The 66,694-nt window shown below is 37.6% G+C and overlaps 2 protein-coding genes across 2 annotated transcripts; one reads left to right on the plus strand and one right to left on the minus strand.

Moving 5' to 3' along the window:
* Nucleotides 1–6,869: 6,869 nt before the first annotated feature.
* Nucleotides 6,870–11,271, minus strand: LOC126379158 (outer dense fiber protein 3-like protein 2). The gene is made up of 5 exons (XM_050027812.1): nt 11,139–11,271; nt 10,617–10,745; nt 9,412–9,628; nt 7,855–8,044; nt 6,870–7,098 (listed from the first exon to the last, which is right to left on the minus strand). Exons 1-5 carry the CDS (start codon nt 11,269–11,271, stop codon nt 6,973–6,975), a joined length of 795 nt encoding a protein of 264 aa, XP_049883769.1. The 3' UTR covers nt 6,870–6,972.
* A 15,972-nt stretch (nt 11,272–27,243) lies between these two features.
* On the plus strand, nt 27,244–37,599 carry LOC126375553 (uncharacterized). The gene is made up of 16 exons (XM_050022535.1): nt 27,244–27,277; nt 28,484–28,653; nt 29,728–29,888; nt 30,048–30,241; nt 30,329–30,460; nt 31,435–31,658; nt 31,782–31,884; nt 31,953–32,080; nt 32,189–32,479; nt 32,557–32,850; nt 33,550–33,665; nt 33,743–33,926; nt 34,034–34,229; nt 34,341–35,110; nt 35,424–35,616; nt 37,529–37,599. The coding sequence occupies exons 1-16, from the start codon at nt 27,244–27,246 to the stop codon at nt 37,597–37,599; spliced, it is 3,261 nt and encodes a 1,086-aa protein (XP_049878492.1).
* Nucleotides 37,600–66,694: the final 29,095 nt, after the last annotated feature.

Genomic DNA, 66,694 nt, shown 5'->3' on the forward strand with positions numbered 1-66,694 from the left:
TTCATCTGATGCGTCATGGTCTCACCTGTATTTGAACTACGTAGGATGGAGTCCCTACAACACAGTAGATTGAGTGACCATCAAGGTTTTTATTCTTCTCTTCTTCTGTCGTGTGGGTTGTGAGGTGGATTACCAACCTCATCAACCCTGGTGTCAGGGTTAGGGTTAAGATTTTTATTTTTAACCCTTGTACAGAGAACGTTATAATTCAATTCATTAATATCTATCTACTCATTCCCGTTACTTAATAAATAATTTTGGGTTTTGTAGTTATGTTTTGTTTGGACATGTAAATATTATAATGTATTTATATTTGTGTCGCCTATTATTTAACATGGTGATAGATGGAAATATGCTGGAATCCTCAAAATTATTTACATATACTTACCAAAGTTTGTTGAGTAGAAAAATAAATTGTTTATCATTACTGGAATGAATACATATTAATGTATACAAGTTGTTACATTTACAGACTTTACTTTAGGATTGTTGAACGTGCTTCTATTACTTTGTTTTTCATTTAAGTATTAATTCTATTTTTGTACATTCATTACACAATCAACAATTGCGCTTTCTTATCACAAATACTAAAAACTAAAACCCGACCACGGAAAAAACGAGCTCTAAAAAGTAAGAAACAAGAAAATATTTCTCTGAGATTCTTCCGAATAGTGATGTATAGAGATAGCCACGTATGCCAATCCGTCCTAAGAGTTTGCTTACCACAGAATATATTAAATTAAATTGTCTTTGTGCTTTTACTCAAAAAATACAGTGCATAATTTCGCAGACAGGCTTATTCACACGATTTGGTGCCGTGCCGAGCAAGGGTCCACTGAAAGTGTGTTTACTTGTTTGTCGATAGATCACAAACCTTTGTAAGTATTATGCAAAGTCTGATGTCGATTCTGAAAATGGTTTTCACTTTAAAAGACATTTTAAATAGAATCCAATGGATGATGTATTTAAATCAAATTATTTTAGGAAATATAAACAAAAAATCTGTAACCAATTTATTTGATACGTGTGGAGAGGTTTGTAGGATTCGAACCCGGGACCTCCGGATCGTGAGCACAACACTCAACCACTGGACCACGGAGGCCGTCCAAAAGTACCTTAATAATTAAATCTATAGTTTATTTGCATACATTTTCTTATAAAAACATTTCCGCCTGTGAAACTTCTAACATGGTCCAAATAGGTTCATTCGTTCTGAGCATGTGTTTTGTAACAATCACTGGACTACAGGGGCAATAATTGGTGCCGGTCTGGTACCAGGGTTCGAACCGGCGCTCCCCGTTTGAGAAGCCAGCCAATGTACCACAGGACCACAGCCACAGTACTGCGTTCTAAATTTCAAATTGACACTGGATTGAAATGGGATCAGTTGGGTCACGCTTGCCGTATGCCAAGTAATCTATCTAGCAAGATTACCGCCCAATCGATCCAAATATAAAGACAAATTGTTTCTTATAAATCTTTGAAAGAATTCCCACAGTGCTGTTAGCGGAATAATCCAGAGATTTGCATAACACGGGCGGGATCATAGGATTTGATTGTTTCGATGCTGTTACAGCTTATGTAATTTGTAGGGATTCCGATATATAAGTGGTCCAGATTTATATATATTTTTTCTATAAAAGTTATTAAAGGCGTTGTTTTGATTTATTATCAACGTATTTTATGTGATTGGTTTGGCGTTTATTTAGAGATAAGCTTATGATAATTAAAACACATAATAACGGGTTCTTACCGCGTTTAAATGGGGATAATAACCGCGTAAACTTAAAACAATGGATAAGCTTATGGTGTAATTTATTTGTTTAATTAATTAATTAAGACAACTGAGCCCCATACTATATTAGTATAAGCCTTAATCTAAGAATACATACAATATTAAATTAAAATGTTATATTAAAAACCCTGACACCAGTGTTGATGAGCTTGGTAATACCTCACAACCCACACGGTAAGAAGATTAAAGTATTACAACTCAATTAAATATATGCGTATACAGTAAGCATATAAGCACTTTGAAGTATTGATGTACAAGGAAAAGAATCAAAGATATCACGAAACAAGACGACATTGTTCGCTAACATGGCAAAGTGAGTCGTCTCCTAAATGCGGCAGTTGTATGTAAACCGGAGATGGGAGACAAACGGTGTGAATTCGAACGTTCAATTTGTATCTCTGACGAAATAGCTCGCTCGCATGTACCGAGGCGTACCTACATTATTGAGGCGCCGAAGCTTGCTTAATAAAGTCAGAGCGCGACGTCCAATCTATAAAATAAAAATGTTACGATACTACAAACTCGGCGGGTGGGTTTCATCCTGATAATACATCACCTCTTTGTTGGAAAAAATGCGTTAATATTTCGCGAGGAATTTCATTACTGCGAGCCTTGTTGACTTTCAAATAAATAGGCGTTTTATTGCTTTTCTTCTTTCTGCGCCGTTCGATATACAATATCGGGTTAAGTTTTCAAAGCAAAGCGAATACATGTTGAATTTTCCTTAACGGCCCATTATCGCACACTTCTTTATGTTTTTAATATAGATGCAATTAAATGCTTTATAAGAAAAGTAAATGGACACTTCACTGCAATCTCGTTAAGTAGAAAGGCATACCTGTAGAGATTACTTCAAAGATTATTCCACGGGATTTGGTTGTAAAACATAAAAACGTTCTCGTGTGGCGTAGAGTGAAAATTGTTCTCGAGGGAGTTTAAGAAGAGGGGTGAAAATGAGAAATGCAAATAGGTTGTTGAGCTCTCCCTCGCACAGAATAAGCCTATGAACGCTTGACAAATAGCGTTACGCTAGGATTGCGCTGTCTGTTCGCAAATAATATTACATTACGTTAATAAACCGACAATATGTCACTCACCATCGTTTTATTGCATAGACACGTTTTTATTTCGTACATGAGAAATATCGCACAATCACGTCCCGCTCATATTCCGTCAACATTTCAATTTCCTGTTCGATGAAAAGGTTATCTAACGCCATTGAAAATGTCAAAGTAACGAGCGGAAATAGAAATGAACTGAATAGTGAATGATAATAATTCAACAATATTGTACAAAATTTTCCGATGGCTTTCAATTAGGATTGCGAAGCGGACGCTGCGATGGTTCGCGTCGAAGGATAAGCAATGGCGTAGCAAAGATATAATCCGGGTGGAAATGCTATCGGCGTAGATTTACGGCCCTTCGACACCAGGCGGCGGCGCAATCTATTCCAGCCTCCAGCATTCCGCTGACAACTCATTGGCGAGACTTCCACTTCCACTCACGTACGCTTGCTTTTCATTTACAATATTGCCACAGATACTCAAGATTAATCAAGTTTCACTGAATTCTGATTACTCACAAGATAAATTAGAATCTAATTGAAGTGAAGCTATTTACTTTTGCTCGATTTCTTAATTACTGTTGGCTAAAAATCTTATCCTGCTCTTTCAAGATCACTCTTCTGAAAGCTTCAAAAGATTGGCCGGAAGAACAGCCATACACCCAACCCGTCTTCGTCTTCGTTTTATTTATCTTTTGACCGTTTTTCCTTTGAAAATTTTGAGCCTTTAAAAGATTTTCTTGCGAAGGCGGCGGTACTTGTTAGCATCCCAGATGATATTTCAAAACTAAACAAAGAGATCGAAGCCTCCTTTTGCTCTTTCGACTAAACAAAGCTCGAATGACCCCTTTACCGGCTACTCCTTTGTGATCAAAGCCCTTGTCGCTAAAATGTCGAAGGAGATTAATTACTACGCAAATGAATAGGATGATAATAATTCGGGAAACAAAAAACCTTTTGTTTGTTGATGAGTGAATGTTTCGTCCTTGCGCAGTAATTTGTTTCATCAAACTCATTGTTGTAACAAATAAGCGTGTGAGCGTGGACCCTTATGTTTATTATATTAATACGTTTATTAATTAAATATATTTTTTTAATAACAAAAGATTATTCAGTTTGCTCAAGGTAAATGTTTTACTCAGTATAATAATAAGAGGAAAGTTTGATTGGTTCTTCCGCTTTCCTGGTATAATATGGCATAATATGCCATTTTTATTCGTAAAACTGCCGTGATGTATTTATGTACGTACGTAGATCCTAATGTTCGTGTTTGAATTGTAGAACTTAAAACTAATTAATAATTAATGTTTACACCGCATGAAAATGCACGTACAGAAACAGAAAGCATTTATTTGCAGGCCAGGGTACATAATATACAAATGAGTGTTGTATTAACACTCATCAAGCAAGCCATATTTTCATGTGAGGTCAGTAATGCTGTCTAACCTGAGATCGTGGGGTCAGTTTGCGGCCTGATCTCAGTTCTATGTTAATAATTATTTTTAGTTGAAGTTAATTTGTAGAAAAGATGACTCATATTTTTTACAACATATATTAGATACTTAAAATAAAAATGTAACTTTTTCCATGTTCCATTGAGTATTTCGATACGGCAATCAAGCTTATCTACTCTGTGCACACACCATGCAGCCATTTCCATCTGAGGGTAGTCTTGTATCCGTTTAGACGGAAGGGAGAGAAGAGTTGTAAAAAAGAACCTGACACATGCTGTAATATTAATACAAGAGTTCCTTCCCACATAAGAGTTTGAAGCTCACTAGTTGATGGATTGATGAGCGTGGCAGAGATCGCGGCGAGGGTGATTATACACTTCGCCGCCGCCGGATTAATTTAACGCCATTTACTCGGGCCCACGAGAACCGGTTTGACGGCCAATTTATGATAGTTAACCCCCGTAACACGGTTAAGTACGTGAGGCAAAAATTGCGGAAATATCAACCAAACTAAGTTTGGGGGATGGAAGTTTTGGGTTTTCGGGTTCTGAGTGTGTTCTGTTTTGTGTGTAGGTTTAGGTAGATAAAACGTATTCGGTGTTGGTAAAGTGTTTTACAAATGGTACAGAGCTGAAATAAACTACCTATGTGAGCCTTCTTCTTTTTCAAGTGTCATCTCCATCTCGATGGTCGGTGACCATTTTTCTATAATTATGTTATTTTGTATTCAGTCATGCGAATTAGTTGACCTTTCGCAGAAGACACGGAATTTTAATGTGGCAGTTTTTAGCATTAATTTTGCACTCGACCAACGCATAAGATGTATATGCATAATCAATAGAATTTACACCATGCGTCAACGCCTCAGCACAGCTCAGCTCATCTCCGCTTTGGTGGAGTTTGCCCCTTATGCCGAATTCTAAAAGTTGGGAATAGATTTTTGATTGGATTAGAAAAAAATATTTTATCAAGGTTAGTATCAAATTCCTTATCATAGTTTAATTTTATTGCGGTATCGACCTAAAAGAAGGCAATTTATTCGAATAAACAAACGCACGTGGGATCCAAATAAACTGAAGTTGGCCATCAATGTTTGACTTCGCTCATCAAATACAGGATGAACGCTGATCACTTGAGCAACGCAAACCTAATCATCGAAAACCAACAGAAGAGCGAGACGAGGCCATTTCCAGTCACGGAGATGTATTTGACTTGCAACGTTTGTGTTCTCCCGACCACAGACTGTGGAGAGACTAGACTGAGTCAAGTGTGACATGTGTGTGCACGGAAAAATTGTGATTCTCTGAGTGGCTTCTAGTGATTTAGGCCGATCGCACCGTGGATGAGGTTTCATATATTATTATGAAATCGTCTCTTGCACACACTCCTACTCAACCTTCCAATTGAGAGCGCACTGTTGAGTCGAAATCGTATAAAAATAGGTCTAAAGCGACAGGCCTTGTAAGAAAATTCCAGGTGCTAATACGCTTTCTGACCGTTCTGGTTCACTCTTTGAATTAAAATCGTCGAACCCTTTTTCACGGATATAGGTGTTGTTACTGCTGCTTTATGTATGCACAAAACCGTTGTCTTCCGCCTACCGATTGTTTTTTAGTCGCAGTCTATGCAAAGACATCACAGTTTAGAGGTAGAATAGTGTGTGTACTATTTTGCAAAGTCTAGTTGCTACTAGGTCTGTGTTCTCGTCTGTTTGTGATAGAGACTACCAGCTACGTGCACTAGTCAGTTTTCATTTTAAACGCGGGTATAGATTGTTGAATCTGCAGTTGGTTTAGTGTTTCATAACGAACATGCAACCTCATGTGCTGCACTTGCTCAACTGTGTGTTTATCTACAGTTTCGAGCACTCCCGCTCGTGTAACAGGTCTCTATACTGGTTATCATGAACTATGATTTACTGCACTACTATAAACGCAGTTCTAAACAGAGCTACGCGTCAAAGCTTACTATTGTACCGACTGTACCTATTACTGTACCTAATTACCATCAGCACAAAGCAAGTTTCGTAAACAGCCTTTTTAGACTTTGTTCATTTTTCCTTGTTGGTCGTAAAATGGCGCCAGCAAAAGTATGAAATGCACGCAAAAAATAGGCAGGAGAAACTTTAGAAGTGGCTCTCTTGAAGTCGGCGAGTGTTTACGTCACTGGGCAGTAAAACACTTCCGCGCATACAAATCAGCGGGCTTCTGGCTTGAATAAAACTTGGCGAAATAACTTTGATCGTGTTTTAATGCCGTCCCCCAGTGGCCGGTGGTCTGCGGCCGGTGGTCGCCCCTCTAAGTGGATCCAGGCATTAAATTACACTTTGTATCCGCGCCATATTTCTTCAACTAGTTTTTGAATTAGTTCCCCAAGTTAACTCATTTAAGTTTATAGAAAGAAAACTTGTAAAAAACATTTTTAATAAGAAAAGACATTAAAAGTATAATATAAATTATTAGGTAAAAATCAAAATACATTAAATGTTTTACATGATATTAACGAGTTGCTTTGTTTTTGCAAAACAATACCATTAGTCTGTCAACTACCAGGCCGTAGTGGTTTAAAATTTCGAATGAAACATTCATAACTTATGTACACACGATTATCAGCAAACAAATAATGGCTGTATTCGTTAATATCACAATACGATACATAAATTAAGCGAGATCTTTTGCCAGTAGTTCCAGTTTTGAAGGTTTTAGGTATACTGCTGGTTTGCCCACATAAGGGGAGTGTCGTATACCGAACGATGGTGCAGGCGTAGATGGCTTCGTATACATGTACTGCAAAGAACAAGAACACATATAAAAACGCATGAAATTATAACGTTCGCACTATAAATTAGAAGTTAGGACTAATAAGTAAACAGAGCATATATTTGACAGCATAAAAGCCGCTCGCTCGCAAGTTGTTTTACTGCTTGCACGTGTGTTATGTTCTTTCATAAATGTTAAACATTAAAGACAGCCTCTGAGACGGCCTCTGTGGTCCAGTGGTTGAGCATGGAGCTCACTATCCGGAGGTCCTGAGTTTGAATCCCGGTGGGGACATATTACAAAAATCACTTTGTGATCCCTAGTTTGATTAGGACATTACAGGCTGATCACCTGATTGTCCGAAAGTAAGATGCTTCGTGCTTCAGAAGGCACGTTAAGCCGTTGGTCCTGGTAACTACTTACTGATGTAATTCAGTAATTGTTACATGAGTCATGTCAGGGGCCTTTGGCGGCTCTGAGGGTTGCTGAGGTTGGTAATTCATCTCACAACCCACACGATAGAAAAAGATTAAAGAAGATATAGAAAAAATAATAATATTTAAGTGTTATCAAAGTAAAATATGTGGTGTAATTATCTTATTCAGCATTATGTAATGTGTTGAAGTTTCATAATGGTTTTCGCTACAGATTTTTTCTGAATATCCAAAAGTGCTTCAGTGTTAAGTAGGATAAAAATAGCTTCGCAATACGCTAATTATGAACAAGCGTTATATTAAAAAGACTGAGGGGCTTTTTGCTACCGCAAAATAATATAAACTTTACCTTTTTCTCACAGTACGTGTTAGGAGCGGGCGTTTTAAATCCTCTTGGATTTCTAAATGGTGCTCCGAAAGAGAATGCTGGCTTTGTCTTTTTTACGTATTCAAACTTGGGGTCATGGTCTCCAGGCCCTGGTATGTTCTGTGGCTTTAATTGTCGACTTGAAGGCCCAAAGCTAAATGCTGGGGCGCTTCTAAAAATATAATCAGGAATACAATAAATATTAACAAACGCTAATTTTGGGAGTTTTCAAGGCTAGGTAAGCAAGTAGAAATATAATGTAAGCACGTCCCACTTTAGACCAGGGGGGTTAAAATGGCCACTATCTGAACCCATTCATCTCAAGCCATTCATCTAATTTGACATTTGCGCATATAAGTAAGTGCGCAATGCAAACAAATGTCAAATAGCAATATTGCTTTCATAGATGAATTGCTTCGATATGGCCATTTTCACCCCCCAGATCATCACTTGCCAACAGGTGAGATTATAATAGTAACAAACGCAAACTTATATAAATAACAAAAAAAAATGTGACAAACATAATGAAACGAATAGGTTCATAACAAATTATTCACTGCTATTTCGCAGTTGAGCGCCCAACGCTTTCATATTGACTTAAAGTAATTTAGATTGCGATTGAAACCTTATAAATATTCCATACAACTCCATGTTTGCCAAATCTGACTAGAAAAGGTATAAGGCTGCGTTTCCATTGATGCGGAGCTGTGCGGAGATGTGCGGATTTGACCAATCACAGCGTTCGAGAGAGCGAAAAACGAAGACGCTCTGTCCCTCTCTCCCTCACGGTGATTGGTCGATTCCTGCACATCTCCGCGTCAATGGAAACGCAGCCTTATAATTGTTATACTAGTAAGTTCATTGAAGGAAAGAGTTGATGTTAATTAAACAGCTTAAATAGTTCAGTTTCCATGTGTTCAGGACCTTAGCCGTCATACAGTTGCAATCCACTATACGTAGGCTAATGGACGTTCCTACTTAGTGGTCGCATAGCTGCAGTCGTTAATTTTTAAGCCTTTTTAGCTTGACTTGGCTTAACAATCTCTGTCCCTGAACAAGAGTAGAGCCAGCTTAGCGTGCACTCGTAGATAAGTTTAGCTCAGAAGCAGCTCCGAATTTGTTACGCTTAGAATTAGTAGTTATGAATAGGTACCGAGATATCTTCCACGATAATTACTGCTTTTTCTGTACCCAGTGTAATTTAGAGTCGTGCTTGATTACAATTTCACTCTATTGTGATGTGACATCCTGATTATCATGTAACTTTGTGTATACTTTTGCAACGGAAAATTCTACTTGATATCAACTCAGAATCATGGTCTGAACCATGTATCAAAGTTTTCGTTTTGATGTCACTAACACCCTGTATAGTATTCGGTACGGTTGTCACTAATATCTTGCATATTCTAGATTTTAGGTAATATAGTCTACATACTTTACCAGAGTTGTCTTAGATACTAATCTCAGTTCATGTTACTTATATTATATACTAATGTTCTGAATTTTACCCAAAGTTTCCTATAATAAGCTTTGTCTTACTTTTTCGGTATATACGGATTGTACATATTAGGTGGGCAAGTCCACATGTCATAAGGCTCGTACGGAGGTTTGGCGGCGATTCTCATCGAGTACGCTGGAGGTCGCTTGATTTGAGCCAGATCTTGAGGCGAGTGCGCTCCTGGACCAGGTATCTTCATTCGGAACCCGGGAGGTATGCAGTGTGGTCTTATTATACTGTGAGTAATTCTGTGGCAACCTAAAAATAGGGAAGGGATACTAAAATCATCAAATAGTAGTTAGTAACCAAAAGCACCTCACCACAGATTATAGTCGTAACATATAGCATTACGCTTGTATCCCCGAAGGGGTAGGCAGAGGTGTACAATATCCACTCCTCGCCGCTATGTTTAAGCCCCGTGTAATATGGTGAGCCAGTGATATCATTTATCTATGATCCACACATGAATTAAACTCCTAAATAATGGAATTCAGTGGGTTAGAGCGTGAACCGGGATTGGAACCCGAGACATTACTAGTCACACATTCTCCGCGGAGAATCTCTGTTCGCGAACAGGACTATCACGAATTAGATTGTATTCGCGTAGGCGAACGTTGATGATGAGTTGTAACGTAATCTTAGCCGGTGCGGTGGAAGGACTTTGGAATCTTGACGTGATTCTGAGGAGCCCTGAACGTCTTAATCCGGCAATTTTAAGACAACATACATGAGAGTGCTCAAATAAGTGTGAAACTGAGCTTAAAGTGTTAAGGGGATTGCTATGCCGAAGAGAAGCGCGTGAATAAACCGCTAATGACCAACACTGTAGGAGGGAAAATGTCAACCCTTATGGGATCATTGTGTCGCGGAAGTCGAAGACTTGAGTGATGAGTCAGACCAAGATTATGAGTTGATATCAAGTGGAATTTTACACCAAAATATTCATGAATTTTCCGACAGGAAATTCCATTTGATATCAACTCGGAATCATAATCTGAATCATCCCCCTAAGTATTCGCTACGGTGTCACTAACTAAATAGTATAGACTTTTCCAAGCTACTTTAATCCTAGTTCTTAGAAGGCTTGGTTGTCGATATAGGTCCGGCCAAGTAGTTAATGCCATCTGCGGCAAATCTACAATAAGTCACGTCAAAAAAAAGGTCGTCGATATTGCTTTCAATCAGAAGGCAGGTTCAATCAAATAAGTTAAATGTGATACAGAGGTCTAATGTTTCTCTGTCTTACCTTTGCGTGCCATGCCTTGTATGTTGAACATGGGTGCGTTGGGCATGGCTGCCGGTTTGCCGAGCAGGGGAGTTCGGTGTCCGAATGTGTATGCTGGTGATTGCTTTATTTTTGAGAAGCCTTTACCACCTGCAGATGATATTTAAACTAAGAAACATAATTCATTGTAACCCGTATAGTTTTAAGTAAGTAAGTAAGTAAACCTTTATTTGTGTGAATACAGTACATAATGATGTTATACAAAACTGAGGCACATGTGTATTCAACCTCAAGATCAATATTTGATTTCTACAATTTCAGAAATCCAAATAAGAACAGAATTATATAGATTTCAATTTTACAAATACTCAGTCAACCAAGAATAATATTCTTTAGTTAATATTTTTATCTCTATCTAAATATTCTTTCACACTATAAAACCATAAACATTATTAAAAATATCTTCATAGCTTTCTTATTTCTTACTACCAAAAGCAGTTTATCCAGTACAATGTTCACAGGAAATCCATAGTAGCTACTAACAGAATATTTCCGGTGGGTCATATTGTCCAGGTCCTGGTAGTTGGAGGTCATCACCCGGAACGCGCCGTCTTTCCGTTGGTTTCGTTTGTACTTGTTTCACCAACCGGGACCTACACTCCCAACCCCAAGGCATCTTCACTTATTTCTCACAATTTCCCAAAAACACAAAACAACAAGTAAAATAATAGGTCAAATATACGTATATAATTGTGGGTGAATGAATATAATTGTATCGCTTCTTACAAGATTGCGTGAAAAATCGCATTGACATTCATTGACAACACTGACAGTAATATAACGTTGTATTTTTTTAAATCTTATGTGGTCTTTTAACAATAGGTTATATATAAAAAAATGTCTTTGCTTGATAGTTGTGACATAGAGCAACACGGACCTACGCGAACCGGAGTAGTTGTGATTATGCCGGAGGCTCGAATCTTACCTGTGTTTTAAAATGCTAAGTAAAAAAAACAACTTTCGGACTTACTGAATCGCTTTTGAACATATTTTTCCTGTTATTGCCAGGATGGGACGCCATTGGAAGCTTAAATCGTGAGATTACATTATTTTCCCATTACACTGTTAAGTCCTGCCTGTACCCGGTACGGATAGCGAGTGTTCCATAAATAAGCAGTTGTATGTGGTTCGCAGATGAGGAAAACGTCGAAACTGGCAATAAACTACGTTACTGGGTATTACATAATGTATTATAGTGACATAAATACAAAGATAAGCAAACAATCCCCTTTGTGCCAGGCAGGCCTGCCAGAGGCACAAATTGGTAAAAACAAGATTTTACCTCAAAATACAAAGTAGTGTGTCAAGATAAATGTAATAGTAAAATGAATAATCACACGTCCTCTTTTCTTCTAATATATGCCCATCATATTGAAATGCTGGAATGGCGACCACGTGTCGGACGACGCTCGGTGGGTAGGCCCGCTACAAGGTGGACCGACGATCTGGTGAAGGTCGCGGGAAGCCGCTGGATGCGGGCAGCGCGGGACCGATCGTTGTGGAGATCCTTGGGGGAGGCCTATGCCCAGCAGTGGGCGTCGTACGGCTGATGATGATGATGCCCATCATATTAGGTATCTACCTACAACATAATTCCTTTTATGTGACATGGATGACGAGCCGCGTGGAATAGTCAAATATTTCATTTATATTTCGGTTATAAAGTACAGTGACCAATTAAGAGAAAAGTAGTTACTACTAGCGATAACGTGACAAGTAAATGAAGTACCTAGTTTACGAACTATACAAGATCCATGCGGCGGAAGCTCATGAGCTTAGAGCCAGAGGTAACTCATCCGTTTGTGTATTTCAACTCGGGGCTGAACTTAACAAAAATCTGATTATAGCTCGGCAAGAAGATGGTGGTGAGAGGTATATTATAGTATATATGGTAGATAATGAAATTGATAATTGTAATAGTGGTGAAGCCACAGCTCACAGAAAAGGGCATTTCTCTTACTGTAACCGAAGCCGCCAATTGGCGTGATATTTTGTGACTATTAATAGCGGAGGTGTTGCACTGTAGGTGAAAATAGATTAAATTACTTTCCGGTTATAACAAGTATTCAATACTTTTAATCAATTCGTCATTAAGAGATCCGTCGCTATTCGCCTGCAATCAGACATCTCCTCAAAATAAAGTGTGAAGTGGAGAGCTCACAGAGGGTATCTTCGGACGCGTTCATGACATTTGTGACACATGAATAGAGGCGGTAAAGTTTCATTCATCAGCTGCGCTATTTCTCTCCAAACGTCGGTTCACCGGGCGCGCGATAAACAGTTGGAGATAAAAGCGGAACGAAAAGAATTGGGGACGAATAAAAAATCTCGGGTGAAATTTTTCCACGGTCCAGGAAATTGAGCTGCAGCGGATATCGTCGCACCGGAACGACGTGCGACGGAGGAATGGTTTCCGGCCGAGGTGGCTCGTCTTCATTATTCTTAGATTTTCTTCCGACTACGTTTAAAAATGTTTATTCGGGCGCTTTTTTTGTGAAATCCGTATTGTGATTTGTATATGGAGTAATTCTAGAATATCTTTATGAAAATGAAGATATATAATTTTAATTAAGTAAGCAATCATCATTAATTTACGTTCGATAGAAACAATTTATCAATTTAAATTTGTTGAAGCGCATCACGTAACGGAACCTTAATTCGATTGGCCGATATCCATTCCATATTCATATCTCGGTTATTATTTATTCAAGAAGGTGATGGGGAATTAAAAACGCGCAATACGGCCGGACGGCAGGCATGCATTATTCAGAGCATGGGCTTCACGAAATGCTGGAGTTTAATAGATCATATAGGAACCGTGTGGTGTCGGATTTCAATAGGGCTCAATATAAGCATTAGGCGTCATAAAAAGCAGTTAGAGGTTGTACATTATAAAGTAGAGACGCGCTTAGAAGAAATTCAAAAGTTCCTTTTCATAGGAAAATACCGTCGCCTCCACGCCGCGTGTGTCGCTAATTCCATCGTAGGCTTTGACCATTAGCCGTACGAAGTTTATCGACGTAGATAGCATTCGTTGCATCGATTGGTCGACGACCACAATATAATTTATGCCGCGGGGCGCGGAAGCTGTGTCGCGGGGGAATGAGTTAATTTTAAAATAAGCATGAGCTGATCCAGGGATTAGTTGCTTTGACGTCACACTTATTGTAATGAAGATCACCAAGTAAATCTGCCTCTATTCAATTCCCAAGTAGAATACAAGTTTCCGATAATAGTAGTTTTAAAATATATATATTTAAGAAATTATAATCTATTTACATATTTTACTTTAAATGCATACATAAACTGCCTATATACGTCCCACTGCTGGGCACATGCCTCCCCTCAATCAACCGGAGGGGGTATGGAGCATACTCCACCACGCTGCTCCACTGCGGGTTGGTGGAGGTGTTTTTACGGCTAATAGCCGGGACCAACGGCTTAACGTGCCTTCCGAAGCACGGAATCATCTTACTTTTTCGGACAATCAGGTGATTCAAGCCTGAAAAGTCCTTACCAAACAAAGGACAGTCTCACAAAGTGATTTCGACAATGTCCCCATCGGGAATCGAACCCGGACCTCCAGATCTTGAGCCTAACGCTCTAGCCACTGGACCACCGAGGCTGTTTAAATGCATCATGGCGGCGTAATCGTAGAATTTAGTTGAGGTACTTAACTCTTTTTGGATACTAGGTACCAAATGTGACGATGAATATCTATCTAAAGCACGAGATTCACGAAATACTGGATTTTAATAGATGGGTGGCAGTGTATGCGGCACATTTGCCCCTGACCGCATAGTATGGAATGCGGTACAATACGACACCTCTCCAGAATTTATTGGTGGCGCTCGAGCACGTAGCCCATAAGATACTTACTACAATATACATGGCATTGCGTACTCTTTTCTTTACTTGTTTCTTTGTGAAAATGTTTTCAACAAAAACAGTGGATTGTATGTTTATTTGTTATTTGTCTCTGTACATTAGACAAGCCACTCTCCTTAATCATCCGGAAGGGGTATGGATCATACTCCGCTGCGCTGCTCCATTGCGGGTTGGTGGAGGTGATTTTACGGTTAATAATCGGGACCAACTGCGTAACGTGTCCGAACCAAGAAATCATCTTACATTTTCGGACAATCAGGTGATTCAAGCCTGCAATGTCCTTACCAAGCAAAGGACAGTCTCGCAAAGTGATTTCGACAATGTTCCCGTCGGGAATCGGCTATTGTGTTGTGTCTGTACGGTGCATTATTATTACTTTTAAGGATTTCTTTGAGATCATTTGTGTAGTGCTTAGTTGCTAGGATTTTTTTTGGTGTTCCACTATTATGAAGAAGCAGAAGAAACAATCTTCTGTTACCAGACCTAAAGTACATTTTGCACTGTACGTTTAAATGGGTGTTACCGTATAATTTAATTTTGCCTTAATAATTTACGTTCACAAATACATTTACTTACCAAAAAAAAAATATTTATTCACGAATTTATATGGACTTTTCTCTAAAGAAAAGTTGTGAAAGAAAAGCAGAGCACATAGACATAGACAATAGGTAACTTGGAAAGTTAAGGTTAGTACCCGGTGATATTTTCCAATACACATCTTCCAGTATTAGTGTACAATAATGTACACTATAGTAATGTACACTATAATAATGTACACTAATACTAATTACACATATTATATGGCTTGTATTATCGTTGCTTTGCTTGGAAGGTATAATTAATAGGAAACATTAATAAATACTTCAGCGAGGGGAAACTGTTACAAGTTATAGCCAACTCTGTGCACGTAATTAATTAGATGATGTGCGGATATACTGGTAATATCTTTGATCTCCAGAGATATGCGGAATACGTGCGAGCGCTATACGGAGTATGATGCTTTTGTTCATGAAAATTATAGCTGTGTTGATAGTGTTTTCTCCGCGTGGAAGCGCATGGACTTCGATTTTACACACGGATTATATCGGGCTTAACATAACATAGCATCACTCTTGCATCCCCAAGGTGGTAGGCAGAGGTGTAAATATACACCCTCCTCTGATTAACTGATTTGACTAGTTGGAAACTGGTCCATAATAGTTCCATGTCAATTTCATGAATAAACAAGTTTTAATAATTAACTTATTAATAATAAATTAGCGTACCTATCGCAATAAAGTACCTATCAATTTTAAAGTGGATTTTTGAAATTATGTCATCAATCAATTAGACAATTAGTTCACAATTCAAATAAAATGGAAAATAATATTTTCATAATTTAGAATTTTAAAAGCTCTCGCACTTACAAAACTTTGAGTGTATTTTAAAAATATAATAAAATTTATATAATTTAATTGGGTATTTTTACATATTACTTGCCCGAATTAACACAATCTCATTTAAGTTCAATTTTCTAACGTGTTAATAAGTATAATAATTTTTAGAACAATACCTTATCTACCCTACCTACCTACTTATTACTTTCCTGTGAATAAAGAATGTGTCGGCAAACTGCCTTTATGGAGGCAATGAAAAAGTTACGAAAAGTCACTTTCCAAGTAAACATTACCAGATACTTGTACTTTAGACCATGATCACGCTACTATCCAGGATAATGATTGGTAACGGAATAAGTACGGTCACGAGTACTAATATGTATACACTTGGATACCATGTCACATTAACTTTTTTGACAAATTAAACCGTAAGTCTCATTAAATGTCAAATATGATAGTGGGACAGGGTTCTAAAGTTGGTACATGATATTTGCTCATGACTGTACATCTATGTTATAAGATGTACATACAAAACTCACGCCTATTTCCCACCGGGGTGAGCAGAGACTATGGAATTCCATTTTCATCGATCCTGACCCACTTCTCTTGCTACGTTCAAATTCATTAATCGTTTCATGTACAGTCACGAGCATTGTATACACTTTGGTACCATGTCACATTAACTTTTTTGACAAATTGAACTGTAAGTCTCACTAAATGTCAAATATGTTAGTGTGACAGAGTCCTAAAGTGGGTACATTATATTGCTCATGACTGTACGCACGCCGGCTCAGAGTAGATCGTACTGAACCTTTTTTAAGGACATCTCCAAGTTGGTCAAAGTTCGTCTTCCTCTGCCAGCCCTACCACTAATCTTCGCTTTATATACAGCTTTCGTATTCCTATTATCCTTCATCCGCTACGTGTCCAAACCAACTTAACATTCCCTTCTCAATCTTAGCCACTATACCGTCTTTTACACCACATCTCTCTCTTATCACACATCATTATCTCTCTCTTGTCATCTTAAAACATGTATTGGTTCTATAATTTGTTTTTTCTTTCTTGTCTACAAAAATGCATTATTAGCTATTAACTCCTCTAACGTTTCTATTATATATTATCGTTATATAAAATTCGAGAACATATATTTATTTCTGAACAGGTTCAAAAAGAATGACTAATTATAACTTCGCAAACAGATATTTTAGAAACCAGTCATATTGGAAACGTTAGAGGAGTTTATAGCTAATAATGCATTTTTGTACTCCAAAGCCTCCATCGGACAAAATTTAGGTAAGTACCTAAGTATAATTAAATAGAAGGCTCTCGTAAGGAAATCCTGCGCTCCGTTGATTCTCGCACGCTTCGGTTCGCTAAATTTTATCACATCTTTTGTTTTAGGCACAATTTACGAATAGTTTCGCTAGATGCAATCGAATAGAATAGGGTAATTTCCAACTAGTCAAATCAGTTACTTTTTACTAAACGTCAAAACACGAAATTACTGTGGAATTTGTATGAAAAAGCAACCTGTGACGTCATAGAAAAATGTGTCAAAATGTAGCTAGCACATATAGTCAAAATGTAGTAACATTTTTCTTTATTAAAATTCATAAATAAGTTAAATAGAAAAAAGGAAACATTTTTATTACCGTGTCTTTATTTAGTAATCAGAATTTCATAATTTATCTTTAAAATTAAAATCAAATTAAAAAAAATTATCTTTGACCTAGGAAACCACTCAATCCTTTGAGTAATCAATAATGATCGTTTTCAGACTTTAACACTCCATACATAAACTCACGCCTATTTCCCACCGGGGTAAGCAGAGACTATGGAATTCCGTTTGCTTCGATCCTGACACATTTCTCTTGCTTCCTTCACATTCATCAATCGTGTACAACTTAAAACACGCGTGGGTTCAGAGTAGATCGTACTGAACCTTTTTTACGGACATCTCCAATCTGGTTAATATTTTTTTAAGTCTTCCTTTGTCAGCCCTACCACCAACCTTTGCTTTATATTCCGGTTTCGTAATCCTATTATCCTTTAATGCTATAATACTGTGATTAATTATTAAATGATTCATTGCTCATCAATGGTAAACGGCAAAAAGAGTTGTAGTGCACTCTACGAGCACATCAGAAGCTTTTACAAGTTATATTATGGCCTTTGAATCTAAATATATAAAAGGAGAAACTGACTGACTGACATATCAACGCACAGCCTAAACGGCTAAACGTAGACACTTGAAATTTGGAAGGGACGTAACTTAGCTACCGTAAAGGTGCACTAAGAAAGGAATTCCCGGAATTCCTACGGGAACGGGAGTTAGCGGGAAAAAACATTTGTATGAAAAAAATCGAAACCGCGTAAGATAGATGTTTTTAATCTAGCATGCATGCATACCTTAGTAAATATTTAGTTTAGTTATGGGAAAAATGGGAGTTAGCGGGAAAAAAAAATTGTATGAAAAAATCTAAACTGCATAGTTAGATGCTTGAAATTTGATATGCACTCCCACACACACAAAGATCTCTCTTTTATAACACGCCACGCGGACGAAGTCGCGGGTAAAAGCTAGTAATTAATAATGATTGTATCCTCATCCGTGGTAGCCCAGTTGGTAGAACGCGTGCTTCTCACTTTGAGGTTGCAGGTTCGACTCCAGCTGCCACAGGCCTAAACCAATGATTGCCGATATTGTTTTCGAACTCATGTTTTGATCATAAATGATTATCACGTGGTCAGCGGTGAAGGAAAACATCGTGAGGAAACCCACATTCCCGAGAAATGCATTTTCGAAGGTATGTGGCCTAACCTGTATTGGGCTGGTCCTTCGCGGGTTGGGAGATCAGATAGGCAGTCGCTTCTGTAAAAAACCGGACCTGTCAAATCTTCAAGGTAGGTAAGCGAACCCTGTGTAAAACGGGATAATGCTAGGGGGATGAGATGATTGTATCCTCTTCCGACTACAATCCTGTGATAAATCATTAAAGTGTTCATAGCTACTTAGTGGTGAATGTCAAAATTACCTATTCAGTAAGCTTTGTGTACTTTGTTAAATTAACCGACTGACTAGTACAAAGGAAGAGTCTCGATTTGTTGCGTCTAACTATTGTTCACTATTTTTAATATTCTTAAATTTTTAGATGTAGTGGGGCGTTGGAAACTGAATGTCACTTTCATAGGCACTTTTTTTTTTTATTCAAGCTGCCGCAATAATTATTGCAAATGCGCACTGATAACACACGTTTACGCTTGGACGGATGAACGAACAGAGAGAGAAAAGAATCTAGTTGAATGTATGAATACTAAACTACTATGGTCTTACCTGATGTAAGTGACGATGTGGTCTGAGATTGAACTAGGTAACTTAAATTATTATGCTAGAAATAATAGACTAAACTAATTCATTCATTGTATTCATTGATGCATTCTAACATAACCTAACCTGTATTGGGCTGATTTTCCCTTGGCGGGTCGAAGGTCAGACAGGTAGTCGCTTCTGTAAAAAACCAGACCTGTCAAATTAAAATTCTTCAGGGTAAGTAAACGGATCCTGTGTAAAATGGGACAATGGTGCTAATTCCTGTAAATACCATCTAATTTTATTTTAAGTTATATCTGTCATTTTCTTATCCGCCGAAAAGGAAAGGGACGGGTAATCTACAAGCATAAAATTTATGGAACACACGTCAATTTTAAGCACAAATCTAAACCAACCGTCTAAAAATTTTACATCCGCCAATAACCCGACACAGTTAAGTAGACAGCACGACAAACGGATTGCATACCAGCGACGTACCTTTTGATTCGCCCGGGTTATTCATTCATTGTTCTTCCTAAAATTTAGAGCTGTGAATCATCCGTCCCTTTCCTTTTCGATGGATATGAAAATGACGGATATAACTTAAAATAAAATTAGGCGGTGTCTGCAGGAATCGGGGCCAATGATAGACTAAACTTCAAATATTTTTCAAAATCGTGAAGACTCCAGGATTGAAGCCAGCGAATTCCAAGCACTTTTGTTTAATGTCGAAACGTAAAACAATGGCGCAAATCGGCCGGTTCCAAATCAATGGAAAAGGTTTGCTCGATGGTGCTTAAGCACTTTGAAAAAAGTTTTCAGTCGGAATTGACTTTCCCTGTTCGGAGAAGTTTGAGTATGGCTCAGTTCGCGTCGTGTGACCCGCTTCAAATCGCACTGTCGTTGAGCCCATGACGTTATTTTTTTTATTTCTATATCAATCCAAATCCCTTCTTATAGGCTAGTTTCCAACTGGCCAAATTGGCTACTTTTAATTAAACGTCAAAACACGAAATTACTATGGAATTTGTATGAAATAGCATACTGTGACGTCAGAGAAAAACGTGTTAAAATGACAGACTTATTATTAGGTTTTTCTTGATTAAAATTCATAAATAAGTTAAATGGAGATAAAGAAAATGTTTTTAATCAGAATTTTATACTTTATTTTGAACCTAGTATACGCCCCAAAGGGAGAGGCTTAATGAACCTATTGATTTGCCTTTTTTATAGTGTTCGTAAGTTGATAAGGAGGACAGAGATTACAATTTCGAAGTATACAATAAGTGGAGTTTAAAATAGTAGGTAATTAGGATATTCGAAAAATTCGATCACTACATTTTTGAAAAGAAAATCAATTTGAAGTCGTAAAGTTCAGATGCCTTTTAAATTTCAAAACCCATGTTTTAACTAGTGTGGTTGGAAATCCGAGTTCAGACGAGTATGATACAACATTCTTACTTATTCTAAGTTCTTTCCTGCTGTCAAGAAATATACAAAGTGAAAACAGTAAACATACATACTAACTTTCCGGATTATTATGTTGTGGGTAGTTTGAGAATGGTTTTCCGGACTTCGGCACCTTTTCGCAAAAGCAATCCGGGTTTTTGAATAATTAAAGCTATCGCGAATTACTTTTCTTGCTTCAACGGCAAAGCATTGCCGTTAGCTTATGTTGGAGCATTTGCACTATTTTCCGTGTTAAAGTTTCTAAGAACCCGGTATTACGTGTTCCTTTTATCGTGTGAGGCAGTCTCATCAACCCTGGTGTCAGGGTTATGATTGAGCCACGGCTCATGTAACGATTACTCACTTACATCAGTAAATAGCAACCGGGACCAATGGTTTAACGTGCCTTCCAAAGTACGGATCTTCTTACTTTCGGACAATCAGGTGATCAGCCTGTAATATTCTTACGAAACTAGGGAACACAAAGTGATTTTTGTGATATATTCCCACTCTGGAATTCGAACCCGGGGCCTCCGGATCGTGAGTCCAACTCTCGACCACTGGACCACAGAGATTACGTGTTTAAATTATGATTATAACCGCGTAAACCTTAAACAATGTACATACATGTGTTTATACATTGTTTAAGGTTTACGCGGTTATAATCATAATTACATGTGTTTATACATTGTTATTTAAATTATTTTATCACCTTTTTGTATTTTATGTGTTCTCGCCAATAAATTGATTTGATTTTATTTTGATTTGAACAAACAAAGTTTTTTTCAATGCTGTAAACTGTTGAATCCCAATTATCTATCATGCAATATACCTACTTATATTAGCTTAGTGCAATACATCGTAAGACCATGCTGTGACAATCGCAATGATTTATGTGAGTATTTGTTAATAATTAGCAGGAACTAATCAAGGATACGACCGCGAGCGTCGTCAATGCGCTGTTGTTAATAATCCAGAGAACAATTACACAGGCACTATTGTCTGGGGAAGATCATTCGAAACACTCCGCAAGCTGTAAGCGGTGTGCATAATTGCTATCATAATATCTACCATGTTTACTCTTTGTGTTATATAGCAAACGTAGAGTAAAACGTTAAGGACCATTTCATTATTTATAAATATTTAAATTTAAGCTTGTAATCCCAAACAGGATAGAAGAGCCACAAATCATTATTAAATCATAAGTAAAGGGCCTTAGCCATGTTGCAAACGATTACGACAATGTAATCGAATAAAATATAGGCATTTTTCGATAAAAATGCACTGTCGCCGTCGCTATAAAAACGACTGTTTTTTAAAGATTACGAAAAAGTTTAAAGATTACGTAGTTTTTGACAGTAGTATGTATGCCCGTTAAAAATAGGCGATTGAAAACATATTTTTTCTACGAGTTATTTGGTCTTTATATGCGAGAATATTAAAACTTTTGCAAGTCAAACGGCGTAATGCAAAATTCTCATTCATGGATTCGAATGAACGAATGCATTTAAAGTCGTCAGTCGCATGAAACGCGAACGGTCTTTGCACAGCTCTCTAAACTCGAGAAAAGATAACCTCTTTACAGTAAGAGCTCCGTTATTCTTTTATTATGCAACTTTATGCACTAAAGAAGCACTAATTAATTAGGAAGTAGGAAGCAACTGTCGTTATTGTTATAAAGTCAAACGATTCATTAAACTAAGTGTGCAGCTGAGGACACAGTCTTGCAGTCTTTATTTTTTAAGAGTTTTGAAGATAAGTTTATAGTACGTTGGATACGTTTGAAATATTTAGTATGGGAAAATTTTTCATAATATTTATATATTATTAGTTTTAAAGCATAATATTGTTACGGAAGTGGGTTTCGGGATTGGAAGGAAACTCACTTTATTTTCTACGCACGCGATACAGCAGTTGCACAGTGCTACACAGTACAATACATCACCGTCACTTCACTTAATTTCACACTTTACGCGTCACTTGAACACTGCACGAAACACCGCACTAACACTTGCATTAAACACTGCACAAGACACTACTTTAAACACTGTTTCTTCATTTCCACTTTACTTTCATGTTTCCACTTCCTCTTCTTGCTTCGATCAGTTTAAAAACTGCTCTTCCCGCTCTTTATATACCTCATGGTCACATACAAGAATTGTCAACTTCTTTCTCGAATAATCTCGAGCAGAACCTCCTTGACCATTCTAATAAAGAAAGTCAAGGAAGCTGCTATGCGTCAGAAAAAGATGCGTCTATGAGGAAAAGACAAAGGAGGATTATACGATAACATTCGAGAACTCTCTGGTTGCGGAGTTTATGTGCTGTGACATTGTCAATCCGTCACAATATGCGTGGCTGAGTACATGCGTAGGTACATGAACTAATTCGCATAACGGGTGAAACACAGCCTCAAGTAAGGTGAAAATTGGTTGATAATTATTTTGAATTAAATGTACGTTTAATTGCGTACTGTAGATAACTTATTTTGCCACTAAACGTTAATAACAGGATAAGACATAACATCAGGTTTTAAAAACGATCGTTCTTTTTTATGATTGAGTTATAACTTTTACTTGCCATAAACATCCGTAGTTTATGAAAATGATTTGCAACTTCATATCCAATTGCATCGTAATTACATCGTTTCCTGCAATTATGCAATTATATTATGTAGTTTTAGCCTATTTGATGATTAATGGACACTTTATGGGCATCTAGGAGGGTTCCGTACCGATACTATGAATAAACCATGTCACACCCCGGACACTTCATACAAACTACATTATTTTACACAGACACTAACTACACATTGATGTTTTCGGACACGCGCAACTGTGTATGTGACGTCTCAGGGATACCTATTATAATACCTAATTTAACCGCCATTACTTACTTACGTAGATAGTACACAAACGAAGCTTTTTTAATCATCAGTTAATATTTATTTATTTAATTACCATACGAATCACAAACAAAAAGTTTTGAACAATAAGTGTTCACAATATAAATAAGCAGGCTTTACACTTGACTTAAAAAAATCACTGAACTAATGAATTGCATTCACATTATTTTTATTTTAGGCACTTAGCCTAGGTTCAATTTTATTGCAAATGATTAGCATGTTTTGATGAACAATCTCCACGAAAAACAAATATTTACACCACCCAAGCGTGCCGGCGTGGCCAGTTACTGTGAGATCAAATATTCGAATCAGACGAAATATTCCAATTTAAAAATTCGAACATTATAAACTAAAGTGATAAAAAATAAAAACAGCGGTCCGCGCGCAGTCTTTCGTGATTCAAAACTAAAGTATGGCCGAGGTATAAAACTCAGACGCTGGTGGGGAGCGGAGAGATGCCGTTCTGTAGTGTAATTCCTAAAATCTTATTTGAGTTGGTAGTTTTTGTCTCCAACGGCTTCACATGCTACACATGTTTTTACCAGAGTCTTCTTAGAGAAATGTAGATTATAACATTGTGTATAATAGGCAAGTTTCCAACTAGTCAAATCAGTTACTTTTACAAAACGTCAAAACACGAAATTACTTTGAAAGTATGAAAAAGCAACCTGATTTTTTTTTTGACGTGACTTATTGTAGATTTGCCGCAGATGGCATTAACTACTTGGCCGGACAAATGGGGAGCGCTGAAGGCTCTCACTCGGTACAACGTTAAAGCAACCTGAGACGTCATAGAAAAACGTGACAAAATGTCGCATTTATTATTACATTTTTCATTATTAAAATTCATAACAGTTAAATATAAAACAGAACGTTTCTTATCAGCGTTGGGCTCATGATCCGGAGGTCCTCGGTTCGATTCCCGGCGGGGACATATCACAAAAAATACTTTGTGGTCCCTAGTTTGGTTAGGACATTACAGGCTGATCACCTGATTGTCCGAAAGTAAGATGATCCGTGCGTCGGAAGGCACGTTAAGCCGTTGGTCCCGGTTATTACTTACTGATGTAAGTAAGTAGTCGTTACACGAGCCATGTCAGGGGCCTTTGGCGGCTCAATAGTAACCCTGACACCAGGGTTGATGAGGTTGGTACTCCACCTCACAACCCATACGATAGAAGAAGAAGAAGACCTTTAGATCTGTCTTTATTTACCTAATCAGATTTTCATAATTCATCTTTCACCTAGGAAACTACCCAATTCCATTCAAAGGTTATGAGTGTTTGTTAGCTTGAATAGACCTCAACAGACATTCATATTTTAAGAGGCTGATCTCTAGAACCACTTCGGCTCAGCAAGTAAAACCATTTAAGGCAAGCCTATAATAAGTAAAAACAAAAACTAGAACCACTGATTTTTTTTTAATTATACACTTTATCGATAAAGGAAATCGTTATTCCGGGAAGTCATCGATCAAAGAAAAAATAAACGGAGCAGTAATATCTTTTAAGCAGTTTTATACATTACATTAGTCGAAATGTACTTAAGTACCCTACTTTAGTATCATTTTGTGTGTAGAGACACAATAAATTGTCTGTAATAAATGTATAAGTAGTGAAGTATCACATACAAAATGGATAGGGTGAAGTTTACGATTAATGGAAAAAAATACACTGGTAAGTTTTTTTAAATATAATTATGATATGAATATCCATGTTATAGGATACCTACTGTTAATAGCCTCCGTGGTCTAGTGGTTAGAGCGTTAGGCTCACTATCTGGAGGTCCGGGTTCGATTCCTGTCGAAATCGCTTTGTGAGACAGTCTCTGTTTGGTAAGGACTTTGCAGGCGTGAATTACCTGATTGTTCGAAAAAGTAAGATGATTCTGTACTTCGGAAGGCCGTAAAAACACGTCCACCAAGGTGGAGTATGCTCCATACCCTCTGTGGGTGATTAAGGGGAGGCCAGTGCCCAGCTGTGGGACGTATAGACTGTTACTGTTATGTTACATACAGAAATAATTAATGTAAGTAGTTAAAGTGAAAAAATAAAATATATATACATAAGTAAGTAGGTACAATTTTTTTATTTTTTTTGACGTGGCTTATTGTAGATTTGCCGCAGATGGCATTAACTACTTGGCCGGACAAATGGGGAGCGCTGAAGGCTCTCACCCGGTACAACGTTTAAGACAACAGGCCTGAGGGTGCCCAGTTGGGCGCGAACCTCGGCTCAGGGCGTCGTCTGAGAGGAAAAATATTTGAAAGAATTAATCGACCCTAGTGGGTCGATAGCGATAAGCGCTGAATGAGGGAAATCGTCGACCACGCCGGCGGGGTCGGTATCGGGGTCCTGAAGTGTTTGGTGTCGCGAGCTGATTGGCTGCCTCTATGGCTAGAGTAATCGGGTCGTCGGGATCGTATATTACGTCCTTCGGACGCCGATACTTTTCAGTACCGTCCCTAAGCGGGATGTAATCGGAAGCCGCAACTACCAGGGGATTCGGGTGGTGCGGAGCAGAATCGAAAAAACGTTTGGAAGCTAATTTGAGCCATTGGGCAATGGTTGGCAGACCTAGGTCAATGTGCAGATTTTCATTGCGAAGGAACCACGGAGCTTCCGTGGCTTTCCGCATGAAACGATTTTGTATTACCTGTAGACGGTGGATTTGAGAGGGACTCGCATGAGCGAAAACTACCCCTGCATAGGTCATGATCGGATGGATGCAAGTCGTGGAGATTTTCACCTTATTCCTAAGGGACAATTTACTTCGCTTGTTAAGGAGACAATGAAGACGGCCCATTACAAACGCGGCGCGATCGCGCACACGTTTGATATGGGCCTTGAAAGTAGGTACAATTGTATCATACAAATGTAGAGGCAAACTGAGACAAAAAAAATAATATTTTAGTTTTCTATTTGGAGATATTGCCAAAACTAGTTTTAGTTAGGTATAGAATGAAGAAAATGAAAATGTTATTTTAAAAGCATCATTATGTAAATTAGGTCGAGAGATATTCCTTATATTGTTGGCAGTTCATTAATCTTAAAATGTAAAAATGATGTAACGGAGTAAGCTGAACTAGAGTAGCTTTTACCGAGACTGATTGATGAAGATGAATGTGGTTCTAGATCTCATCTCCTTATATCGTCACTGACGTCGCTGACGTATCTGAAATTTATAGCCAATCTGATTTGCATCTTATGCTATTGTCAATAAAACACAAATTATTTTAGCAAAAAACATTGCAGATACGTTAATTTGCATAGTCAGCCACACGATATGTTAATGTTTTTTGACGTGACTTATTGTAGATTTGCCGCAGATGGCATTAACTACTTGGCCGGACAAATGGGGAGCGCTGAAGGCTCTCACCCGGTACAACGTTTAAGACAACAGGCCTGAGGTGCCAAGTTGGGCGCGAACCTCGGCTCAGGGCGTCGTCAGAGAGGAAAAGTATTTGAAAGAATTAATCAAAAAAAAATAGCGATAAGCGCTGAATGAGGGAAATCGTCGACCACGCCGGCGGGGTCGGTATCGGGCCACACGATATGAATCCTCCTCTTTATATGAATTCCATCGTAATTTAGACACCTGTTTAACGAACTATCAGGTTTCACGTGATAAATCTAGTCTATTGTTAGGCACTGAGTAATGTCTATAGTGCCAAAACAGATTCTTGCCTCAGGTATGTTTATTATAGAAAAAAATACAAAGTTGAAGAAAAGAACCCAAATATCCAAGTATTTTGTCCAGTAAAAATTGCCAACACACAACACATTATATTTTCTAGAATGTTCACATTTTTTTGTTTTATTTACAGTTTCCTCCAGTTTATTGAGGGGAGGCTTATTCCCAGCAGCGTTTATGTTATTTTAAATATTTTTAGTATAAGTACATTGTGCATTATGAACACTTATTTATATATGAATTACAGTAAATTTTATTTGGAAGTACATCCGCCTACGGCGACAAAGTTCCCGGATTCAATTTCCAGCTGCGCAAACATCTGTTAAAAGACAGATATTTGTATTAAGACAGTATCGTATTCGTCTTTGTCTGTTTTGCAACCAAAACATTTTTATGAGTGTTTTTGATTTTGTTGCTCCTCACATAATTTAACCGGATGAGAGCCTTCAGCGCTCCCCATTTGTCCGGCCAAGTAGTTAATGCTATCTGCGGCAAATCTACAATAAGTCAAAAAATAAAAACAATATTCCTCACCTTTGTGGATCAGAATCTCAAAATATGCTTAACACCCCAGGCAGTTTGAGAAGGGTCATGTGTAACGAAACACTAAGACAACACTAAACACTTAGAATTTGCCGTCCATTCACGTTCCATTTCGAATTTAAGTACTCGGAATATTAAGACTGAGGAGTGGAGGCAGAGGCAGACCAAGAAAGCTATGAAGAGACGTCCTTGACGCGTTTGGTACGGATCAGATCGCTTTGGACACGGAGAAGAAGAAGCTCCAGTACAATGTAGTCTACGGAAAAAAAGAGTGAAGTAATTAAGACTTAAATTGTCTTGAGATGATTTCAAAGATCTTTAAGAGTATTATGAAATCTCTACACCAATCCGGAATGGAGCAGGTATGCTCCGTAGCCCTCTGGTTTTAAACGCTCTCTACTGTCTGGTTCACCAGAGAGGCTGAACCCTAAAATGCAACAGGTAGCAAAAGACTGTGCGTGTATCCAAATATTTTTTTTTTTGGATGGGTTTGCTCTTGGCCCCAGACTTGTCTGAAGGCATTGCCGAGGCCCAAGATGGAGCAAGCTCGCCCATTAAGTGCCTGTTCACTCTGGCCTTGAAAGCACCCGGTTTATATGCATTCGGAAAAACAGAAGACGGCAGAGAATTCCACTCCTTAGCAGAATTTGCGTATTTACAGCCGGTGGCGAGTTCTCGGCAAATACAACGCTGAACGAGTTTATCCGTCGGCATGCTGAGCTCCGTGGTACCAAGTACATGTGCCTGGAGGGCGGGTGCGGCGCGTGCGTCGTCAACGTGCGCGCTGTTAACGCCGGCACCAACGAGCTTGACACATTCTCTGTCAATTCTGTAAGTTGTAAAACATCTTTACTGGACTGGGCTGTGCTTGGAACGAGGCCTGTTAGGGGCCCTTGGCGGCTGAACAATAACCCTGCCAGATTTGATGAGCTTGGTCATACACTGAGGTCATCCACCTCACAGCCTGTACGGTAGAAGAAAAAGACTGGACTGGGGAACAGAAGAAAAAAGGCGTTACGCAGTTTTTTATCATAGGCATGTCGTAAAATTCCACAAACGAATTGTATCAATTCCAGTGTTGGACTTCGGTGCTTGGTAAAAACTAATCGTTGAAAGAAATTATCGGTCGAAGCAAATCTAACTTTAAGGTAAACATTCTGTTACGACTTGCAAAATACTGTCATCATAATTTTCCAATTTTGTAACATTTTTGTTGTGCGAAAGTTGGGAATTTAAGGGTAGCTTAATCAAAAGTATACATAAACATAAAGATTAGTACCTTGTTTCGACCATAACACGCGTAAAGGCCCGAGGGTACTAATAGTAGTGTGTCGAGATGTTGATTGATGGTGTTAGGACTAAAGTTTACGCTGTTATTCCTCGCTTTTTCGCCCCTTTTCCTCGGACGAACATTGGCGCTCGTAAAGATAAGGAACGAAAGCATATCTTAGGTGATTGGTTCTCATTTGAAACGTTAAATCTTCAACGAGACCCAACATTTCGGATCTTTTTACTGTGTCTATTTGAAAAATAGTCATGTTGATAGGTTCAGAAACTAGAATTACATAGAAAAACTATAGGAAAAAGAAATCCGTATTTTGCTCTTTAGGGTTACCCTCAACCTTTAGGTTAAGTAAGCGGACCCTTAAAATAGAATAAACGCTGGGAAGATGATGACAGACATTATCGAAGATAATAAAGCCAATTTAAGTGTATTAAATGAAACATTATTCATCATCGCTAATTTAAGAGCCACGCTCTTGTTGGTATAGCATTTTTTATTCCTGTCTATCAAAGGTCAATTCTTTCACTTTCTTATTAGACACGACATTCGCCTTCTCTTTAACTTGAAGAAATATTATTTAACATTATTTCTGCCTCTGTTTAAACTGTATTTTTTTCTAGTGCTTGGTGGCAATTATGTCCTGCGACGGTTGGGACATAACTACCGTTGAAGGTATCGGCAACAGAAAAGAAGGCTACAATGTAATACAGACACGTCTCAATAATTTCTTTGGAACACAATGTGGATATTGCAGCCCAGGGTTTGTCATGAACATGTACAGGTAAATAAATAGGTTTAACGTCTAACCTTTTTTTTATATCTTAGGAGTATGTTTTTGCTAAGTCATCCTTTGGTAAATGGACTGTGAAGGGATAAGGATAGTCTTCGACTTTACTTCCAAGTTATATTATCAAGTAGTGACTATTTTTTTTTGTTTTAGCCTCGTCAAGGGTAGTGACAGACATCTTACTGAAGCGGAAATAGAAAACTCTTTCGGTAGCAACTTGTGTCGTTGCACTGGTTACCGTCCGATTTTGGAAGCCTTCAAATCCTTTGCAGCGAATCCGAAGACTGAGATCTTGAATAAAATCAAAGACATTGAAGATATTAATGATTTAGTTTGTCCAAAATCTGGTAAAAAATGCGGAAATATCTGTGAAGGAACAAGTGAAGCTTTAGAATGGTGTTTAGTGAATATGAGAGCTATGAACACATATTCAGAATTACCTAAGAAAATAAAACTGGACGATGGTAGGCTGTGGGTTGCAGTTAGCAACATTAAGTCCATATTCAGAGTTTTAGACGAAGTTGGTTACAGTTCCTACATGCTAGTAGCTGGCAATACCGGGAAAGGTACGACATTGTCCTTAAATTCTTTTCTAAATTAAACAACTATGGTGTTAATGGTCTCGAATCTCAACTGGTTTATTTTACATTATCACATTAGGGTTATTTTAATGGGTTAAAATAAAATAGAAGCCAGTCTACGATAATCACAAATCAATCTAATTTTTCTTTTAGACTTATTTTCGAATTTCACATACGAACAACTAATAACAGTGAGTACGGTTGACCGCTTTTATTGGTGATATGATAGGCAGTATTTCTATACAAATTCAATAGAACATTTTCGTTTAGACTTTCTGTAAAAAGTATCTTTTTTGACTAACTTGTAAAATAGTCTATTTGCGGGCAAAGCTAAAAGAAGGGTTAAAGTATTAGCAATTTATGTATATATTTCAGCACTTTCCACCGTAGCTGCTAAATTACATTAGGTTAGGTTAAATTACTTTTCCACAAATTAAATACGAACACCGAAAATAAAATAAAAAATACATAGTATATCGTACTTTTATAACAACTTTTTATATACTTGGACGGGTTTTAGTTTTTCTAGGTTTTATTTCCAACTAAATTGCGAGCGTCCTTTATCCTCTTGCTGCCCAGATTACCGTGAACGTCTGAACCGCCTGTGTAGTATCGCATATTTTAATGAAATATATAAGTACAGAAAGATGACGGATTATGTACTGAAATGTACTAAGACATATATTTCATTATGAGATGCGATACTACATAGGTAGGATATACCTATAACGTTTACATAGGTTTAATCAATCGTAGTGGAGTCCATGAAGAGTTTCACTTCTAACTTGCCAGGGATAGGAAATTAGAAGTTAGTTAGGAAACTCCGACTTTATTGACTTTGCTATGGGGTTAGTTTAGTTTATAAAAGGTCTTTTGCCCTGAAGACCATATATCATCAACATAATTTATTATTTTATGCTTTAGTGTTATGAAGTAATCGAAACTTTCTTATTTTGCAGGAGTAGTGCCTATATTATTTTATCCAAAAATTTTGATTGACATAACCAACATCACTGAACTGCGGACGCATTATATAGATATTAACTTAGTTCTAGGCGCTAGCACTACTTTGACTGATACTATGAACATTTTCCACGAACTATCCAAGACAAAGGAAAACTTTTGGTACTTAAAGATTTTATACGAGCATTTAGACAGAGTTGCTCATATTCCTGTGCGTAATGTATGTGTTAGATTTGTGTTGAAAGCTTTTAAATGCACTATATTACTACAAATTGATGAATTTATCTTTACTTATATGTTGAATTCTATTTTTGTATTACAATCTTTCTTGTCCGGATTTCAGATTGGGACCCTTGCTGGCAATTTAGTAGTGAAACATGATCATCCTGTCTTTCAGTCCGATGTATTCCTTCTGCTTGATTGTGTAGGAGCAACAATTACACTAGGTATGTTCTATGCAATAGGCTCTGCTTGTATTTTATCACTACATCCATATTTTTTTGGTATTTTACAGTCGATCGTAATCAAAGACAAACTGAAGTGACTCTGCCGCAATTTTTAGAAACAGATTTAAAGGACAAAGTTTTAACCCAGATCAAATTGCCACCTTTGAACAGAGACTATGAAATTGTGACGTATAAGGTGATTATTACTTTTATTAGAAGTTACTCACAGTGTTGCGAAACTATCTTGTGGTAAACAGATATGACTAGATACTAGAATATTTTCTTCAAATTAATCTGTTTGTAGGTAGCGGCTAAGGAGCAAAACGCTCATGCACAGGTGAACTCTGGATTCTTTTTTAAATTTAACCGCATAAACAATAAAATAGATGAAGCCAGAATTGTATACGGTGGAATAACTCCAACATTTACACATGCATACGAGACAGAAAACTTTTTAATTGGGAATAATATTTTCTGCAACGAAGTGTTGCAAAGTGCCCTGCGTATTTTAGAAGGAGAAATTAATCCGAACGTTAATCCACCCGAACCATCGCCTTTCTACAGAAGAAAAGTGGCACTAGGATTGTTTTACAAGGTATTTTTTTGTAATATAAAACAGCTCCTGAAGGGTTTTTGAATATTTTTAATTAAGTATTATCTTTTTCTCTTAAGGCTGTAGTAAGACTTTGTCCTAAAGACATACTGAAACCCTTTTACGCGTCGGCTGCAACAACTTCCTATGAAGACCGTCCTCCAGTCAGTCGCAGCTACCAGGAATATGACACAGATAAAAAAGATTATCCGATAACTCAACCACTTCTAAAAAGAGAAGGGTTGATTCAATGTTCTGGAGAGGCTGTGTACAGTGATGACAATCCAAAGATTAAAGATGAGGTTTTCGCGTCATTTGTGCTATCAACGGTGGCGAAGGCTCATATTGAGTCTATTGATAGCTCAGAGGTTTTGGTGAGTAATTAATAATATAGCTTAATACTTAACTTATTCATAGTAAACAATGTTTAACGGGTCGATACTTTTAAAGGTAAAAAAGAAAATACCTAATTTATTTACTTCTTTTTTTAAACGACGACGTTTCGGCCGCATTGCAGCGACTGTGGTCACGGGATGACGCTGGATAGTTAACTATGTATAAGTGCGTTAATCTTTAAAGCGACAACCTACTCAATTTTTTTGTTGGTAATTGATTTTCATCATAAGGTACAATCTACATGAGTTTATCGTGAAAATGAATGTTGACTCATCCTATATTTTTATCTTATAGAACGTTGAGGGCGTTCTAGCAGTCTTAACATCTAAAGACATTCCTGGCGTAAACAGTTTCGTCCGAAGCGATTTCCTCCTAATGTATGAAAACGAAGAACTTCTAGCTAGCGATAAAATAATTTATTATAATCAACCTGTTGCTATTGTTGTTGCAAAACTCAAGCCTTAGCTGATCAAATGGCAGAGTTGGTTAAAGTACGTTACAAAAACATATTACATAAGCCATTAATATTTACGATCGATGATGCTATAAAAGCACCGAAACATGAAAATAGATTGGTTGCGTATCCTGGACTCATAGCTTCAGACAGAGGTGTTAATGTAAGAAAGGTAATTAGGGGAAAGTACTATACACCACTTCAATATCACCACATGCTGGAGCTACATACTACAGTGACGAGGCCAGTGGATCAAGGATATGAAGTTTACAGTGCAGCACAATATATGGATATCACTCAAGCTGCAATAGCTCAAATTCTGAACATACAAGAGAGTTCGTAAGTAACAATATATTTGTATTTATTGAGTTGGTTTGTTTTAGTACATAATCGTGAACCTACCTTTTTAACTATAGAGTTGTGGTGCAAACACGGAGGTGCGGTGGTGCATTTGGATGCAAAATAGCCAGAAACAACTTCGCCGCTTGCGCTACTGCACTGGTGGCGTGGAAGCTAGACAAACCATGTCGTATGGCAATGCGATTGCCTCACATAATGCGAGTTACTGGGAAACGTCCGAACAATATTCTTGATTATGAGGTATCGTAATAACTATTATTTTAATCTGTAAGATATGAAGAAGTAAACTGCGAATGTCAATGAAGACATAATAATTTTGTTGTATTTGATAAATTTATCAATTTTAGGTAGCCGTAGACGATAAAGGAGAGATCCAGTACCTCGATTCAACTTTCTATATAAATGATGGGAATTCATCTAATGAAAATGAGAACACTTATGCTACAGATTCGTTACAAAACTGTTACGATTCAAGGCGTTGGAAAGTAGATTCTTTTGCAACGATCACTGATGCTCCAACTAACTGCTTTATGCGAGCTCCAGGTGAGAATTCTTCTATAGCTACATATTTACTCATTTACAAAAATATATTCAGGTTAATACTAATAATAATGTAAGAGTAAATATGAATTACCTGTATTTCCTTTTTTGTAGGAGGTTTTCAAGGAATATCTGCAATCGAACATATCATGGAACACATAGCAGCCGAAATACAAAGGAATCCGATATCAGTACGAATGGCTAACTATAGAAAAGATGACAATCCCCTTCCCGAGTTGGTGCCGATGTTCATGGAACGAGTAGATTTCAAGAAAAGAGAACAAGAAGTAAAAGAATTCAATGCCAAAAATCGTTGGAAAAAACGGGCAATCAAATTGACTAACATGTCATTTCCAACCCAATATCTTGGGAACTATGGTGCATTAGTGTCTGTATATCACGGAGACGGGAGCGTGGTCGTTAACATAGGTGGCATTGAAATTGGGCAGGGAATATTTACTAAAATAGCCCAGACAGCAGCTAACGAATTTTGTATCCCAGTCGGAAAGGTCTCGGTATTGTCCAGTCTAAATTTTGCTACACCTAACAATTTCGCAACGGGATCGAGTATCACATCGGAATGTTGTTCTTATGCTGTCATGAGGGCATGCCAACAAATAGTTGCTAGATTAGCGCCAGTGAGATTAGCCATGCCAAACGCTACTTGGAAGGAAGTAGTTTTCGAAGCTGATAGAAGAGGAATCCTACTTCAAGCAAATTACCAGACAAGTGAAAACGACCCAGGACTGCAAAACTATTCCATTTTCGGAATAGCTGTGATTGAAGTGGAAATAGACGTTTTAACCGGCACAAAATGGATCGTCCGGGCTGATGTGTTCGAAGATACCGGACGAAGTATTAATCCGGCCATAGACGTGGGGCAGGTGAGGATTTATTCTGGGCATTTACATAGGGTCCTGTAACAGATGGAGGATAGGACATTCACTCTTATAATAATATGATCACTCATGCATTCATCCTTTGTCCTTCTTATGAATAATGTATACATTTCCTTGTTTCTAAAGTTTTTTTACGTTTGAATGATTCAGGGATGTGTGATTTTTTGACGTGACGTCGACGTCGTAAATGACGCTAATTACTTGTTCGGAATGATGAGGAGCGCAGAGGGCTCCTACCCAATACACAAAAAAATAAATAGGGATACGTGAGTAATAATGCAATTATTTGTTATTTTAGGTGGAAGGTGCGTTTGTTCAAGCATTGTCGCTATGGACAATAGAAGACATTGTTTACAACGAACATAGTGGTGAACTTTACACTGACCGTACTTGGAATTATCATATTACTGGAGCGAAAGATATACCGCATGATTTTAGAGTTTATTTAAGGCGCAGAGCACCGAACCCTGTTGGTATTTTAGGATCAAAAGGTAAAAGGTCTTTCCATCCTACCCTAGTTAACATTATAATACATTTTAATGAATGTTAACACGTGCTTCGCTTTTTTTAATGTTCAGCGGCCGGTGAACCACCCATTTGTATGGGCCACGTCGTAGTGGATGCAGTACGTGATGCAATACAAGCGTCGAGGTGTGATACCGGGTACAAAACCGACCAATTTCTGGACATTTGTAAGTACTTAGAAATGAATTTGTAATTTATTTACCATTATTTTCTATTTAATCTAGACGTTGTATATTATACCTAGTTTGAATTGTGGCTGTAAAAATAATTTAAAATAATATACATATACGTATATTTAGGGTAAAAGTAGCATGGATAATGCTACACCGACAAGAGCGTGGCTCTTAAATTAGTGATGACATATATTTAGGGTACACTTCACTTGCTTCTTTCACGTTCATTAATAGTTTCATATCAGAGTAGATCGCCGATCGTACTAAACCTTTCAAATTTAACTTAAATATTTCTTATAGAATATTTCTATCTTATAGAGTCTCTGCAGAACCCGGTGGGTAATAGGCGTCAGTTTATGTATGTGCGTATAACATAACGTAACATAATATACTTTATTGCACACACAGGAAATACAAAATACAAAACAAAAGAGAAATAGAAAGTGTATAATCAAATAGGCGGGCTTATGAATATATATTTAGGTCAATGGTAACATTATGTAGTAGCATTAACAGAATATATTAAGTTAATTAGTTTATTATATATATCCAATAAACTATTTCTACGATTTGTGTTTACCTTAAAACTATATAATAAGATTAATTATAAACTAAAAAAGGTAATACGGGTAACCGACACCCACTTATCTGGTTTGTAGAGCTTCACGCTTCAAAGTGGATGGTTCTGAAATTACTTCCGAGTGTGAAATGGAGATCAAAGGAGGGTAGAAAGATACTTGATTACGTGAGCTGATTATCTCACGTGGTGTAATATTCAACAATAATATATATGAAATTGGCCCAATGCTTTCATGTAATTGCTTAACTAAGTTTGCAGAAATCGGGGCCGTGTAGGTACGTATTAAACGCAAGGCAACGAAAGTACATGTAATTTGCATATGCAAACGATGTTTCTAAGAAAACCTTTAAGCGAAAAGGGTCTGAACTATACTTAATTATAATATTATTTGAATACTTTAATAATGTGGAGCCCGTAGCTTAGTAGCGCTTGTGATATCGACTTCAGATTCGGTCAACAGGGGGGGGGGGGGGGGGTTTGTTTAAAATGGCCACATTGAAGCAATTCATCTAAGAAAGCAATATTGCTATTTGACAGTTGTTTGCATTGCGCATTTATTTTTAGGTATATGCGCAAATGTCAAATTGCAATATTGCTTTCTTAGATGAATTGCTTCGATGTGGCCATTTTAACCCCCCTGAACGCCTAGGGTCTTGTGCTGAAGTATTTTTTGCTACTTTTCCTCGGCAAGAGGTTGAGATGTAGTTTTAGGCGGATGAGACTTTCGACAAAAAAATACCTACTTATTTATTTAATTTACGATTACGATGGGTTCTTGGGGTCACGAAGCAAAACTATTTGTGAAGGATCTGTCAATGCGTCTTATCGGGGCTTCGGGGGATGCTAGGGCTGGTAGTTATTTCTGTCAGAGAATTAGTCTGGCGATTCAGAGGGGTAATGCTGCCAGCCTGTTGGGCACCTTGCCTCGATGTGATGTATTGGAGGAGGTGTTTTATTTATAAGATGTGTTTGTTTTGTTTTTAATTGTGCAATAAAGATTTCATGCATTATAAATAATAAGATTTACGTTTTGGATGACATTTTTTAGAACTCGGCCAAGCTTTTCTTGTGTCTTAAACATATTATTATCACTTTTTAACCTGTTTCTTCTTAATTTGTCCGCAGGTGTTCCTGTTACTGCCGAAAGTGTTGTTAAGGCGGCCGATACAAAGATTGAGGAATATTTACTTTATTAAATCTATTTATCTTACAAATTCAGCACAAAAGTCACGATTATTGGACACAAACAGGTACAATACAGTCTTACACATAGGTACAGTCAGTGCGCTAACTTAGATATATTTACATACTTATTAGGGCACTGTTAAGGCAAGTGGTTGCCAATAGGTATTGGGCGTATGTACCACAGAGTTCTATTACCTAGTACTTTCACAGGGTATCCTAGTTTAGGCTCCAGCCTCTACAAATATTATTAATGTTCATGTTATAAAATAATTGTAAATTAGTATAAGAACAATGTTATTTGTAGAGGAAATAAATATTTTACTATTTTTTTAAAATTTAGAACTAGTACCTAGAAGTGAATTAAATGAGAATTATTCTCCGATATTGTGATTTAGACAGACAGTGGTTTGTACTAATAGTTTCCCTGTGTTAAATAATTGTCGTTGAATTTTAGTTCGCAAGTGTTTGTATAACTTTAATTATAACATGGCTTTAAGACCCCATGTGCATCAAATCCTTATCGTTTAACTATTGTCTGGAAAGCAGGGTTTTAATGATAAAAAGTAACGTTGTATAAATGCAAGCAGGGATGAGGGTTGATTAAAAACTTACGGATAGTGTGACTGAAACTTTTATGTGCAATGAAATGATGAAGGATAGTGAATGGTAGGTACCTACGTCTGGACATTCTCCACTACCCCACTTTATTAGATTACGACCAACCACGGCGCCAATGGGCACATAACCGAGTTTATTGCTTTATGTCAGTGTTATTCAAACTTTTCTAAACAGCAATCTGCGGTCTCCACCGGAGGTCCGCGTTGCTCTATGGCGATCTAAAATGACCCTCAAAGACCCTTGGGACTAAATCTTTCAAAAAATTATTAGGTAGGTATCTATTGCTGCCAAAGCAATAGATAGATCAAGTTTCAGAGCATAATGGGCATGCGATTAGGTGGGCATAATCTGTGGGGTGCCTCCACACTAGCATCAAGGTCCGATTCGTCTGTGAAACTCCATCTGATCCGATTATCTTTGCTCTGGCCGACCTGGGTCTGGTATATTCAAATACTTCCAAACAAAAAAAAAACAGAAAATATTTATTTTTAAAATTGCCTTACAAAGTTAGTGCTTTTTGAACGTCAAAAAATTAAATTACATTATTATGTAACTAGCTGTAAAACTTCTACCACATCGGAATCTGTAACGCTGAGGGAAAGACGTGGCCAGAAAACCTCCCAGCACAGGGCCCTAGTCCTACTGTTTCATGTTTTCCTTTCTTTTCTTTTTTTTTTAATCCAGTTTGTATTACATAATTTATAGACTTAAATACGATGGTATTCCAATTACAGTCGGTGGAAGGAAAGTGAAAAATAAAGAGTTTATGTGACTCAACATTTTGCGAGATCATGTCCACACCCCGTGATTATATATTTCTCTTCGTGACTCACCGGGGATGGCGAACTTCGCGACTAGCAGTTTGAAAGACGCTGCTTTATTTATATCAGTTATACAACTATCTGCGTCCAGGAGTTTCTCGTACAATTGTAGTTGTAGCAGGTCGACAAGATAAAGGTGTTAGTAATGATCGAAGTCAGAAGTTCTCTGGTTGTGAGAAGTTGTACTATCAAGCCGACTATTTTGGATGCAGTTTCTCAACTAAAACGGGTTTTATATTGTTGCAAATATTGAGACCTGTGTTTACACTTTGTGCAACATATTGGTACGTAGTAGGTACAAGAGACGTCTGAAGATTATTTATGCAGATGTAGTTGTGTCAGCCTGTACGAGATTAGGATGGCCCTTAAACAACTCAAAAACAACAAAGCGGCAGGAGATGACGGAATCACAGCAGAACTTCTGAGAGCGGGCGGAACGCCAATACTTAAAGTCCTCCAGAGGCTCTTCAATTCCGTCATATTTCAGGGCAAAACGCCGAGGGCATGGAGCGGAAGCGAGGTGATCTTGTTCTTCAAGAAAGGGGATAAAGCCCTACTGAAGAACTACAGACCTATCTCGCTTCTGAGCCATGTCTACAAGTTGTTTTCGAGGGTCATTACGAATCGTCTCGCTTGCAGGTTTGACGACTTCCAGCCTCCCGAACAAGCCGGTTTCCGAAAAGGCTTTAGCACCATAGACCACATCCATACGCTGCGGCAGGTTATACAGAAGACCGAAGAGTATAATTTGCCACTTTGCTTGGCGTTTGTGGACTATGAGAAAGCCTTTGATTCGATCGAGACCTGGGCTGTGTTGCAGTCTCTTCAGAGGTGCCAAGTGGACCATAGGTACATCGAAGTGCTAAGGGACCTCTACCAAAATGCCACTATGTCAGTTCGAGTACAGAACCAGAGCTCTAATCCGATCCAACTGCAGCGAGGAGTGAGACAGGGAGATGTCATCTCTCCGAAACTGTTCACTGCTGCATTGGAGGATATTTTTAAGCTTCTGGACTGGAAAGGATTTGGCATCAACATCAACGGCGAGTACCTGACGCACCTTCGATTTGCCGATGATATAGTCCTACTGGCTGAGACCCTGGAAGACCTGAACACCATGCTCGAGCATCTCAGTAACGCATCCCAACGAGTGGGTCTTAGCATGAACATGGCAAAGACAAAAATTATGTCCAACGACCATGTCGCACCCACTCCAGTTCAGGTTGGGAACGTTACACTCGAAGTTGTAGACCAGTACATTTACCTAGGACAAATAATCCAGTTAGGTAAGTCCAACTTCGAGAAAGAGATCTCTCGTCGGATCCAACTCGGATGGGCAGCGTTCGGGAAGCTGCGGAATATCTTCTCGTCCAGAATACCTCAGTGTCTCAAGACGAAAGTCTTTGACCAGTGCGTGTTGCCAGTGATGACCTACGGCAGTGAGACGTGGCCGCTTACTATGGGTCTCGTGAGGAGGCTCGGTGTCGCTCAGCGGGCAATGGAGAGAGCTATGCTCGGTATTTCCCTGCTGGATCGAATCAGAAATGAGGAGATCCGCAGGAGAACTAAAGTCACCGACATAGCTCGGAGAATTGCAAAGCTGAAGTGGCAGTGGGCAGGACACATAGCGAGGAGAACCGATGGCCGATGGGGCGGAAAGGTTCTGGAGTGGCGACCACGTGTCGGACGACGCTCAGTGGGTAGGCCCGCTACAAGGTGGACCGACGATCTGGTGAAGGTCGCGGGAAGCCGCTGGATGCGGGCAGCGCAGGACCGATCGTCGTGGAGATCCTTGGGGGAGGCCTATGCCCAGCAGTGGGCGTCATACGGCTGATGATGATGATGATGATGAGTTGTGCACCCACTTAGTATGATAGCTTCGTTTTCTTTCGTTATAACTTTTCTCGTATAAGTATTGTATTATCATCACAGTCAATTTAAATTCTCCCATACAAGCAAGTACCTGAATAAGAATACTTTTTAGCCTATTTTGAAAGAATAACATTTTTATTACTAAAATAAACTTTTTATTTTCTCAAGAGTGCCTTATTTGTTTACTTTATACCAATTTAATTTACGAGAAAGTGTCGATTGAAGGAGTCTAGTTGGCCAAGGTGTACAGTTGCCAAGGTGCCGAGACGCCATCGTGCCGATGTGTCATTTTACATCAAAGCCCGTGGCGGCGTGATGGTTCGGCCAACGTAGCGGAAAATAGCCTGCCTAGACGACGGCACCCTATCTTTCCTCCCGACTTGCTACATAACCATGTATTGCTTTTGAGTACACTAATTGAAGACTCGGAGTTCGCTTAAGTAATCAATTAGTACGTTTCGTGTGGGATAAACTATGATATTCTGTGTCTCTTTTAGGTAAGCAACGATACTCATAGTGGAAAACATTTTAATAAAGTAGAATTTGGTATAATATTCAACTAAATGATGTGGATGATTGGATATTGGTGTCAAGGTTGTCATAATAAACGCCACAGCGGCATATCCACTTTACTTAGAGAAATATAACAATGCAGACCTTCGCATGTTTCACTAACACAGTTGGCTCGATCATTATAAACGGCGATACGGCTCACCACCTATAACGTTGGGCTAAGAGAAAGCTTGTTGAGACGTGGGTACTTAATTCATCTTGCGATTTAAATGTACCTGGATCGAAGATGTAGACAAAGACAGCACTATTGACATGGTTTAAAAAAGAAAGGCGAAATGGAGTTGCAGCTTCGTCGTTCATTGCTCCATCATGTGGTCTCGCTCCAATAATTATTATTCTTTGATTACTTTGTATTCTTCTTCTTCTTATAGTGTGGGTTAGGTGGAATACCAACCTCATCAACCCTGGTGTCAAGGTTATTACTGAGCCGCCAAATGCTCCTGACATGGTTCATGTAACGACTACATACTTACATAAGTAAGTAGTAACCGGGACCAACGGCTGAACGTGCCTTTCGAAGCATGGATCGTCTTACTATTTTTTATTACTTTGTATTTAATGGGTGGAGTCTATTTGTTAATCTGAATTATCCAAAGCCTACCTGTGGATTATCAATTGATCCAGGTATCACCGTTTCTCAGGCAATAATTGAGATCTGTTGACTATATAGTGCTGGATTATTTGCTTTGATTAAATGCTAACAATAACTGTTGATCAAGTAAATAATAATATGTACCTACTGTGACACTTGGATAGTGTATTTAGTTGTTTCAACAAGGTTGCTATTTCGATGTGTCATATTACAACATAATCTGATTTAAATTATAAGTTTTAGTTAAGAGATTGTCCACACCATCATCATCTCTCTAGCATTATCCCGTTTTTCACAGGGTCCGCTAACCTAACATGAAGATTTGACAGTTCCGGTTTTTTACAGTAGCGAATGCTTATCTGATCTTCCAACCCGCGAAGGGAAAACCAGCCCAATACAGGTTAGGTCACATACCTCCGAAAATGCATTTCTGGGGAATATGGGTTTCCTCACGATGTTTTTCTTCACCGCCGAGCACGTTATAATAAAATTTATGATACAAACAAATTCGACAATGCCTGCCGATTGATTGATTGATTGATTGATTTTTTTGATTGGTTTAGGCCTGTTTTGGATTCAGGTTATAGAAATCCTTATTCTCAAAAGAAATTTACATTTCACTTCATGAGAAAAAGAGTAAACAAAATCCAAACGGTGAACGTGCATGAGTTGTAACAGGCTACTTGACACTCAGTAAAACGACAAAAACACAAAAATGATCTTTTTTTTGTATGGAACTTGTATGAATTTGACCTGAGTAAATTAAATAAACTTATTTCGTAAATAACTCAAAAGAAAAATGGGATTTTTGACAGCCACTTTGATACAAAGTAAGAAAACAAAAAGAAGAGGGCATTCACAAAAAACACAACAGTTCGCACGCAATATGGAGGTGCATAGCAGTACGAATAGTGCGTAGCGTAGTAATTACCTACATATTTGCTATTCGTGTGAGTAATAGCAGGATTCGAACCTGCGACCTCAAAGTGAGAGAGAAGCGTTCTATCAACTGGGCTATCACGGCTCCACCACGGATGAGATTGTCCACAGCACGATGGTTTATAATTATATGGGCGATGTGCTGGTACCCTGTCACCTACATCTTACGGATATCCAGGTCCCGGAGTCGAATCCCGGTGGGGACATATCACGAATATTACTTTGTGATCCCTAGATTAGTTAGGACATTGCAGGCTGATCACCCGATTCTCCGACAGTTAGATGATCCGTGCAGTCGGTCCCGGTTTATTTACTTAAGTGTGTAGTCGATATATGACTCATAACAGGGGCCTTTGGCTCCTCAATAGTAAACCTGACACCAGGGCTGTCCTTACAATACGAGACAGGCATCCCAAGTGTGGCTGCAATTTATCTTTTGGTGTCTAGCAGTTCTGGCTACCCAACCAAACTGCTACTACTGACCCTGTCATAGTTACATGGTTGTCTGTCTGTTTTGGCCGTCCATCCATATTAGGAACGCCACTCCTCGAAATAATTACTCAACCTTAATCTAAGAAGTCGCCTGTCACCGTTTCTTCGCCTAATCCTAACCATCCTAATCCAACGGCTTTCATTAGAGGTACATGGTTCCATCATTAGCCGTTAGGCGTATGGTGCGCAGTGCTTTATCACATTTCTTTACTTTCACAACATAACATTACAGTCCTAAACCAACTTTCACTCAAAATTACGGCCGATGTTTAGATAATCTTTGACGTTGAAAGGGTAATCGTGTTTCGATATAATCTGAACAAATAATGTAGTCCAGACTAAAAATTATTAGTTTTATTAGAAACAAGAATAAAGAATTTTTTTGGTCCTAGATACAATTCCGAGTCATGCGTCCCGCACGCCATGCATGCGGCATGCGGCGCATACCTCGCAACTGTCGCGATGCATATGCAACCCACGTATTTCACATAGCACAAAATGCCACGTATGGCGTGCGGCACATATGCCTAGCAATGTTTGTATCCGCATTGGGCATGGCGCCTTGAATAACTGCAAGAACATTGACAGGATGGTATTGTATTTTTCCAATTAGCCAAATGCGTCAAATATCGACTAGCACGTTTCGCTTTATTCCATTTTAGGTACCTACTACGACACTAGGTAGGTAGGTAATACACACATGAGAAAAAATACCAACCTTTAACCTTACAAAAAACAAACACATCTTTTATAATAATATTTTCGTGATAAAAGAAGGAGTTCACTATTCAAATAACTCGAATAGTAAAGACATATTTTCGCAAAATTCTAATTAAATGTTGTTAAGAGGAGAAGACTTTATTCTATTCGTAGAACCCTTGAGCACTAAGCTAAATAATCATTCACATCTTATATACGTCCTACTGCTAGGCAGACGCCGCCCAATCAACCGGAAGGGGATATGGAGCATACTCCACCACGCTACTCCATTACGAGTTTGTGGAGGTGTTTTAAGGCTAAGAGAGGGGACCAACATGCCAACATGGCCCAACGGAACCATCTTACTTTATCAGAAAATCAGGATGATTGAAGCCTGCAATGTCCTTATCAAACAAAGGATAGTCTCACAAAGTGGTTTCGACAATGTCTCCATCGGGAATTGAACCCGGACCTCCAGATCGTAAGCCTAACGCTCTAACTACGGAAGCTGCTGAGATAAATATACGTTTGGAAATGTAACGAACATGTATGTGTGTTGACAAGGACCGGTGAGTTATCGCAGGCGTCACCCATCGTAAGCAGTAGTTGGGGCTAGGAAACTTGTTAATATGACTGTGAAGAAACCGCAGGAGAATCCAATATCTATAATCCAATCCAATTATTGTCACCACTCGTCGTAGACTGTGTAATAAAATACTGGTTGTTTGGTCATTTCGCGTATAATATTTATTATAGTTATAAAAGGTTATAAACAAAAGAGTAATATTGTTTTTAACTTTTTTTAAAGGTATTTTTATGTTGCAATTGTTGTCACCAAAACTATCACTACGAAATGGAATTTCCATTAGATGTTTACAATACAATTATTTAGATTCTGGCTTGTGATTTTCATCACCACTAATTTTTGAGCCACGCTCTTGTCGGTACATTCACCATTCATAGCAATCATATCATATCATTCATAGCATTCACCATGCTACTTTTTAGAAATAAGGCAGTGGTTTCCCTCTTGCCTTCCGCCCCGCAGTACTCTGTTTCACGCGAGTGGGAAGATTTTTGGACTTATAATTACGTATCTCAAGGTATTTTTGTAACTGGTGATTAGCAATCGAAGCCGATCGACAATAAGTCACGTAAAATAGAAATTTGTCTTCTTTATATCGACGGTAAAAATCAATCCTGCTGTAAACCACACCCTGACCGTTTTTTTTTTATTTTTGTGTATGTGTCTTGAACATTTCCGTCTTGGCTTGGAAGTTCTCATGAAATCGATAAAAAATACATAGTGTAAGCTAAAAAAATTCTTCTTCGTTGCAAATGCCTTTTTTAATTTCGATAAATATAATTTACATGACTATAGATTAATGATTTCGTCGCTAAAAGCACGTTTTAAGGCCCCGTTATACCGTGCATCTCTTCTGCGATAAATTCCTACGCACACCTACCTTTTATTACTTATGGTTTATGTCGCCCCGGTGTAAAAATATGTATTTTTGCGGACAAGTAAAATTTTACGAATATAATATTATCATCGAAAGAAATACCCTGCCCTGGAAAATATAATAACAAGGTAAATGTATACCATTTTCAATACAAATTGGGGAGTTAGAAATTAACATAACATAACATAACAAATACTTTATTGCACAAACAGGAAAAAACAAAATACAAAACAAAAGAGAAATAGTAATTAGTATGCCCTAGTAACTTATTTTACGTTACATTTGGTGTACCCTGACAAATACCATGACAGGAATTACATAATAGGGAAAGGCAATCAACAATAAAAACGTATTAAAAGTTAGTCACTAGTTTCAGTAAAAGATTGTAGATATATATCGAGCTACAAGAGGAGGATTAACTAGGCGTAATCGTTTTTCGTCCCAGTACGTAGAAATAATTTTATCGGAATAAAAACTTCTTCACAGCGACTGCGAAACACAGGGATTGTAACCTGGAACCCGAGAGAGAGCAGCAGTAACTGTCAGTACTATTCAGAGGCGGAGGACAGGAGTCCTAATACGGCTTTGAAATAAACTACTCTGGACGTCATCCCACTGGCGTCAGACAGAGTACTGCGGGGCGGAAGGCAAGAGGGAAACCACTGCTCTATTTTTCCCTAAAAAAGTAGCATGGAGAAAGCTACACCGAGAAGGGCATGGCTCTTACATTAGTGATGATGAAACACTTTTTTAATATTTTACAAGATATTTTTTCCATATCCGTTTAGAATGTGATAGAGCAGCACAAAACAAAACCGTTGATAAACAAAAGGTTGAATCTTATTTTAGTTTTAGTTCTAGCGTGTAGAGATAAACGGACAAAGGTTGCACTGGCATTTATTTCGGCCCGGGGTCGTCCGACGGGCACTGCTAAATAGATTTGGTTTCCCGTATTGATCTGAGCTATTCGTAGCCTCACGCCAGACGGCCTAAAAAGTTACCTCTGTGAGAATATATTTCGGTAACGTTTGAATTTTAAATTTTCCAGTAGACTACCTAGTTGCAGCCAATTTATTATTAGCGGTGCTCTGTCGTGCGATGTGATATAGCCTGGTATAATATGTAGACGTCACACGTCTGTGGGCATGTCACTCTTTAGTTATGGACATCGGTGTATCGGCGTCTAGTTATAGCAATATTTGATACGAATAGCAAAGAATCATCAATTGTTCACTTCTAAGTATACATTTCCTAGTTAAGCGTGGTTTGTACCTACAAATTTGTACCTAGAAAACACGCTTGAAAATATAAGTACCTATCTATATTTTCAAGATAGCGGTCAAACGCTGTTCCATAAAAAAGTTATTGATAAAAATTACATGATCTCTGCTAGATTTTCGTGTTCTACTTTTAGTTAGTTAACGAACCTGTATCAAATAAAGGGTTAAAATATTAAAGCACAATATTTAGGTATAAAGTAACTTTTGTATAAAAATTATAGTCATTTAATTACGCTGCGACATTGTTCTATTTTTATACGATGTTCGACCTTCTCGAATATTTTTTCACCTTGGATGGATGGAGTGGAGTGGTAAAATATCATATTTCGGAGTCAACTTGTTATTAAAACAATAATAAATAGAATAGTTGTTTAGATATAATAGTCTCGAGGTAGTAATCATTCACGTCAATAAAGGAAAATAAAAACAAAGACAAAACGAACGAAAAAAGAACCAAATAGATCATTCACTTATAGATTCACAAGTTGGTAGAAGAGAAACCATAATTATACTTAGTGATACTTGATAATAAGCATGATAAGCTGTCTGGAACATTTAACTATTAATAAAGGCACCTACAGTATAGACTAGGCTTTAACATAATATAACAAATACTTTACACACAGAAGAAACACAAAACAAAAGAGAAATAGAAAGAGTACAATAGAAACATACAATCAATCTTCAGCAAGATGATCCATGCGATCGAAATCAGTGGCGACGGCCCATGATTAAGATGCGTCTCAAGAGAACGCGAGGTTGAAGAAGAAGAATATACTTTACAAGATAATAATATAAACTTTACGGGGAAGCGTATCAAAAATGCAGAATTTACAAATTATGCAAGACTTGCAATATCTACTGGACGTAGTAAAACAAGGGGTGTTTAAACAGGCTAGTGGGAGACAAAATAAAGGTGCTTGCACCATATCGCCCTAGAGCACTAAATAATAATCTCAGGTGCTGGCTCTCATAAACTCAGTACTAATATCTGTCCGACCACGGGATGTTATGTCGATGTAACTATGTAATTAATGAAATTTTCACCTGTAAGTTATTATCTGGGACAAAGAAAGGACTAGTAAAAGCTGTAATAAAACTGTCTATCTATCTTCTTTGCATAATATTCCACTTTGCTCTGCATATCTCATGTATTGTTTATGAGATATTGAAAGGGAAATTTTTGGACGTTTTTGAAAGAAAGAAGAAAATATTAGAGAGACGCCACACAGACAGTACAATACAAACACTACATAGACCCGAATAACATCAGTTGCATCAGCATGAAACAAACTGAACATAAATTAAAAAAGAAAAAGGTATAAAAAGGAAAAATGTATAAATACTAGGTTTTTTGTTCACTAGATCTACCTGGAGGAGTCTCTAAATAAAGGCTTTTGCCTCTAGATTTGATCTTCCCCATCTTTTGGATTAAATAATGTAACTTTTTTAACTTCTGTTTCTATATCAATTTATCATCATCTCCATAGCATTATAGCATTATCCCGTTTTTCACAGGGTCTGCTTACCTAACCTGATTGACAGGTCCGGTTTTTCACAGAAGCCACTGCCTGCCTGACTTTCTATCCCGCGAAGGGAAAACCAGCCCAATACAAGCTAGGTCACATATCTTCGAAAATTCATTTCTCGGGAATGTCGGTTTCCTCACGATGTTTTCCTTCGCCGCTGAGCACGTGATAATCATTTATGATCCAAACATGAATTCGAAAACAAATTCGACAATCATTGGTTTAGGCCTGTGTTAGATTCGAACTTGCGACCTCAATGTGAGAGGTGAGCGTTCTGGGCTACCACGGCTCTATATCAAGTTATATTCGTCTTAATTTAACTTTACAAGGATATGCATAGAAAATGTGCAAAGTAAGTGGAACAGTGAGGAGGGGTGTTTGAACAGGCCAGCGGTAGATAAAATATAGAGCGGATTGCACCATGTCGGTCGCCGGGCCTCATAAATTCACTGCTAATATCGGACCACGGCGCGGCGCCAGGTGACGATTCCGGCAGGTAGTATGAACTGGCCTTATTTTACTATGCAATATTCGAAATATAATCTATGCAAAAGTTTTAAGTTCAAGTGTTTAAATAAATAAATATAGAGCTTAGCTTCGGACGGCATAAGACTATTGAAGCCTGACGTAAAGCCAAACGACATATTTTAGTGTGGTTTTGAAAACTCTGAAAGATTAGTTGTATAGAGTTCAATAGCATTGAGGGATGAAATAGAGTTATATAGTCCACCACTTTCACGTGAATATATTATATAAATTCAAAACAAGGTATCTCTCTAGCCTTACCGTATCGAGCTGCAATGTTGCCACTATGAGTTTTGAAAACTTACACAAGACTTGGTAAGTCGAGCAGCAAAACTTGTGGACACAACTTGTTCCCTGCATGCTTCAGGCATGTATAATGACCCGAAAGCTTTAGTATTTCAGACAAATCCAGTCTTGTGTGGTTATAACGCAGAATGAAAATGTTGTAGAATATATTTGTCCGTACGCTATTGTAGCGCCGAACGTGTAGAATTATGTAGTCTGAAATGTGTCTGCAAACGAGCGCTCGACAACTGTCTATTCACTGTATGTGTATGTACCTACCTACCACCACGTTCGACTTTTTTCTGAGACTTAAGTACTTAAAAATTGGAAAATACCATGCCATTATAAATTGAAAGAACTGCCGCCATCAATTTATTCACTCAGTCCAATTTTAGGTCTTTCCTCATAATTTATCATTCCATTGTAATGATTGTCGCGGAACAGCGGAAATTAAAAGCGTTCAATGAATTTCCTCTCCATTCCCTCATTGTTCAGGGAAATTGTTTTGCATAGAGTTGGAATTTAATTACTCTTGTATCTCCAACACGCTGTGATATCAACTCTGCTAACTTATCATCATATTAAAACTTTCAACTGCCATTAAAACCTTTTTGGGTCACGGTAGCTGGTTATCTGCGGCGTACGGTCGAGGGAAAGGAGAGAATATACAGAAATTTCTGGGAGTACAATATCTCACAGTGACAGGTAGCCTTGATGCTAAAAAATTAAGCAGAGCGCAGTGGGGGTGGAATTTAATGCATTCGCCAGAGCGGGTCGCAGGTGACACCCGATTCAGCCGCCGATTTATGGCAGGACTCAAAGCTTAATTTCTCAATGACAGCACCAGCGGAGTCATCAGTGAAGACGGACGGCTACGTTTGCGTTAGAGGCAAAAACTAGGAGTCCACTGAGCTTCAAATATCAGGCGAAGTAAGGGTGGAGTAGAATAACATGGCCTTTTAGATGTATGTAGACAGTTTTTTGTTAGATAGTCTCTTAAAAAATAAGGTAAGAAATTAAATGATTTAAAAAGTACGTCTCGTGAAACAACAACCGCTTTTAGCCACTTAAGTATTGAATTTTCTTGGTTTGGTGCTAATTCGGTGCAAATCTTTATAAACGAATCTAAAATACTATTATGGTACACAGAGCAGAGTAAAGTACATCATCTGGATAATTCACACAATAGGATTTAAAAAAATAATATTTTTGTTCTAATAATATTTTGTAAAACAATAAAGTATCACACTGAGAAGTGTATTTTGTAATTTATAAGCTTTTAACATGCTTTAGCGACAGTGCTAACGCCGTATAAGTAATCATGTCTTCACATAGAGTCCGTCCTGGTAAGAAGAAGTCTAAATAAAGAGAACAAACTGGGTCAAAGGTCACATATTTCCCTGCATTATTCACCTGCGTAGGTACCTAAGTAGGTAATATCCTCAAGGTAACCTCCGAGAACTCCTCTCTCTGATTTGAATTTAAAATACTTTTGCTCCAGAGGGAACAATGGGATGCTCGTCATTTTTCTCGCCGCCTCTCAGTATTTGAGCCTATCCATCATGCGGTTATCAAAATCTCGCGCCCTCTTACCGTATCTCATATCCGTTTGCTATAAAGATACCTATATTTTTAAATATTAAAAATAATAAAAAATATTAAATTATATAACGTAAGAAAATGTTTGGATGGCGATCATTGAGTTATTTGCTTGGATAAGTTGGATAAGCAAGTACTGTGGTCAAGTCTGAAAAATCAGAAAAAGAGAAAATAAATGTAATCAATTGTATGAAAGCAAGCGGGACCTAAATAAAATAATGTACTTAATGTAAGTTTTTAAAATACAAATAGCAACGATTCCAATTCATTTGTCCAAATGTTTTAAAAATAATAGCATTATTTTCATATTTTTTTAATATTTTATCGCTACGTAGGTACTTAATATGTATTAATAAAAATTTCAGTGGTTCACAGATATATGAGATGGAAAGCTCATAATGCATAATACGGCGAATTTTAATAGCTCAATACCGCCCAGGATAATCCTCCATAAATCTCAAAAGGCAAGGGTTGCGCGGAAAACTACCTTCCATTAATATTTTTATCTCTCCTTGGCCTTTTTGTCGACGACATAATTTTCCATAACTTGCCGTCCTTATTTATTAGGGGATATTAATAGACGACCCACGCGTTTGAATGTTATTTATTGGATCCTGTTTCGGACTTTATATTTACACATATTATTATTCTATAATCAACTAGTTGAAAGTTTATATGTAGGTACATAGAGATCCGTTTGCCAATGCCAATATACAAATGAAGATAAATAAAATAATTGTAAGGTATGAAACTTTTTTAAATCAGAATTTTGAATGGAATATTATAAAGTTGTAAGGAATTAACATAGCTTACGCTAACAAAATGTCAAGTGATTAGCATAATCAACCCTATCTATTTTATATGGCGTTTTAGCTTGGCGGTTATGTTTCAGGATAGTTTCAACGTCACGTAACGTAACAAGACGTTTGACGTTTAACAACGTCCGAATTCTGAGGTTCGGATACCGGCACAGCTCTATCCGTATTTACCTATAATTAATATTGCAAGATGAGTTAATAGTTAATGGCGGAACTCAATGCTATCCAGCAGGGCTAACATGCGCAACGTGATAAAACTTTGTCACGGACATTTTATCGATTCCGACGTATAATTATGTCGTTTTGTCGATTGGTGCTAATATGTGAACCCAAATAAGTCATGTCGTTCTATCATAATACGAACAAAATCACCTGGACGCATATTAGGGAGAAAAACGAACTTATCGACATATTGAATCGATCGATATTTTTTCACATTGAGCATGATAGCTGCTTTGTTTCGAATGTAGATTTCGTTGTGATTGTTTCATAACAGAAGTTAAAATATCAGTAAAACTTCACACAAGCAGAGAGAGAAACGATACTTATTCTTCTTCTATCGTGTTGGTAGTGAGATGGATTACCAACCTCAGCAACCCTGGTGTCAGGGTTATTATTAAGCCGTTAATCAGAGCTCCGATGGAAATAGTCTTACCATTGATGGAATGGTTAATGGCATCAAGTGCTAGTTGACTCTTATATATAGATATTGGATATATAGATATTGGAGCGTCTCATACGGTCATTGGTTCACAATTGATTAGCGGCAATGAATGTGCAAATATATTGTGTTTTTTTACATAAGTATATTAAGTTTTCATAGATATATTGTAATGCCAAAATTAAAATACTAATGTCGTTAAATATATTTCGTTGATGTCTTAGGTTCAATTTGTAAAACGCCCGAATGGCTCGCTTTTGCAGAACAAGAATGCCGTTGTCATCTGCAGCTTGACCCCACAGCAAGATACCGTACGACATTAGGCTGTGGATGTAGGCAAAACAAACTTGCGGGGTTTCTAAACGTTAAACGTTTTTTTTATAGCGAATGCTGGAGCTGAGTCTTTTAGATAACCTATCAATATGAGGACTCCATTGTAGCATACAACTTCATAGAATGAAATCAATTCCAGTAGTGACGATATTTAGTGAGCAGTTCAGTATTAGCATATCTAATCCCAGTCAATTTCACATCAATTAGTCGCGGCAGAACCGCAAAATGATTATGCTAATATGCCGGCAATAGCATCCACGTTGGATGAGTCAGCTAGTTGCAGTAATTATAGTCATTCGTGGTTCAGTTGTTGATTCCTGGTAGTGGTTGCCTGGAAGAAATTGGTTCAGAGCAATTAAGCCGCCGATTTGTCCTGTTGCTAAACATTTGTGTGTTTTGTTTGTGAGCAATAAAGTAAATTTGATTCATCAGCTCGCGACCCGTCTGCTGCCAATAAAGCGATATTTACATAACCGGTGTTGTAGAGTCGAGACAGCTTCTCATGGCACTAGAAGAGGAAACAATCTGAAAATACTGACTGTTTCTGATTGATTTGAATTCGTCGCTTTAAATATAGCAAAAAATAGACACTTCTATTCAGCAGTATTGTAGGTTATCTAATGGATGCATGCTCTGTCTGTACATTCTTCCGTTGATGAGGGGAGGCTGATGATGTATACGTATTACGTATATGATTTTTGTTTATTGAGTGGACCGCAAAATGATTATATTTGAGGAGACCGGTGCAGGATATCCTGAGATCTCTTTCTCAATAATAAAACAACCTCCACTTGGACAAATAGTTTGTTAACGTTTTTCACAATGGCACGGATTACAGTAACTTCCATCTTTCACAAATCGGTATACAAAAGTGGTACAAAACAACAGCATGCGTGTGCGTTACAACCGTCGAGAGTAGTCTCTCTTTTGATAGCTCACTGACAGCAGTGACAGCTATCTGTCAGTTAAGGGGTGCGTTCACATACTTCAATGGTCAGCAATAGCATCCACTTAGGATCAGTTCAACTAGTTCCAGCAGGTATCATTTCATTAGCTATTTGTTGCCATCAGAAGCGGATCCAGCTTTTATTGGCAGTTGAGGGTCACCAGGTCGCAGACAACCTATCTCCGTAGAGAATTACATAAAATTGCAGTGGTCACCCACGACCAGATCCCCCCTGTCAACCCTGGATACGCCCATGGTTGCAATGACTCTATCTAGTAGAATATTTTGCATACTCTGTACTTTTTTCAATTGATCCCTATAGTCGTAACGTCGACAGTCCTTTTAAAATCCAAACGCCATTGTTTTACTATTGTGTCTGGAACCCTCGGCTTTACGAGGCTATGGAAAGAAATACTTACATTAATTGAAAGTTGGTTAACAATAATTGTAATTAAAAAAGGGATCTTACCAGAAGTTGCTAAACTGCTATTACCAGTGTCTTCACTGTTTGGGCGGACATTGGTTAACATCTTTGTTACCCCTTTGTGGTCCTGTTGATGTATTCGTAGGGGGGAAGGCGGTCGCAATTAGAATGGGAGTAACAGGGTAAGCGTACCTGTTTCTGGTTACGGCTGCGTTCGCCTAACTACCCTCATAAATTGTGCAAGTGGCGAAGCGGCCGTTTTTCCACCGTCTTTAGAGAACACTCGAGGCAATGGTCGGGTTACTTGTGTGAATTAACACAAACCGTTGCGCTTTTGGGAGTTTCACGTGCAATTAGCTCCCCTCATCCAGAGGAATTTTTAAATCGACCGTAACTTGTTTTGGAGTAAATCTCGGAAGGAAACGACGATAATTCATTTATATGTATTTACATTAACATGTTTACGACTATTTCTGTTTTTTGCGTGGTAGTTGTTTTGTTATATTTTTTATCTTCTACATGTATATTCTTCACGCAGTCAAGACGAGAAGCTGACTCTTGGCTGCATTGATCTAAAAAGGGATTACTTGTGTGACTGTACATAAAAATATATGTTTAAAAACTAAAACCCGACTACGGAAAAATCAGGCCCTAAAAAGTATGAAACAAGAAGATATTTGTCTGGAAATCTTCGTGGTCGTATGGATACCAATCTACCAAAGAGCATACGACCACGGATATCTCCTAAACAACACTATTGGGAAGATTTTCAGACAAATATTTTCTTGTTTCATACTTTTAGGGCCTGATTATTCCGTAGTCGGGTTTTAGTTTTTCCGTAGTCGGGTTTTAGTTTTTGTACTTTTATTTTTATTTATTACTATTATGTTGGAGTATTATTTATTAAGACAACGTGCTTCCATCATAATGTGTTTTAGGCAAGATTGGGATATAAAACCTATCTGGAACATGAACAATGACCTGAGCAATATGTTATCAATACAACGTAATTTTTGAGTTAATACAAGCAAACCCGCAAGTAAAAGCTAGTAATATATACGTATTTGAAATGTGCAAGTAGAATCCTTTCATTTGATACCCGTCACAATATCGTTGGATGTTTTTTTCTCAGTTTCTGTCCTCTAGAGTCCCGCCAACTTGAATTTACCTTGATGTCACATAGCCTATAACCAATGGACAAACAAGATGCTTCTAATGACACTTCATTTGCTAAATTCTAACAGGTGGTTTAGAAGTTAGGTGGTAACAGACTAAACAGACATGCATATATATATATATATAGCGGTCAAACATATAACTGTCCTTTTAGATTCGCTGCAATCGGGTAAAAATTAGCTTAGTATATAGGTACGTACATTCAACTGCTGGACACAGGCATTATTCTTCTTAACAATTCCAATCTAACATTAGCCTTCTGCGAATGGCGTATAATAATATGTAATGTATATAATTTACGAGGATAGGAGAAATATTAATGAAATACCGATCAGACATTAATTAATATGAAACTTACCACTGTGGAATTACTTGCCCCTGTGCCAGGCCGCATATTGTCGACGAAGACGCGACAAAATATCGCAAGCAATATGCGATACGCTAGCATACGCTGCATGTATTGATCGCAGCCTGCGATAATTGTCGCGTCTATAGCGAAGTCTGTGCCGCGGGTGCTATCCATTGAACTATGCCATCGATATTTAACAAGTTTACAATTATGTATAATAGTATTTACCGAACTTACAACATAAGGGCTCGTAAATATAGGTACATTATTTCGATATTGCAGGTTGAAAATTTCACATGCATTTGAAGATATTTCAAATATTGGACTGTAGATTTTATGTTAATACTACCACAAGTTACATGGATAGTTAAAATTGGCTCCTGTCTTGCTTTTTATTACTCTTCAAAATAATGATATTTTTAGAAAAATAAATATGAATTTATTTTTCTAACATCGTAGATTCAAAAGCAATTTTCAGCAAAATTTCTCAGCAAAGTTTGTTCAATTTCCGCGAATAATCCGAGTGCCTTACTAAGTTTAATGTTTGCACTTAATCCTTTGTATTTAATAAAATCTGCCCAAGTTGTAGGTCGCTTCGAGTAATAACCTTCTGAGTATTATACTACCTAATTATACTATATATTTTATTAGAAGACTTTCCAAAGTTATTCAGCTAAGGTTCTATTGAACTTTGCTATTGATGTGAATGTATCCAATTTCTAAGAGACTGGATGTCAACGGTCGGTTTCATAATTATAACATTAATGAAAATACTTTCTAGGCAATTTCATGTTGTTGCTCCCAAGGGCTTTTCCCTAATAAACTTACATCTACAGGGCGTATAAAGCTTGCTGCTTTCTCGTGTACACTAAGCTTATGTGTACGTACATATTAGTAGTAGGTATTGTCAAGTGAAACTCATTTGAATTGAAAAATACCAGAGCAATTTACAAAATAGGTACCTAACATAATGAAACTACAAAATGAAATCAACGCCAATTTTATGAAACGGGCAGTTTCTTTTTTATTATTAAAACTGCATTGTTGTAAAAACAGTAGAAGACAAAAAACAAGCGTTGTTTTCGGCTTCAGCACAACATCCATCATGGCGTTACGCGGCAAATCGCTGACAATATCGATTACCGCCGAGAAAAATAATATTTATGGCACTCCCCAGTCAACTTCCCACATCATTCCCTTGTTTGTTTCACTTTTTCAACACACAAAAACGGAAACACATTTCGCTTCGAAGTTTGGAGAAAACCTTCAATTTAGCATCGGACCTTTTGTTTGTGGATTGATGGCAGTTACGTATATTCTTAGCGTAATATTGGGGAAAAGAGAACAACTGTACAAGTTTACGCCCGGAAAATTGATTAGAAATATTTCAACAGTTAATAATACTAAGCTAGTTGTGTTGCTGGGGGTTTAGGAAAATAAATGTCTACAAAAATGTTTATTTGTCATAATTTACTACTTTTTTGTCTTTAGAAATCTTCCACTTTCTAAGAGAGCATTTTTCAGAAATAATATATCATAGGGTTTAAAAGTATCTAATTTCCATCCCATCTGAAAGGCCCGTAACGCAGTTGTGACCCCTCATGTGTTGCAGGTGTCTATAAGCGACGGTAATTGCTTACCACCAGGCGATCCATTGGGTCGATTGTCCCTTATATTATAAAAAAAAATTGTTAAGGAATGATGTGAGCCAGTAAGCTATCGTCGATACTTTCAGAGCTAGAACAGCTGATATAAATTATTCAGAATGAACTTAGCGAGAGATCTGAAGAGGGGTGAAAATCGTCTGAAGGACACGGGTTGGTCAGCTATGTCGTAGATATCTTTTTGTTTGACAATAATTGACAATAGTTACGAGTAAAGGTAGAAATCACTAATGTTTTAAAGTGGATATACAGAGAAAAGACAGTGGGGCAAGGAACTATAGGTACATTAGGCATTGCAAATGTTATGCTTTGGACTCTTCTACCAGAATTGCTTCTCAATTCCTCCCAAAAATTTTTCAGTGTTGAGGCTTTTTTAGTTGAAGCGGGCATGGCTTCCCATCCTCCCTTATGATTAGTTATAGTTATAAACCGTTTAAAAAACATTGTCTAATTATATAAATACATAAAATAAAAATACCTTTGACATATCCTGTGGTAACTAATAGACGAAAAATTTTTAACAAAAAAAAAACCGACTTCAAACGCAAAACTAAAAAGCAATAAATAAATTTACTTCGCACAAAGTAATTAGTACGTATTTTCAATTAGTTAATTAATTTATAATTCTGCAGCCGGTGCCAAGGAAATGCTACAACGAAGTACCGATTTATATATTTTTCAATACTGATTGTTTTGTAATTTTTTGTTTGACATTGTTTTGTAATTGCTTTGATATAGGTATTAAACAATATTGTGTGTACATAGTAATTTGATATTGTAGTAGGGTTGTTGTAGCATTTACTTGGCACCGACTTCAGAATTATAAATTAATTAACTAATTGAAAATACGTACTAATTACTTTGTGCGAAGTAAATTTATTTATTGCTTTTTAGTTTTGCGTTTGAAGTCGGTTTTTTTTTTGTTAAAAATTTTATTTTATTTTACGATTTTAAGTGATGGTTAGACCGAGCAAGGATGCAGACAGACAGATTTTCTGATTTATATTCATATATAATAATATAATATATTATTAGTAGTGATCACAATTATTATTGATGAACATGTTTACACACACACTCACACACGCGCTAACGCACACGAGCACACGCGCACGTACACACGCACACACACAGATACACGCACACACACACACACACACACACGCGCGCGCGCGCACACACACACGCACACACACACACACACACATGTGTATGTGTACATACACACATGTGGTTGTCAGTGGAAGCTGCTATCATACACACTCACGCATACATATAGATACAGTAGATTTCGCGTGGTTCGCTCGCTGCTAAAGCAGCTCGCGTGTCCTGTTTATTCGAAACTGTCCCTCTTCGTATGGCGGCCATCTTGTTTTTCCGCCATTTTGTTTTATTTCACCGGCGACAGAATTTGACCAAGATTTAAATGGGTGTCGTGGAAACAAACAAAATCCAGGTGCAATAGGTTTGCCAGACCGTAGGATGTCTCCCTGATTGGGAGCAGTTTTCAAAGATGACGTTCCGATCACACCCCTATACATCATTTTTACCCCCAAGACATTTTCTGGAAAAACAAAATTTTGTATGGCGGCCATCTTGTTTTTTCGCCATTTTGTATTTTTTTCACCGGCCATTAAATTCGACCAAGATTTAAATAGGTTTCGTGAAAGAAAAATTGGTTCAGGTGTGATAGTTTCGCCAGGCCGTAGGGTGTCACCCTGATGCGGAGCAGTTTTCGAAAATCGGGAAGTATTTCCATACTTAACATGACGATCCGATCACAACCCCGATATATATTTTATATCCCGAGACATTTTCTGAAAAAACAAAATTGTGTATGGCGGCCATCTTGTTTTTCCGCCATTTTGTTTTTTTTTTACGCGCTATGGAATTTGACCAAGATTTAAATAAGTGCTCTGAAAGAAATATTGGTTCACGTGCGATAGTTTTGCCAGGCCGTAGAGTATCTCTCTGATGCGGAGCAGTTTTTGGTGACCAGAAAGTATTTCCGTACTCTACATGACGTTTTGAGTAAGCGCCCCATACATTATTTTTACCCAAACGGGCTTCTTCCAAAATCGACAAAATTTTGTATGGCGGCCATCTTTTTTTTCCGCCATTTTGTTTTTTTGCACCGGCGATTGAATTTGATCAAGATTTAAATACGTTTCGTGAAAGAAAAATTGCTCCAGGTTGTATAGTTTTGCCAGGCCATAGGGTATCTCCCTGATGCTGACCAGTTTTCGAAGGTCGGGAAGTTTTCCGAAGCCTAAAGATCGATCCGATCAATATGACTTTACAAACGCACTAGTCGCTCCTACGATTTTTGAAAATTCCCCTCGATTTCTCTGGTCTTCCATCATCAGATCCTGACTTCCTTGACATGGGACCCCCTTGGGTATATCTCCTTTCAAACAAAAAAAGAATTATCAAAATCGGTTCATATACGACGAAGATATGCCCGAACAAACATAAAAAAAAAAAAAAAAAAAAAAAATATACGGTCGAATTGAGAACCTCCTCCTTTTTTGAAGTCGGTAAAAAAGAACCGTGACATATAGTAAAGTAAGGCTCCCCTCTATTCATATGATATTAGTAGAGAACTCAATCTCAGATTACTTCAGTACGATGCTGAGTTCCATGATCCTGAGGGAGTAGCGTTATGATTGAGCATCATTGGATATTCTATACGGAAACAAAAGGTAAAAAAGTAAAGTAAGTGTAGTACAGTCATGAGCAATATAATGTACCCACTTTAGGACTCTGTCGCACTATCATATTTGACATTTAGTGAGGTTTACAGTTCAATTTGTCAAAAAAGTTAATGTGACAAGGTACCAAAGTGTATACATATTAATGCTCGTGACCGTACCCAGTAATTATTGTTTTTTAAAGTTTGTTTTGAGTGAAATAAAGAATTTTGTATGGTATTGCATTGAATTATACCTCTACATACGGGTTATTCATATTAGGTAAAAGTACATATTTAAATACTTTGTTTGGTAAGGGCATTGGAGGTTTGAATCGTCCTGAAAAAATTTATGAATGAAAATATGAGTGATTCCGTACTTCCGAATACAGCTATTAGCCATAAAAAGACCTCCACTAACCCGCAATGGAGCAGTGTGGTGGCCTATGCTCCATATTCCCTCCGGTTGATTAATTGATGGGGCGTATTAGGCTGTTTATGTATGTTATATTATGAATGTAAAAAAAAACCTATAGTCTATTCGGAAAGGTGGGTGCTCAGTTCATCTTGTAAATGTACATTGTTGTTAATACCACAATTGGGATATAGTAGTGAGCTTATGTTACGTTATTTTAAAACTCATTGCATTACATTTGTTGTTTAATATCAGTTTACAATAACAATAATTACTGTATTGCGGTTTATAATATGCCACAATGAATTATTTATATCAATTTAATCACTAAGCTCGTGCAAATTGAAAACCTGATTTTACATTTGTTTAGTAAATTTTGAGGCTAGGTTGGTATTAAATAAATGCTCATTATTATATTCATTTGCTCGTCGAATATTCTGTATCTAAATATATAAAAGGAGAAATTGACTGACTGACATATCAACGCACAGCCTAAACGGCTAAACGTAGGCACTTGAAATTTGGAAAGGACGTAGCTTAGGTACCGTAGAGGTGCACTAAGAAAGGAATTACCGGAATTCCCACGGGAATTAGCGGGAAAATTCCTTCCACGCGGACGAAGTCGCGGGCAAAAGCTAGTGTTATATAAGTACTGAATGTGTTGTGTAATATGGCGTAATATACAGTTATGACGTCTGTCAAACAACTACAATAATGGAAATTCCGAAGCACATTCCATAGCGTTACATCACGTTTGGAATGTGATTAATAATGTGATTGACAATAATAATTGTCTCGCTATATATAGGTAGTGTGACTATATTTCATATTACATTCATACAAATGCATATGTCGTGGCCAGATCTTAGAATTGATCATTTCATGATGTGTTCAACCATTTCATGAAATGGTCATATTTCATGTGTATTTCATGGTCGAGCACATCATGAAATGATCGATTCTACGATCTGGCCATGACATATACATTCTTTCTTAAATAAAAATCACATAATAATAGATGCATTTAGTGGCGGCGCACGACACAAATTATTTTGTAATTTATTTTTAAATGATTTTTTTGACGTGATTTTTGTAGATTTGATGCAAATGGCAATCTTCTTCTTCTTATCGTGTGGGTTGTGAGGTGGAATACATGGGGAGCTCTGGGGGTCTCACCCAGTACTTAATAAAATCTACTGGCCTGAGGGTGCCCAGTTGGGCGCGAACCTGGGCTCAGGGCGTCGTCTGAGAGGATAATATTTGAAAGATTTAATCGACCCTAGCGGGTCGATAGCGATATGAGCTGAATGAGGGAAATCGTCGAACACGTAGGTGTTTTTTTTTAATACTAGATGTTTCGTAAAGTACTAGAACCAGCTCGCGACACAAGAACATTAAGCCCTGTCCACTAGTAGTATAATCCAAATGGGTTTATAATATTCATCGTATTTTATTTATTTGACATGACTTGTAGGTTTGCTCCAGCGGGCTTAGCAACGTAAGCACGCGACTCTTTCTCGCCACGACAGAGATCATCTGTCTCTTTCTGTGCAGTATTGTGAGAGAGTGACGGGTGACGTATGTCGAGGTGAGAAAGAGTCGCGCGCTTACGGTGCTAAGCCTGCAGATGGCATTAAATACTTGACAGATATCCATCCTTAAAAACTGTGTGGTTCTATTCATTCACCTCAGTTCCGATTACCAGAGTAGTGTTGTAGATAAATATACATAGGTGTATGTCGAATAACTACAAGAATAACTAAAACAAAATCTTATTTGTAAATGCGAATTCTTTTTAGCTTTTGAGATTGTTCGACGAAAACACAATCTCATTTTGTAATGTAATGGTGCGATCTGGCTATTGATCTTGGTTTTTGTAACGGCGCCAAAACTACAAGTGTGTTCGACTAAAGAGATATTTATTCCCTTTATTCACTAGTTTTCGTTTGCCATAGAGGTTCCGGGAAGTTACTTAATATATGGTTGAGCTTTTTCTGTTTATTCGGTTGTGCTGTGGTTTCAGAAGTCATATAACATACATTTTACAAAAACGTATCCTCCTGAGGCCCAGCTTTCCAGACACAATGGGCATGGATTTTAAATGCACTTTGGGCCTTAAGACCTTTGTAAATTAAGTATACTTGCCTTTTTATTGCTTGCAAATTATATCTTATACTTGTTGTCTTATAGAATTAATTTTTACGCACCTTTTAAATGATGTTGGGGACTGGTTCTATAAACGGATCACTCTCGGACGGAACTGGTAATCCCTGTGACTCTTCTTGGCCGGACAAATGGGGAGCACTGAGGGCTCTCACCCGGTGCAACATTTAAGACAAACGAACCTCGGGTCAGGGCGTCATCTGAAAGGCATTTTTTGGAAACTGCGGCACTACGAGATTGTAGTGAATGAGGATTATGTTATGTTATCTTACAAACACTTACAAACTGATACAAATTGAAACATTCCATTCGGTTAACAGGATGTAGGCAATTATTGGAGGGAGGAACGAGGAAACTACAGCGTTTACCCTCTGTCATGCAATAACAAAAGTTAAGACTAAGTGGAGTAACAAGTTATACGGGGTACGTCACTCTACAACCAGAGAGGTTGCATACTATCTTACCTACTTTCTATGACTTTCATAACAGGTATTACTTCAAACTCTAGTTCAAAGAAAAATCCTTCGAATTGCTTATACATATATACAGAACAATGCATAATTTGTAAAAGTAATATTGACTAGGTACAAGATAATAAATAATAGTAATAAGTGCCGATCTTATGCAACAGAAATCCTGAAATTATTTTAAATCGAAAGAAGCTGCGAAATTTGTGCCTCTGATCACTCCATTTCCATTTTAGCATGATACATTTCCATAGCCAATTCGTATTGTAATTTACGCCAGAAAAATGGATCGCAAATTTTGCAAAATACATCAAGATTTTCGTTTAATAACCGCAGTGGTGGAGGCGAAAAATTGTTATCGCAGTCATTTGTCTCGACGCGCCTCGGAATGATAAATATTTATTTATCACTCGATAAACTGATAAATAAATTGCCCTATTTATTTGCGTTTTTCTGCCACAACTTTAATTAACCGTACTTACTCCATTAAACGCTCATTTAATTTTGCTTTTCTTTTGTTTCTGTATTGCTTTTATAAATAAAGAAGAAAGAACGGTCGTTTATGAGACTTGAAAAGCCGTACAGCAAACGTTTCCTCTTAAAATACAAAAGATGGTTAAAGCCTCACAAAGACTGTTTTTTTATTGAGTGAGGTACGATTTAAATCGTAAAAAACCTTAAGACCTTACGAGTATTGTATATTGTGTAATATACTCGTAAGTAAATATATTTTTATGTTGTCCAGCGGCAAGCGCTGAGTTATGATAAAAGTTTCAACTAGACGATGTCGCGCGCGGATGAATATGTTATGTCAAATTGTGAGGGGAGTGCACCTCACTCATTCATATAGAATTTCGTAACAGTGCGAGTTGACGTCAACAATGTCTAAGTTGGTGTTTCAGACGGGACGGGCCTTGCTGCACCGCTCACCGACTGCAAATTGAATTTCTAAGTTATTCCCCAACTTGTGAAGGCACGAATGAAGTGAGGTCGTTTCGTGTTGTTGTTTCTCGGCTTGAGACTCGATGATTGGACTCGAACACGAGGTACACCGCCTCCCAAACTTCCTCACGTAAGTGATTACGTGTTACGCTCGCGAGGCCTTGAAAGATAACTTGTTCATTTTGCAGGCAGATTGAACCTATTCCCGTGATTCGAGATGTGAATTTAAAACGGCCGATTTGCAAATCGCACCTCGCTTCCGGGCCCGAAGTAACCTCAACATCTTTTTCCAACATCTCGTTCTGATAGCGAATCAATATCCGAGTCAACGTCACGTAAAATAATGCTTCTCTCAACCGGAATAAAATATACAAACTGAGTCAAAGCACATTACCTGGTATAATACACCGATAAAAATCAACGATTGCAGCATCAAAACGACGAATGAATTTTCAAATAAATAATCGATTGAGAAGCTCCTGAGTAAATGCAGGAAAATAAAGTTTTGGAATGAGAATTTTAAACTCAACAAACGTGAAATTTTTTAATTAGTTTTCTTTCTCTTTTTCCCGGGCGGTGCTAGAGCGTGCACAATGTGCATTAACGCTCTCATACCGCGGTACTCGGTGATAATTGCTACTATTAATTTCTTTGCAAAATATCCAATATAAACTCTATTTTATTTAAATACAGCTGAAATTCCCACCGCCAGTTTCCGCATATTACGTTTCTTCCGGCGTATATTTCTGGTACAGGTTTCGGATTTCCATGTCAACGTGTTAGTTAAAAACGTGATGTGGCATAATGGTTTGCTAATCAGTTTTTATAATATGCTTGTATTTAATAAGTTCAATATCAGCTCTAACATTACTTTTTGAGAATTTATTGTAAGTAAGTAGTATCTTATTCTTTTCGTCTTACTTTTCATGTGTTTTATTGTCAAATGTCAACAGCATCTGTATTATGTATATCGTTTTATAAGGCTTTAGGTACAACCGTACCCAAATTATCCATACCCATTCATCCGATGAGAACTTACGGTGAAGTTGGTTTGGAAAAAACTTTGCTATTAGATACACACTGCGCTCCTAACACAATGTGCACCAATTTTTTTTTATCAAATACCAAGGATACTTATCATAGAAAGAATAAGAGTCCCTTGCAAAGGGGATATATTATTTATCATACTGATATTACCATGAGAAAGTAGGATCATTCATCACCAGCCGAGCCCCTCTCAGCGGAGGAGTGTGAGGGCGTGAAGAAGCCAAGTTTCCGAACATGTATAATTTGCTCACAATACACTCCTGAGCCGCTTCTTTAAATTTATTACCCCGCCTTTTAGCAGGGAAAAACATGTATTAAAACTTTTATATTTTTTTACGAGCATAATTTGAGCTTTTACTGGTTTTGGTAGTACTCGTAAACTGGAACGAAAAACAATGGAAAGAAAAACATGTAGGCCTTCAAAAAAATATTTATATAAGGAAAATGAACTAAAATAAAATGATTGAGAAAGTTTAGTTATTGTATAACTAAAAGAGATGAATTGTCTTCTAGATCGCCGTTGATTAAAATTTGAAACATTTGCCTATTCAAGTATATCAGTTTTAGCTTTAACCTAAATAACAAAATTATAGTGTCTATAATTTCTACCTTTGTCTGCTAAATAAACGTTAGTCAATCATATTACAAGCTTTAGTTCATTTTGCTTATAAATAACATTTTTGAAGGCAAACTAGGTAAGAATTAAAATTCCCAAAGACTGAGGGGGGTTTACACTATGTACTTACAAAACTTCATTAAAACATAATAATATAATACTATTAACAACAAAACTTGGTTAATCCAATGTTTAAATACAAGAGAACATGACACGTTCGTTAGTAACCACGAACCTTCGTTAGTTCATTTCATCGTCACAGTTTACTTTACATACGACGTCTCTATCTAACTAAACTACATTGTTTATCGACAAGGTATACTCTGTAAATGAAACGTTAACTTAACTAGAAGTTAGGCTGAATTGTACACGTTACCTTTGCCATTGCGAATGGGTTTGTGATTTCTCTTTGTGCTAGACCGAAAGCTTAGATAATTCAGGAATAATAATACTGGCCACATTAATTTATTTCTTAAACAAAAAAATATTTACGAAGAAATATAAATACCTACTTAAAAAGTTTAAATTCAGAACGTTTTAGAAAAGAAAGTTGTAGGTCTACCTCGTACGAACCGAATAGTGTAAAAAGAAAATTGGAAAACAGGATAGCATTACAAAATTTTCACACATTAGGTCTTGTGTGAGATTAGTAGTGAGCGTAAATCAAGAAAATGTTAATGCATTTTCTACAACTTTGAATTACTTTAAGTCACCAAGCTACTTTAGATAAGGTATTTTTTGTTGCAGACGATATTCAATTTCGTTGAGATCAAAATATACGAGTCGTTCATGAATAGTCTAAATTCCGAGCGGGCGCACTACGTCAACTAAGAACTCTAGATGTGGAATGCAAACTTGTTGTTATTATAATGCGAGGTGGCGTAATCCTACGAGAGAGCATAAATCGAGCGTGTGTCCGCTAAACGTTCGCCCTGAGCTACTGTGACAGCGCAATGTCCGCTTATCTTAATTGCCTCCGGAGATACCATCGGTCTCGAATTTATCTGCGGGTTGCCGCGAATACCTAGCACTTTTTAGCGGCAAAAAGTTTAATGCAACCCACGGGTGACATGATAATCGCCCCTTCCATTTGGAAAGTAATGTTTATT

Source organism: Pectinophora gossypiella, chromosome 2 (genome assembly GCF_024362695.1).
Source record: "Pectinophora gossypiella chromosome 2, ilPecGoss1.1, whole genome shotgun sequence".
NCBI classification, from domain to species: domain Eukaryota; kingdom Metazoa; phylum Arthropoda; class Insecta; order Lepidoptera; family Gelechiidae; genus Pectinophora; species Pectinophora gossypiella.

What these genes read in the sequence shown, in the direction of transcription:
- LOC126379158 (XM_050027812.1), bottom strand. Translation starts at nt 11,271, where the DNA reads ATGCCTTGGGGTTGGGAGTGTAGGTCCCGGTTGGTGAAACAAGTACAA. An exon ending in ACAAGGCATGGCACGCAAAG is followed by an intron (nt 9,629 to 10,616) that starts GTAAGACAGAGA and finishes CCCTATTTTTAG; the next exon opens with GTTGCCACAGAATTACTCAC. An exon ending in AATCCGTATATACCGAAAAA is followed by an intron (nt 8,045 to 9,411) that starts GTAAGACAAAGC and finishes TTATATTTTTAG; the next exon opens with AAGCGCCCCAGCATTTAGCT.
- LOC126375553 (XM_050022535.1), top strand. Translation starts at nt 27,244, where the DNA reads ATGTCTATAGTGCCAAAACAGATTCTTGCCTCAG. An exon ending in CTGAACATACAAGAGAGTTC is followed by an intron (nt 33,666 to 33,742) that starts GTAAGTAACAAT and finishes TTTTAACTATAG; the next exon opens with AGTTGTGGTGCAAACACGGA. An exon ending in CTGCTTTATGCGAGCTCCAG is followed by an intron (nt 34,230 to 34,340) that starts GTGAGAATTCTT and finishes CCTTTTTTGTAG; the next exon opens with GAGGTTTTCAAGGAATATCT.